General features: G+C 45.7%; 6 protein-coding genes across 6 annotated transcripts in view; 5 read left to right on the top strand and 1 right to left on the bottom strand.

The window, feature by feature from the left end:
- The first annotated feature begins 1,378 nt into the window (after positions 1 to 1,378).
- LOC120392288 (olfactory receptor 52N2-like) lies at positions 1,379 to 2,350 on the top strand. The gene has a single exon (XM_039516994.1). It carries the CDS (start codon positions 1,379 to 1,381, stop codon positions 2,348 to 2,350), a length of 972 nt encoding a protein of 323 aa, XP_039372928.1.
- A 13,317-nt stretch (positions 2,351 to 15,667) lies between these two features.
- Positions 15,668 to 16,597, top strand: LOC120392132 (olfactory receptor 52E2-like). Its single transcript, XM_039516669.1, has one exon. It carries the CDS (start codon positions 15,668 to 15,670, stop codon positions 16,595 to 16,597), a length of 930 nt encoding a protein of 309 aa, XP_039372603.1.
- A 15,111-nt stretch (positions 16,598 to 31,708) lies between these two features.
- Positions 31,709 to 32,647, top strand: LOC120392076 (olfactory receptor 52E2-like). The gene has a single exon (XM_039516452.1). The coding sequence runs from the start codon at positions 31,709 to 31,711 to the stop codon at positions 32,645 to 32,647; it is 939 nt and encodes a 312-aa protein (XP_039372386.1).
- Positions 32,648 to 46,074: 13,427 nt separating this feature from the next.
- On the top strand, positions 46,075 to 47,013 carry LOC120391930 (olfactory receptor 52E2-like). Its single transcript, XM_039516200.1, has one exon. It carries the CDS (start codon positions 46,075 to 46,077, stop codon positions 47,011 to 47,013), a length of 939 nt encoding a protein of 312 aa, XP_039372134.1.
- A 13,682-nt stretch (positions 47,014 to 60,695) lies between these two features.
- Positions 60,696 to 61,634, top strand: LOC120399203 (olfactory receptor 52D1-like). Its single transcript, XM_039527235.1, has one exon. The coding sequence runs from the start codon at positions 60,696 to 60,698 to the stop codon at positions 61,632 to 61,634; it is 939 nt and encodes a 312-aa protein (XP_039383169.1).
- Positions 61,635 to 70,648: 9,014 nt separating this feature from the next.
- LOC120391821 (putative olfactory receptor 52P1) overlaps positions 70,649 to 71,369 on the bottom strand; it is a 939-nt gene continuing 218 nt past the window's right edge. The window contains exon 1 of the mRNA XM_039515960.1: positions 70,649 to 71,369. This exon is cut by the window's right edge and continues 218 nt beyond it. Coding sequence (XP_039371894.1) covers positions 70,649 to 71,369 — 721 coding nt within the window.

The following is a 71,369-nucleotide window of genomic DNA, read 5'->3' as shown; positions in this document are numbered from 1 at the left end:
CAGATGTTCGCAGGGGAAGCCTGGGACTGGGGAGGGCTCAGAAGCAAGAAGCAGCTTAGCAAGGTAAGCTGGGGCGGGGAAGCGAGGAGGGGTCCAGGGAGGGGCGGCGCGGCCTAGCCCAGCCCCAGCTCCGGCCCCAGCCTGGCTCCGGCCACGAGCGCCCCAACCCGGCCGAGCACCCCGGGCCTGGTTGAGCAGCGCCGGCCCTGGCCGAGAGACTCTGGCCCCGGCTCTGGCTGAGCGACTCCGGCCTCGGGCCGGAGCCAGAGCCACTCAGCCGGAGCCGGAGCCGGGGCCGGGGCTGCTCAACCAGGCCCGGGCCAGGCCAGGCCTGGGGCACTGGGCTGGAGCAGGACAGGGCTGGGCCGCGCCGCACCTCCTTGGAGCCCTCCTCACTGCCCCGCCCCAGCTTACCTTGCCAAGCCTGGCTCCGGCCAAGCGGCTCCCCCCAGGCCTGATCCCTGCCAAGCGGCCCTGGGTCAGCCCCAGCCTAGTCCAGCGCCCCCAGCCTGGCTTCCAGCGCAGTAAGGGAGCAGGGAGGGGGTGTTGGAAGAGGGCAGGGGAGTTTGGGGGGGTGGGTGGATAGGGGTCAGGGTGGTCAGAGGGCAGGTAGCAGGGGGATTAAATGAGGGCAAGGATCCTGGGGGGGGGGCAGTCAGGAAGGATCAGAGGTTGGATGGGGCGGTGGGGGCCAGTCAGAGGCAGGGGTTTCACTTCCAAGGTCACTTGGGGACAGAGCGACAGGGTGGTTGGATAGGGCAGGGGTCCCGGGGGGCCATCAGGAATGAGAGGAGGGGTTGGATGGGGCGGCAGGGGGAAGTCAGGAAGCAGGGAAGGGGGGTGGATGGGGTAGGGATATTGGGGGGGGCAGGCGTCAAAGAATGTGGGGGGTTGGATGGGGCAGGAGTCCCGGGGGGGGGCACGACCCCCTCGTGGGGTGAGGAGGAGGGAACTGGCTGTTAATTTTTTGGCAGCTCATCATTGGGTTTACCAGAGCTGTTTACCACGACACCCAGATCCCTGGCTCATACATTTGAATTAGAACCTTTTTAGGTGTCTGAGGAGTTCAAGCTTTTCCCTCCAATGGGCATACGAATCACAGTTAATGACATCAAAGTTCATCTGCCAGCATGCTGCCCATTCACCTGATTTAGCTAGCTCCCTCTAAGGACTTTTTGGGAGTTCACTATGGCCAAAATAATGTGGTGCCATCTGTAAATCTTGCCATTTCACTGGTTAACACCTTTCTAGATTGTTAATAACTATGAAATAGTTATCATACTAATCATTATAAACTGTGCAACCCCCCTCGCTGTGCTTCTCTCCCTTCACAGCAATCAGGAGCAATTCTGAGCCTGATCGATGCATCGGCCACCTCATGGAAAATTTCAACCTCACCCCCTCTGAGTCTTCAATATTCATCCTAACCGGCATCCCTGGCCTGGAAGCTGCCCACGTCTGGATTTCCATCCCTTTCTCAATGTTCTACATTATGGGTCTGTTGGGAAATTTCACAGTTCTGTTTGTGGTAGGCAAAGAACAGTCCCTGCACAAGCCGATGTACCTGTTGCTCTGCATGCTGGCGCTCACAGACATCACCACATCTACCTCCTTCGTGCCAAAGACACTGTGTATATTTTGGTTCAATTTGAAAAGCATTACTGTGAAGGGCTGCCTCACCCAGATGTTCTTCTTTCACACACTTTCTACTATACATTCGGCCGTGCTAGTGACAATGGCCTTTGATCGCTACGTTGCCATATGTAACCCTCTGAGATACGCCACCATCCTCACCAATGCACGAATAGTTAAGCTAGGGCTGCTGGGTATGATAAGAGCTGTTCTCTTCATTCTGCCTTTTCCCCTGCTTCTGAGAGGGAAGCCATTCTGTGCCAACCGCATTATCCCCCATACGTACTGTGACCACATAGCTGTGGCAAAGATGTCATGTGGGGACATCACAGCCAGCAGAGTATACGGCTTGGTGATGGCATTTGTAATCATTGGGTTTGACCTGATGATCATTGGCTTGTCCTATGGTCTGATCATCAGGGCCGTCCTCAGAATATCCTCCAAAGAAGCCCACCAGAAAGCCCTCAACACCTGCACAGCCCACATCTGTGCGCTACTGATGGCTTATCCTGTTGGACTCTTCTCCACTCTGACACACAGGTTTGGTCAGGGCATTGCTCCGCACGTTCACATCATCTTGTCAAACTTCAATTACCTCATTCCTCCCATGCTCAATCCTATTATTTATGGGGTCAAAACTAAAGAACTTCGTGACAAAGTGCTCAAATACATCCGCAGAATGTACTCACCTCGTGCTGTTGACTTTAAACCTTCTTGACAAGAGAGGATTTTGGAACTGCACTATGTTACCCTGGATTTGAGAGGTGTTTACTCCACAATGTGATTAAGCTAATCGCAAACATATGATGTTCACTGGCCACAATGAATTAATAAAATAGAACACCACGTAGTTAAGGGTTGATTAGAAAGAGGCTTTTAGATGTAAGGTTGAGATGTAGAAGGCAGTTTCTGCAAAATGCAGTGGATGGAGTGGACAGAGAAGTAAATGAGTGAGAATGAGAGAAGATACATGGATGAAAACCTTGAGTCTAAACACCTCTGATATTAGAAGTTAATTGAAAGTTCATAAAAGTAATGATCTAGAAGAGGTCACTATGATCTATGTGTTTTGTAGAAGTTGTAAAAAAATGTCTAACTTATTGCACTTTGGAACAGTCTTCTGAAGCCATTTTGAGAGACCTTTTTCCTGATACCCTTTCTCCCCAGTGGGTGACCAACTGGCCACTGCAATCCTGCTGTTTTTTCCTCAATTCTGTTCCAGATGTTAGGTAAATATCTTGGGATGTTCTAGACCTATTGTTTATGTCTGTGTATCTTTCAGTCTAATAAACTACAGTGTTAGACAAGAGCATGCTGACTTGCATTTAGTCCTTGATCAGACAGAATTGCTGTCTTCCCATTGATTTATTCCTGCCTGGAGTAAAATATTTAAGTTGACCCTGCTATAACTTCTGAAAATCCTGGGTTACAAACTGCTGTGTTAAACTTCACCATCGCATTAGAGTCAAATATCTTACTGGTTTGTGCAGTCGATTTTGGAGTTGCTTTCAGCTGGAAGTTTCAAAACACACACTAACCATTCCTGTTGGCAAAAACTTCAAAATCAGGTGTCGAGATTTCATCTTGGAGTTTGTAAAACTCATGAAACAGAGATTGCCATGAAATGTCCAGGTGATAAAATTGCTTGCAGTATTAAATCCTTTACCACTTAGATTGGCTGATAACTCACTATCGCCATTGCATCGTGGAGACCTTGGACAGTTGGATCAGCAGTGAAGAGTTTTGCCTTTGGTTCCTGGCCTCACACCCCTGAACAAAAAGTAAAGTACTTTAAGGTTGAAGGTCTCAAACACATGGATGCCACAGAGGACAAAGATTTTAGTGAACTTGTTTTTTTTGCTCCTGCATTGCTGTTGCTACCTTTTGGCAATGCTACAGTTCACAGACTGTTTTCTCAGATGAACTTGATAAAAATAAAACAAGAAGGCAAGATGCAAGAGGAAATTTTATAATACACTGTTCCTGTTAGCACAAAGATGCAATAACAACAAATCTGTGAAGAGTTTCCACCAATGTAAGAAATCATTGCACTAGTCATTGCTATGTTTTGTGCTAGTTTTCAACTATTGGTAACACCATTATTCACTGCATTTTGTTTGAAACACCTGCCAACCCCGAGTCGGGATACAAATTCCAGAAAGGGAGGGGTTGATTTTGAATTTAATTGTCATTTCACAGCTTTGTTCTTAACATGTACAAGCACCTACTGGGTCTTGTAGCTTTCTTTTTAATTTAAACCTTAACTAGATATCTAAAGAAAACTTTCATTTGTTATTTGATGAACAGACCAATGTGTTAATAAAAAGACCCCTTTGTTTGAAGAAGTAGATGGGCTACTTTGGGGTTGGTATATAAGTGATTTGGGGCTATTAATTCAGTAGAAGTCTGGCTAACCTGCCCAGCTCAGGCTGAGGTAGAGGCAGAGCAGCAGCAGCCAGAAACACAAGGGCCAGAGAAGCAGCACAGAAGGCAAAGCAGAGCAGCAGTGCTAGCGACCCGCAGCTGGAGCAGACTAGAACTGGGAGCTGGGTCGGCGCAGACCAGCTGCTCCAACGGGGAGAGAGAGAGGGCTGAGTGACAGCGGAGAGCTGTGGGGCCAGGTACAGGATAGTGGATGCCAGCCGTGTGAGAAGTAACATGGCAGCCAAGCATAATGCGCAGCTGGGAAGAGCAAGGTGGGGCCATGGACAGAGGGCCCAGCACAGGGTGACATCACCGCAGAAGAAGGCCTTGAAGACTGGACTCAGAAGGGGAGACATGAATCTGGTGGGAGGGCAGATGCTGGGCAGAAGGGTCCTGCCACCTAGAGCCTGAAGCTGTGTGGCCACTGTGAGAGCAGGTGTCTCACCCATGCTCTCACCGCAGCACAGCCAGGGTCTGGGCAGGGGGCCTGGGACATATGAGGAACTGACAGTGAGCTTTCCTTACGTCCCAGAGACAGCAGTTTGTGATGTCCCCATGACCACAGAGCGAGGTTTCTTGTTTCCTTGAACCTTTCCCATTTTTTCATTTTTTTTACAGTTGTTTTTTAATAAACACCCTCTCCCCTGGTTGTAGTCACGCAGACAGGGAGCAGACCAGAAGTCCATAATGCAGCCAATACGATGCTTATTGGGGTTAGTTTCCAAGCCAGCATATTCCAAAGCCCTTCGCACTAGTTGGGCTTCTCTCTATGTACCTTCTGTCCCCCTTCCCAGCTCTGACACCAGAGAGCCTTGAGCTCATGTCCCCATTCCCCAACTCCCAATTCCTATTCCGCACAGTGTCTTTCTCCTATGTTTACATCTGTTAGAATAAGATATAAGAGTATCAAAAAGTCAAGCCCACAAGTTTATCTCAGGCTGAAAAACTGGTTTCTGTGCCAACACTTCCTCTCAGGTTAGTTTTGTTTTTCTTATTGTGCCAAAAAGAAGGAATCTGGAAACGGTAAATTCTGTTTCAAAACAGCTACAGCCCAGAGACACAGACCTATACCAAGCAGCAGGAATACTTACCAAAGCCACTGAACTTGTAGCTACATTTCAAATAGGGTTCAGAGAAGCCAAAGATTTTAGCAAGTAAATCATCCGGAAAATGGGGCATTCACCTTGGCCTTTGCTGAGTCGCAACTCCCTCCTCTCCTCCGTGAGCCCCCTCTGCACCACTCACTGAGTCTCTCCTCTCCTCCACTCACCTACCCCATGGCCCCGCAGCTGCCACATGCTGACTCCCTCCTCTGATCCACACCCACCCACTGCTCTCTGAGCCCCTCCTCTCATCCACCTGAATCCCTCATCCCCCAAATCCTCTATTCCCTGCGGCATCTCTATGGAATAGTGAACCACATTTCAAAGTGGCTCCTGGCCTCCCGTGTTCAAGCCCCCTTAGCTAATTTGTTTCAATGTCAGCAGGCACAGCAGCAGGAGAAGACCCACAGCTGGGCCAAGTGTAGGAACCAGACGTCAAGCAAAGAGCAGAGGCAAGCAAATGCCATAGGTGACTAAGGGTGTGTCTGCACTACAAAATTAGTCCAATGTTATTTAAGTTGATACTGAGCCTCTGATTTAAGCAAGTCGATTTTGCATGTCCCCACTGTGACACCGGTCAGCCATACACTGTTGTTGTGAGCATTACAAACACCTTGCAACTTACGTTGCAGTATTTGCTCAGCCGAAGCAGGAGCCCCCACACAGAACAATGTGATGTCATGTAAGAAGCCCTGACAAGCTCTACATCTTAATCATACAGAAAATGAAAATTCATAAATCCCCTGGGATTTAACAGGCGTGCGGCTGTTTTCTATATACCTGGTCAATGTGCAGTGGAGTTGGAAGTGCTCTCTAGAGAGGTCACAGCAGAGCACAGTGGGACACCCCCAGGAAACCAAATCATTCGAACCCCACAGTGCAGTGTCTACACTATCCCCATGTCGACACATCGATGTCAAATAAAGTATAAACTCAACTTAATACAGCATCTGTTGAGCTAACTTTGTAGTGTAGTTCAGCCCTGAGTGGCACCAAGACCAAAGAAGGAGAGAAAGTGATCTAGGGAATAATCAAAGTGTTGTGTCTCTGTTTTTCTCATTTACATCGGAATATTACAAGGCATTTTCATGTTTAGAGTACAGTGAGCAGGCAGAGGCTGTTTTCTGTGTTACCAGCTGTCATAAACAGTTAGTTAAGGGTTAAAGTTTTTTTCTACCTGTAAAGGGTTAACAAGCAGTACCTGTGAACACCTGACCAGAGGACCAATCAGGGACAAGATAATTTCAAATCCCTGTGGAGGGAAGGTTTTTTTTCCTGTTCTTTGTTTTTTTTAGAGAGTCTCTCTTGGGAGTTGAGGGAGTCCAGACATCTTAATCAAGTCCTCCCAGGTTTCTGCAATAAATTCTTCTATTCAAGCTAGTGAGTATTAGCAAGGAACTAGTATTCTTATACTTTTGTTTCTGTATTTGCAATTCTGTGTTTTGCTATAGAATTTCTTTAATTCTGTACTGTTATTGCTTTTACTGAGAAAGAAAGGAGGGGGAATTCTCTCCAGAGATTGATAAGTTTAGACCCTGTGTATTGTTCCATCTTGGTTACAGAGACAGTTACTTTCTTTTTATTCTTTAATAAATCTTTTCTGTAAAGGACTTGGTTGATCTTTCCTTGGGTGGATTCTCAGGGAAAGGGGAGGAGGGAGGCATCCCTCTGTAGTTGGATCCCGGTATCTCTCCTAGGAAAAGGGAGGGGGGAGGAAGCAGGGGGGGAATGGTTTATTTCTCCTAGGTGTAAGAACTCCATGGATTTGGGGCTCTTGGGATCCCCAAGGATTTTGGGGATTTTGTATGTGTACCTTCCAGTACACATACATTATTGGGTGGTGGCAGCTTTTACCAGATCTAAACTAGGATTTTAGTTTAGGGGAACCAATGCAGGTCCCCATTTTGGAACCCAACAGCTCTAAGTGGGGGTGAGACCTATGACACCAGCAGACAGTTTTCCAGTGGTTGAAGAGACTCTGCATTCACCAAAAACAAAGAAAGAGACTAGAAAAACATAGGAAAAAAACCTTCAGAAACACATACCATCTGCCATACAAAAACACTGATCTGAAAGGCGGCATTTTTTCAAACAGCTGAAGAAGTGGTCTGTATAGTAGCAAAGTTGTCAAATTCTCACAAAAGGGAGTTAGATGAAAATAGAGTCTATGGTGGAAGAATCACCAATGTGCTGCTTTCCCTGGCTAAGCAAGGAGTAGCACTGCGGGGGCATGATGAGAGAGAAGAATCAGCAAACTGTGGAAACACACTGGAATTATGGAATTTGTTCCACAAGACGATGAAGCCTTTACCAAAAAAACCCCAATTAAAATTCAATTTAAAGTTGATACATTAAATTTGGTTTAAGTTGAGGCCTTCCAAACGAACTGGACAGCAACAGTATTTTTTCACACACCAGAGGGCTTCTTTACCTTCTTTTGACAGCCTAGCACACATCATGCTCACATAGAGGGTCAGAAGCAGGGGCGGCTCCAGGCACCAGCACACCAAGCACGTGCCTGGGCGGCAAGCCCTGGGGGGCAGCCTGCCGGTCACGGTGAGGGCGGCAGTCAGGGATCCTTTGGTGGGATGCCTGCGGGAGGTATGCTGGTCCCAAAGCTTCGGTGTTAATTCGGCAGCGGGTACGCCGAAGGCGCAGGACTGGCGGACCTCACGCAGGCGCGCCAACAAAAGCCACCTGACTGCCATGCTTGGGGCAGCAAAATACATAGAGCTGCCGCTGGTCAGAAGACATTTTCAGTGAAACTGGGATTCTCTAGTTTAAATTACATGAGATGGGCATGCAGATGGGAAAATGCATGTGCTGTAACAAACTCCATGGGAGCACTTCTCAGGAGTTTGTTGGGGCTGGCAGAGCCTCTGTAATGAAGATTTATTGAAGTGTTCAGTTTGTTGAAGAATGGACAGAAATTAGATTTTTGTGTGATCAAGGGGAGGGTGAGTTCTTTTAATGGGCTTACAGTCTACAGACCCCTGTGTAGGGCAAGAGAGTATAATTTGGGGGTTATATTCTAGTGTGGGATCTGAGTCTGGGGAGCTGAGAAATTGGCTGATCTCTGTTATTTGTTCTTGGTGGATTAGGTAAGCTCTGGGGTACCTCAGCTTGGGTGTGTGGTGCCATCTGGGTTTGGGTTTGGTGATAAGGGGTTCCTGAGATGAGGAATCCCCAGCAATGCAGTGTGAATAAAGGCCAGCCCAGCTGGGTGATTAGAGGGCTGCAGCAGTTCCCACGGCTCCCAGAGTGAACCCTGCGGCTGACAACCCATCACACTCATAGCCTCTGAATCCCAAATTAGGCCCCCATGAAGATGTGGCAGAAGCATGGGGTAGGGACTGTAGCCTGAACAAAAGATCCAGATATAGCAGTTTTTGATTCCTTTACCACTGGGTTCTCACATCAGACAAATTCCGTGTCTGTTCCCTCAGAATCTGAGATGCCATGTGAGATGAACTGCAGGTCATTTTGGCCCTGGGAGTGGTGACAGAAACTCACAATAAGCGGAGAATTCCCAGTATACTACTTCTGACCCAGGATAGCAAAACCCGTTTCTGCATCAATTTCTGAAAGAGCAACACAGTATTGACATTTGATGCTTCCCTGATGCAGTGAATAGATGAACACTTAGAAGAGTTTCAGCTGCCAAATATATATCCACTTTAGACCTCACAAAGGGATACGGGCAAATACCTTTGATGCCAGAATCCTGGGAGAAGAAAGTTTTTCACACCCTTTATCTTTCATCAGTTCAGGATCACATCATTTGCCTATACAGAGTGGCATTGACTTTTCAGAGAATAATGGATGGGATATTACAATTGCATGGGCGATATGCAGTGTGTACGCTGCTACAATCAATTGAAAATAGGCTTTGATCCCATATCTTTTGGCAGCATTGCCACACACAGTGCAGTTGGCAGTGCATTGCACAGTTTCAAGACTCAGGTTGCCTTAACAATCTGAGCCCTTGTTATCAGCCAATCATTCTCCACTCCCGGGGGAGGCTCTCAAGCTGAAGTTCTCCAGGGTCTATTTTCTGATCTTCCCACTGCTCACAGAGCCAAGGGAGTTGTCCAGGAACCCTGGCCAACCGGAGAGTCGGCAGGGACTGTTCAGTTGAATCATAAAGGTCGCTGTCTGGCACGCCGAGTGTCAGGCATGTGAGAGTCGCATACTGATTAGCACCCTCTGTTGCACAGGACTTTGGTAAGTTGCTTGTTTCTGCATTAAAATTAGTTTAAAGGGCTCCGGAAAAGTTCCAGGTTCCAATCAGGGACCATCTGGGCAGGAATTCACCTGCACAGTGACTTTAAATGTTTAGTAGTGTCAGAAACATCAGTGAATTTACCTGGTAAAATTGGAACTGCAGACGTATTGGAAATAGTTTAGACAAATATTTGTTTTTTAAGGACGGTTCCTTGTGTCTTAGTGTCCTATCTGTTGCAGTAGCTTCCTTTTTTATTTTTATTTTTTTAAGTTTATGCAGGTTATGCTCTGATTCATTCAAGATTTCCAATTCAGTAACCCACTGCCCTGTTGGAAACTACAGGAAAAGTCTCTGCAGTGGGTATCTGTGTTACCAGAGAGTTCACAACAAGAATGGGCCGTGCACTGGCCAAATTCTGCTCTAGCATTCTGCCTTCACTGGCCTTCCTGAGAACAAAATAAGAACGTAATATCAACATAGGGGGCTCTTTGATCACCCTAACAAAATAGCGCTCTCTGTAGCAGGACCCAAAGCTTTGATTTTCACAGCTGGGAGCCTATAGTTAAACACTAACTGTGGAAATCTTGATCTCATTGAGATCAATGGCAAAACTCCCAACATGGCCAGGAGTTCACCCTAAATCCACATGTAGGGACTTACATACATGGCCTGATTTACACCGGCCGTGAGCCTCCAATGACTTCAAATTGAGTCATTCTGTGGTGTCTAAGGATGGGTGAGCTCATTTAGACAAAAGAAGAATTAACGTTAGAGTTCGTGAAATCTCACTCAGAGGTTTAGAGGTTCAGATCAAGCAAGATAAAAAAAAATTAGGGCAGGCGGAGGGGTCTGCTCTCTCTGTGCCCGGTTCAAGAAGCCCAAAAGGCAGTAAGGGGAAAAAAAAAGAATGTTTCTGCCTGAGAGGAAAGCAGGCGGTGTTAGAAATCTAATCTTTCATAGATGCATGAACACAGAGTGTGGGGAGATGAGTGGAGATGTGCAGTATCCAGATCACAGCGGCTTGGAGTCCTTAACTGTATGAAATCAGGAATGAATGTCCTGCCTAATGCACAGACCAAAGAGGCATCACAAGTCCCCTAGGACCGGTGGTGTGTGTGTCTCAGACTGTAACATAACATAGAGCACATTGTGCCAGGTTGTATCTGCCACCATCCCCCATCTCGACCGTCCCTCCTCCTGTGAACAGCCCTACTGCAGCCTCGTGGTAACGCCAGCAATTGCCAACATGGAAAAGCAGCCTCAGGAAGGGGTGTCTGGGTTACTAATGGACTGCAGTACATTAAAAATTTATGTTGTTTTGAGGAGGAATTGCTCACGCTGGCTATTTTTAGTCTCCACATCCTCTCTCCCTCCTGCCAGGTCGGTCCCTCTCTCCTTCCCTGCACAGGCTGAGCAGCTGCTGGCGTTCCCATCACCCTCCGAAACGGAGATCAGGCTGATCTCCCCCTTTTCCCAGGTGCAGGCAGACACTGAGTTTAACCTAGTCTGAGGAGATGTTTCTGTGAGCTGCCTCTGTGGGGTCTGGCACCTGTTTCTGGTTTTGGGTGAGGGGCAGTTCTGTGTGCCAGGGCTGGAAGTTGTGGGGGGTTGGAGACCTACATGGACAAGTAGCTGGCACTGGGGGTTACGGAGGAAGGAAGTGGGGTGCACATGGGCAGGTGGGCAGTGCTGAGGGTAGTGCAGGCAAGCAGGGTGTGTGCACAGAGACTCGGGAAGCACTGAGGGTTGTGGGGACAGGCAGCGGGTACACAGGACAGACAAGCAGAGCTGGGTGTATTGGGGACAGGCAGTGGGTACACAGGACAGACAAGCAGAGCTGGGTGTGTTGGGGACAGGCAGCAGGATGTACGTGCCAGGTGGGCAGCGCTGCTGAAATTCAATTTTTCTTTGTAATTGTTAGTCCAAGGCCAGCGCTGGGAACGTTCCGGGCCCTGAGTGCATTTGTGCTGGTCTCAGGGTCTCCTTGCCCTGGCAAGCCACAGAGCTGCAGCCCGGGTGTCACAACGTTTTCTCAGCTTTATTTCCAACTCTTGTTGTTATGTAACTTCAGGCATTTCACCAGCAGAAAGAAGCATTGACCTTTGTGTGACACTGCAGCCCCCTGTGTCTCATAGTGATATTATTATGATGTGATTATAGCATATTTATGAAACATTTCATGTAAGATGTGTCATGTAAGTTGTCATTGGAAAAGTTATGATGTTCTGAATATGATTATCCTATTTGTATGCATGTATCGTTTGTGTACCTGAAGTCATGAATATTGGCTATGTATCTGTTTTCAATTGGAGTCACACCTGGGTAACACCCACTAGACAAGATGCCTTCAGTCTAGGGAGCTGTATGGGAAGGGCCTATTCAGGGAAATGCACCAGTAGGGAAGACAAGAGGCCTTAGGAAGGTTTCTGGGAATGCTCCAGATGGCCTATAAGTAATAGATGCTCCACAAGGGCATGTCACCAGGCCACGTAGTTCTGCACTGCATTTTGGGGATTTGGTTCCCAGAGCAGTTTGTGGGAAGGGTACAGAGCTTTGAAAGAAAGGGTTCCCGCTCTGTGCTAAAGCTAAAATCAGGGAGTGACGTCATCGCTGGCTCTTCACTCTCCACACAAGAGGACGGGAAACACCTGAGGAAATAAGCCTGATTGAGGGGAAGTGCTGGACCCCGGCCAAAGGGATTTCTAACCTGTGTGTGGCAACCTGAGAAACCCCAGGTGTAATTGATAAACTCATTTGGTGTTTTAATCTAAACCCAGGATGCCATTAAGTGAAGTGTCTGGGGAGCAGGTGGAATCTCAGCTTGGTACAAAAGTGAGCACTGTGCTCCCCACATTGAGGGAGAGGCAAACCAGGAAAGAAATTCATACCGATTGGAGTGTAACGATGCTGGCTGTGGCGGGACCCAACTGAGAGTGCCAGTTCAGGACAAATTGCTTAAAGCAGGGCAGTTACAGCCCAAGGCTGGGTTTTTTCCACCTCTAAGGGAAACCAAACCAGACAGACAGAGAGGACTTTGGTTTTACCTTGTTGTCAGTAGCTACCAATGTGGTGCTCTGCTCTTGTTTGATGATAACAGTCGGCTGCGTGTGGGTTCCCTCTGTGTGCTGCCCCGGCTCTGCGCTGATCGCTGACACAGCAAACCCCGAGAGAACCCCCAAAGACCACAGACTGTAGTAAGGTACGAAGGAACCCGAGCCAGGTTTATTGTCAAACGAAGCACAGTAATAGTTTCCCGTAGACTCTACAAGACATACTACAAATTTGTGCCCCCTGACAATGGACCAGCTCAGTCAGTGGCGGGACTTTCCACTGCCCCCTAGGCCAGACAAAGATGCACACTCCGGGACTTATTTTTATACAGTTACAGGACAGATTACTCATCCCTCCTGACGTATTGAGGTACAGCCTCTTAGCTCATTAGGGTTCTGTCTCCTCCTTTGATCCTGTTGTTTCAAACAGATAGAGCTATCCATCATGCTGTCCTTTTGACCCTGTCTTTAAGATGCACCTGCCTGTTCCTTGTTATCTCTGTGGAGTATCCTGATGTCATCTTGGCACAAGTTCCTCTTTTTAGCAGTTATGTGTGGATTCACCTGCTTCTAACAACCCTCTTCTCGCCAACTTCTGTGAGCGGGGCCTGCCTCTGTCTCACAGGCCAGCTTTTGCTTAGCAATGCCTAGAAGTACTTTGGTTCAGGCTTCAGGCCTCAGACTGGGCCTCTGACACAAAACTTTGTTTCAGGGCCTCCTCTTACTACATACTCCACTGGCTAACCAGAAGTCACATAAGCAATTCCCTAAGACACTCCAGTTTCCTAGTATAACCACCAGTGCCACTCATTATGGGGACAAATGGTTATGAAAACCAATACCCCAGTAAAAGAAAAAAGATTCTCTCGATCCCAAAGAACCAAGCCCCACACCTATGTCAATATACAAATCAGATCTTACCCACAAATCACACTGTTGCCAAGCCTTTAGAATCTAAAATCTAAAGGTTTATTCATAAAAGGAAAAAGATATAGCTGAGAGCTCAAATTGGTTAAATGGAATCAGTTACATACAGTAATGGCAAAGTTCTTAGTTCAGGCTGGTAGCAGTGATGGAATAAACTGCAGGTTTAAATCAAGTCTCTGGAGTACCTCCCCCGCTGGGATGGGTCTTTCAGCCCTTGATTCAAAGCTTCAGTGTAGCAAAGTCCCTCCAGAGGTATGAAGCAGGACTGAAGACAAGATGGAGATGAGGCATCAGCCTTTTATAGTCTTTTCCAGGTGTAAGAACCTCTTTGTTCTTACTGTGGAAAATTACAGCAAAATGGAGTCTGGAGTCACACGGGCAAGTCCCTGCATACTTTGCTGAGTCACAAGGTGTATCTGCCTTCTCTCAATGGGTCAATTGTGTAGCTGATGGTCCTTAATGGGCCATCAAGCAGGCTAGGCAGAGCTAACACCAACTTGTCTGGGGTGTCATCCAGAAGCACAGCATAAGTTTGAAATACAGACAGTATAGAGCCAGTATTCATAACTTCAACTATAAAAATGATACACACATATAGACAGCATAATCATAACCAGCAAACCATAACCTCTCCATAGACCCCTTACACGACAATCTTTATACAATATTTTCTGCAAATATATGACTGTTGTCACAACAGTGATCTACACAGTTACAGATTATGTCAATAACGTCACACCGGGAAACTAGACAAAGGCTGGAGGATGACCTGGGGGTGTGTCTGGGGTAGACTGCTGGAGGGAGTTTCAGTTTGGAGCTGTCTGGGGAAATGGAGAGAGGCCCAAGATGGACCTGACTGATGGGGTCCTGTTGCCTGTACCTAAAAGCTCTGTATTAGACTGTGTTCCTGTCATCGAATAAACCTTCTGTTTTACTGGCTGACAGAGTCACGGTGAATCGCAGGAAGTGGCGGGTGCAGGGGCCTGACTCCCAAACACTCCATGACAACCAGTCATCCCCATAAGGAGTGATGCTGGGGGCGATAATGGGAAACTGGCTCTGGCTGCCCCGCTCTAAGCAATTTGTCCTGAATTGATACTCTCCGTTGTGTCCTGCCAGAGGCAGCATTGTTACACCTGGATCCTGCAGTCTCAGAGACACCCCATGCTCCCCACAGCTCTTCCTCCGCAGGGGGTGAGGTGCCTCCTGTCACACCTGCTCCCTTGGCTGAGGGGTAATCAGTGAATGTGTCTCACGGGTGAGAAATCTCACACACAAGGGGCAAATGCTAAGACAGGCACCTGTACGGCTTCTCTTGTTACAGAAAGTGCCTCACCAAATGAAACAGGAAGTAACAGAGGTGACCTAATTCCTAACAGCTAGAGATTGGCTTGTGCCCTGAAACACGGGACCATACAGGCTTTCCAAAACATTTATTTAGCTGAAATGATTGTAACTGGATAGTCTCATCATAAATGCAACCTTGTATGGAAATGGTTTCTCAGCCTAACTCCACATTTTACATGGTTTGAATTTGTCACATTTTAGTTTAATTGATTGTCCTCTTGATATTGTATAATGAGACGAGGGAAATACATTATCAACGTACTCTCTACCAGTCAGTAAATTATAGACTTTTCTCGTGTCCCCTCTTATTCATCCCCTTTGTTAGGTAACAATCCCAGTCTTTTCAACCTCTCTCTGTATGAGAGTTTCCCCAAGCAGTTGATCATTCTCGTTGCCCTTCCCTAAACCTCTTTAGTTCTGCAATATCCTGGGTGAGAAGGGTGCCCAGTACTACACAGAGGAGTCCAGAGGAGGGTGACCCATTGACTGACTGATCTCATGGCATTGTATGTTCTGTAAGGTTCCCCATTCGACTGTTTCTGGATCCCAATGTTTTTCTCAGTTTCTGTCTGGGTTTGCAGGGTAAGCAGGATTTCACAGAGCTGGGCACCATGATGCCCAGTTCTCTGTCCTGAGCTCATGCAGTTAAATTAGAACCTTGTCAGGCATTTGAGGAGTTCAAGCTTTTCCCTCCAATGGGAATACACATCACACTTACTGACATCGACGTTCATCTGCCAACATATTACCCATTCACTTGGACTTGACTATGATCTAAATATTCTGGTGCCATCTGTAAATGTAGGCAACACATGGCTCACTCCCTTTTTAGATTGTTAATAACTATAAAATATTTACCGTAGTATTTGTTATAAAGCATGTAACCCCCCTCACTCTGCTTTTCTCCTTTCACAGGCACCTTGACCTTTTCTAAGCCCGATCAACGCATCAATCACCTCATGGCAGCTTTCAACCTCACCCCCTCTGACTCTTCAATATTCATCCTAGCGGGCATCCCTGGCCTGGAAGCTGCCCACATCTGGATGTCCATCCCTTTCTTTACATTCTACGTTATCAGCCTGTTGGGAAATTTCATGGTTCTATTTGTTGTAGGCAAAGAGCAAACCCTGCACAATCCAATGTACCTGCTGCTCTGCATGCTGGCACTCACAGACATCGGCATCTCTACCTCTGTAGTGCCTAAGGCACTGCTTATATTTTGGTTCAATTTGAAAGGAATTACTATGGATGGCTGTCTCACCCAGATGTTCTTCCTTCACGCGATTGCTGTTATGCACTCAGCCATTCTTGTGACAATGGCCTTTGATCGCTACATTGCAATATGTGATCCTCTGAGATACACCACCATCCTCACCAATGCACGAATAGCTAAGCTAGGGCTTGTGGGTTTGACAAGAGCTGTACTCTTCGTTCTGCCCGAACCCCTGTTCTTGAGCAGGCTGCCATTCTGTGCCAACCACATTATCCCCCACACGTACTGCACACACATGACTGTGGCAAAGATGTCGTGTGGGGACATCACAGTCAACAGAACGTACAGCTCAGTGACAGCATTTGTAGTCATCGGGTTTGACCTGACGCTCATTGGCCTGTCCTATGGCCTGATCATCCGAGCCGTCCTCAGAATCTCCTCCAAGAAAGCCCACCTGAAAGCCCTCAACACCTGCACAGCCCACATCTGTGTGATGCTGATGTCTTATACTCCCTCCCTCTTCTCCATTCTGACACAGCAGTTTGGTCAGGGCATCGCTCCCCATGTTCACATCATCTTGGCCAACCTGTATTTAATTGTCCCCCCCATGCTCAACCCTGTCATTTATGGGGTCAGAACCAAAGAGCTTCGTGACAAAGTGGGCAAATACACCTGAAAAATGTGATCACTGGTTGCCACTGATTTTAAACCTCTGTGACAAGAGGAGGAAGGATAACTGCTCATTAGTCAAGGATAATATTATTATTATTTATTATTTATTTTATTATATTGATAATCAGTTCTAAATTGGCTGAGATTAACATTTTGGGAGTTCACACAGTCTGAGAAGTTCTTCACACCTATCTTATAGCTCCATGGCCAAGCACTGTTTTGTCCATTGCCTCTCTCTGACCATCACATCAATACTTTCAGCATTATCCATCAGCCCCCACCCCACACACCCTGCTACTCGGCCTTTCCGTGACTTCCAGACCACTAAAATATACTGAAACTTTCTGACACAAGGTGGCTTTCCATGAGTCCCTGTGTGAACAGGTTCCGGATCAGTTTGGACGAACAGAAGCTATGTTTCTCTAATTTTGAATTTTCATCCTATCCTCCAAAACATTTGCAACTTCTCCCAGCTTGGTATCATCCACAAACTTTGTAAGTGTTCTCTGTATGTCAATATCTAAATAATCGATGAAGATATTGAACAAAAGCAGACCTATAACTGATTTATGCAGAACCCCACTTGTTATGACCTTCCAGCATGACTGTGAGCCACTGATAACTATTCTCTGGCAATGATTTTCCAACCAGCTATGTACCCACCATCTAGTATCTCCATCTAGGTTGCATTTTACGATGATCAGGGGTCTGGTTTTCAACTGGAACACCTGGTCAAAAAGGAACCCTGGCGGCTCTGGTCAGCACTGCCAACTGGATTATTAAAGGTCCAGTCAGCGGTGCTGCAGAACCAAGGTAAGCTTCCTATCTCTTCCAGCCCCACCCTGCTCTACACCGCGGTAGCAGCCAGCAGGTCTGGCTTCTACCTATGGGGGCCATGGAGCTCCACATGCTGCCCCCTCCCTGAGCATTGGCTCTGCACTCCAATTGACCAGGAACCAGCCAATTGGAGCTGGAGGGTGGTGCCTGCAGGTGAGAGAAGCAGGTCGACTCACCCCTCCCCCAGGAGCCAGACCTGTTGGCTGCTTGCAGCCCAAGGCGCAGTATGGAGCCAGGACATGTAGGTAGGCCCATGCCCGAGCCCCAACCCAGAGCCCTCCCAAACCTGGAGTCCCCTCCTGCACACCAAACTTCCCCCTCCTTGGCACCATCCCAGAACCTGCACCCCCAGCCCACAGCCCTCATCTCCTCCCACACCCCAACCTAGTGACAGAGGACATGGGAAAAGCTAATATGCTCAATGTTTTTTTTTGCCTCTGTCTTTATGAACAAGGTCAGCTCCCAGACTATTGTACAGTATGGGGAGGAGTTGACCAGCCCCTGTGGAGAAAGAAGTGGTACAGGGCTATTTAGAAAAAGCTGGACGAGCACAAGTCCATGGGGGTGGATGCACTGCACCCAAGGGTGCTAAAGGAGTTGGCGGATGTGATTGCAGAGCCATTGGCCATTATCTTTGAAAACTCAAGGTGATTGGGGGAGGTCCCGGATGACTGGAAAAAAGCTAATGGAGTGTCCAGCTTTAAAAAAGGGAAGTCGGAGGATCTGGCCAGTTAGCCTCGCCTCAGTCCCTGGAAAAATCATGGAGTAGGTCTTCAAGGAATCAATTTTGAAGCACTTAGAGGAGAGGAAGGTGATCAGGAACCGTCAGCATGGATTCACCAAGGGCAAGTCATGCCTGAGTAACCTAATTATCTTCTATGATGATATAACTGGCTCTGTGGATGAGGGGAAAGCAGTGGATGTGCTATTCATTGACTTCAGCAAAGCTTTTGATACTGTCTCCCACAGTATTCTTGCCAGCAAGTTAAAGAAGTATGGGCTGGATTAATGAACTACAGGGTGGATAGAAAGCTGGCTAGATCGTCAGGCTCAACAGGTAGTGATCAATGGCTCGATGTCTAGTTGACAGCCGGTATCAAGTGGAGTGCCCCAGGGGTCGGTCCTGAGGCCGGTTTTGTTCAACATCTTTATTAATTATCTGGATGATGAGATGAATTGCATCCTCAGCAAGTTTGCAGATGACACTAAACTGGGAGGAGTGATAGATACGTAGGAATGTAGGGATACGGTCCAGGGTGACCTAGGCAAATTGGAGGATTTAGCCAAAAGAAATCTGATGAGGTTCAACAAGGACAAGTGCGGAGTCCTACACATAGGATGGAAGAATCCCATGCACTGCTACAGACTAGAGATTGAGTGGCTAGGCAGCAGTTCTGCAGAAATGACCTAGGCATTACAGTGGACAAAAAGCTGCATATGAGTCAACAGTGTGCCCTTGTTGCCAAGAAGACCAACGGCATACTGGGTTGTATTAGTAGAAGCATTGCAAGCAGAAGGATGGAAGTGATTATTCCCCTCTATTTGGCACTGGTGAGGCCACAACTGGAGTATTGTATCCAGTTTTGGTCTCCCCACTACAGAAGGGAAGTGGACAAATTGGAGAGAGTCCAGCGGAGGGCAATGAAAATGATTAGGAGGCTGGGGCACATGACTTACGAGGAGGGGCTGAGGGAACTAGGGTAATTTAGTCTGCAGAAGAGAAGAGTGAGGGGGGATTTGACAGCAGTCTTCAACTACCTGAAGGTGTTACCCGGGGTTCTTTCAACCCAAACCTCTTGATAACTTTTACTCTGTGTGAGGTGGTGTCAGGAAATAAATCAGAGGAGACATGGCCATCTGACCAATAGATGGCTGGCACAAACAGGATGACGCAAGAGGGCTTTCACTTAAAGCTAAACTTTACTTAGTCTCAAGCACTTACACATGTCTGCAACAGATTAGTAACACTCCCCGACCCAGCCCTTGATAATGACTAAAGCTGAGTGTGGCTTTTGAGTGACACAGCGGCAGGCTTCCGGTGGCCATATCTTCAGTCTGCTGGTGGGGACTGCAATATGCATCCAGAGGAAGAGTTCAAAAAGAGTCCCCAAAAGAGTCCAACTATCTCAAGCTTCTCCCCCCACATTTATATATTAGTAATAGAATGACATGTCCATTAAAGAAAACTTGTTAAGTAAGCAGTTTCAATGATCAACCAAGAGGTTCCTTCTGATTATTGATTAACCAGGTGTGGGTTTTTCCAGAGTTTGCAGCCTTGAGACCCCAATAGATAGTCCTGGGGCACATCCTGCTCTTCTAAAATTCATGTATCAGCAACTTCAACACAATTCTTATCAGGAAGGATGTGGGGTTAACTTGCCCTTTCTGTGGCACCCCAAACCCCCTCCCCTCCTGCCTTGGTCAAGCTGAGATTGCTGAATGGCCAATTTACAGCTTGCTGACTAGGCTGCCTTTAACAATAAGCCATAGTGGTTTCAGGCAATTTACTGGTTTGTCAAAATCTCCCCGTACAAAGGGGGGTTCCAAAGAGGATGGAGCAAGACTGTTCTCAGTGGTGGCAGATGACAGAACAAGAAGCAATGATCTCAAGTTGCAGTGGGGGAGGTCTAGGTTGGACATTAGGAAACACTATTTCACTAGCAGGGTGGTGGAGCACTGGAATGGGTTACCTAGGGAGATGGTGGAATCTCCATCCTTAGAGGTTTTTAAGGCCCGGCTTGACAAAGCTCTGGCTGGGATGATTTAATTGGTGTTGGTCCTGCTTTGAGCAGGGGATTGTACTAGATGACCAACTGAGGTCTATTACAACCTAATCTTCTATGATTCAAAATTCACTGTTCTGGGGTTTCCTGTGATGCACCTTATGCCAGCAGCTCACCAGAAAGAGATAGGACCCCATATCCTGTGTTTGTACTTTGTCAGACATGAACCCTGTCTGGTAAACTGTAACATCAGCTCCCCCACAATTACCACCTGGGAAAAGGAATTTCATAAACTCATTTCCTCTTTTGGCTCACGGCTAGAGTGCTAAGATTTCGTCTAAAGGATAATAAAGCTGGTTGGATGCCTTTGTCATGGAAACATTCCTGTGGTTTTTCTTTATGAATAATATTGAGGTCTGTACTGAATTAGCAGGATGCCTTACCTGTGAATATTGATAACATTGGAGCTCCAGGGACAGAAGCAGCCTAAACCGTGTTACGGAGGCAACGACATTTCAGGTTTCAGCACTTAACAACAGCTAGCTGGCACTCTGAATCCAGGGGTGAGTTGCACACTGCTGACTTATATCCAGCTTCTTGTCCACTGTAATCCCCAAATCTTTTTCTTCAGAACTGCCACTTAGCCAATCACTCCCCATCCTGTAGCAGTGTCTTGTTTTCTTCCATCCTAAGTACGGTGTGCCCTTGTTGCCAAGAAGACTAATGGTATAACAGGCTGCATTGGTCGGAGCATTGTCAGCAGATTGAGGGAAGTGATGATTCCCCTCTATTCAGCACCGGTGAGGCCACATCTGGAGTATTGCGTACAGTTTTGGGTTTAGGAGGGAGTCCATGACCACTGCCAACTGTCGCCTCTTCTTGGGAGTGGTGGTCCTGGAACCCCCATCCCTAGAACAATGCATCCCATGCCTTCCAATCGATGGGGTCTCCTTCTGATCCCTTCCCACAGACGGCTCGTCCAAATTGCCATCAGTGTTTGTTGAGAGTGCTGACAGATGTTGTGCTGTGTGCATACCCCTCTGTGTATGCTGTCACAGTTGCTGCAGGTAACTGACACAACACTCCTCAGTCGAAGAAATTGACACAACCACAGATTAGCTGAGCAACGAAGGCACCAGAGCCCCGATTTATTGTAGTGAAGCGCAATGAGAAGTGCCCTACATCTTAGAGGACCCCTCAAATATGAGCCCTCTGATACAACAGAACAGCTGGAACACTGGATGGACCTGCCAGCATCCCCTGGGCCAATGTGCCACCCTATAATGTCACCTAAGCCTACCCATCCCCAATATATGGGGTGGTATAACCAAAACATCTCTGTTCATCATGTCATGATACCTTAGAGGTCAGAAGGTTTTAGTTATCTCCCTGGTGTCAGGATGTCTTAGTGATTCATGTACTAGGGGCTCCTAGTGCTAGGTACAGGAGCTAATGATTCTAACCTAGATGTGTTTATTTTGCAGCCTCAGATCTTTTCCTGCCAGAGGCTGTACTTCTCCACACACTCGGTCTGACTCAGAGGCTGGCTGAGCTATGCTACACCTGTGAGCCGTGCTTGCTTCTAGCTGCAACTCTTGCTCAGGCTGAAGGCCTCATACTGGACCTCAAGAACAGGGTCTTGTTTCAGACCCTCTTTCTACTCTACTAATCATTCCCTGCAATAGTACCTGTGCAAAGAGCCTGAAAACGATTTCTGACCTCTATGTGCATTGGGGAGACATGGGTTCTCCTCTTTCTTCTTCTCGAGGTCACATGCTGCCATTTTTTCCCCCTTCTGAGTTGCCCTTTCTGATTCTTCAGCACTTTTTGCCTGCAGAATGAAATGAAGAAAGTCTTCATTTTCTCTGATGCAAAGCAGGGTTGATACTTGGGTCTCTAGTCCTTTAAACTTTTCTTCCAATATGGAGACCACCTTGCAGTTCATACACACAAAGTCGCTTCTATCCTCCAAGAGAAAGACAAACATGGAACAACCTGTGCAGGTCACAACAGCTGCTTGCTCACTATTCATATTGTCTTCTTTTAAAAGACTCTTCAGATTTTGTATTTACTGTTCACACAAACCTGAAAGGTAAAAAAAAACCTCTGTGGGAACTCCCCCCAGGCAAATTCCTTGTGTTTGCCTATCCTCTGATTGACACTTCAGATAGCCTTTGGGTAATGGCTGCTTTAGCATAGCAGGGCACGCAAGGTCATGTGTCCACACCACATGACATGGAACTCCATATGGGCACCTGTATTTTTCCACAAACTAGATGGGGATTTTTTTTATTTATTTTTATTTTTTTCGGAACAAAGGGTTTCCTCCATATGCTATATAAGGTTGGGTGTGACATCATCTAGTGGCCTCAGTCCCCACACAAGAGACCTTCTGGAAACACCTGAGAAAGACAGACAACGAGGAGTCCAGTGGCACCTTAAAGACTAACAGATGTATTTGGGCATAAGCTATCGTGAGTTAAAAAACCACTTCTTCAGATGCTAGTTGCATCTGAAGAAGTGGAGTTTTTTACCCGCAAAACCTTATGCCCAAATACATCTGTTAGTCTTTAAGATGCCACCAGACTCCTCCTTGTTTTTGTGGATACAAACTACCATGGCTACCCCTCTTATACTTGTCACCTGGGAAAAAAAGACTGAACTGGGAGAAGTGCTGATTCCAGGCTGAAAGCATTTCTAGCCTGTGTATGGAAACCTGGTGGATTGCTTGTATCACCAGACAGGATTAAAAATTGCTAATTCACATCCAATCTATCTAGTATTTTAGGCTTAGTTTGCAGGTTTTTTTATTTGCTAGGTAATCTGCTTTGACCTGTTTACGGTCACTTTTAATCGCTTAACATCCATCTCTTTGGGCAGGTCTACACTAAGGGCGGGGGTCGAACTAGGGTACGCAAGTTCAGCTACGTGAATAGCGTAGCTGAATTCGAAGTACCCTAGTTCGAACTACTCACCCGTCCAGACGCCGCGGAATCGAAGTCTGCGGCTCCAAGGTCGACTCAGCCACCGCCTTTTGCAGTGGTGGAGTACCGGAGTCGACCGCGGCGCTTCCGGAGTTCGAACTATCGCGTCCACATTAGACGCGATAGTTCGAACTCCGAGAAGTCGAACTCACCGCGTCGACCCGGCTGGTAAGTGTAGACTAGCCCTTTGTAATTACACTTATATTTCCGTTTATCAAAATCAGTGCGCCTTTGCGTATCTGGGGAAACTCTTGGCTCGATTAACACAGACATGTTAAATGTCCTTCCCACATCAAGGGGAGGGGAGCTCTATTAGTGAGCTCACATTGTACAGATCCCCGTGCAGAGCCAGACAGTATAAAGGTGGGTTTATACTCCAGTGCGGGTTGTGAGCCTCAGGAGCTGGGAAATTGGCTGATGTCCACGGTTTGCACTTGGGTGGCTCAGGTAAGCCCTTGGGTAGCTCAGTTTGGGTGTGTTGCTGCCCTCTGCTGTCATGGTGGGTGATAACAGGGCCTGGACAGGCTGAATCACCAGCAAAGCAGTGTGAACAAGGGCCAGCCCAGTTGAGTGGTTAGAGGGGCACAGCAGTTTGCACGGCCCAGACTGCTCCGCAGAGGTCACATCTCATAACACTCATACCCTCTGGAGCGCAAATTTGGCCCCCAGGCATCTGTAATGCAAGCGTGGGGGAGGGACTGTAGCCCGAAGAAACGATCCAGACATAGCAGATATTTGATTCCTTTACCACTGTGTTCTCGCCCCAGCAGGGCACAGCTACCTAAAATAAAATAATAAAATAAAAATGGCCCCCGGGCAACAGATTTGGGAATCTCAGTGAATTTCAGGTGATTCTGGACTTCGGAGTGGTGAAGGAATCACACAGTGAGTGGAGAAGTCCCATTGTATTAGTTCTGACAGAGGTTAGCACAACCCAATTCTGCATGGATTTCTGAAAGATCAACACAGTATTGAAATACTTGCTGCAAAGAGTAGACGAACACTGGGAGCTGCCAGATATATATTCAATATTAGATCTCACAAAGGGATATGGGCAAATGCCTTTGATGCCATAATCCTGGGAGAAGAAATCCTTTTCCAGGCCCTTCACCTTGTATCAATTCAGGATCATGTCACCTCACAGTGTAGCAGTGACTTCAGAGGCTACAGACAGAAAACAAAGCCATCGTCAATTGCTAGGCTGAACAGTCTGCGAGATTCAGTTTGCCCTGAAAATCTGAGCTCCTGGTACCTGCAAATCATTTCTTCACTCCCTGGGGATGCTCTGAGGATGAATTTTTCAAGGGTCTATTTTCCACTCTTCACAGAGCTCAGGGAATTCTCCGGGAGTCTTAGCCAACCAGAGAGTCCTCAGGGACTGTACAGGAGACATAAAAGATGCTGTCCAGTTTGCTGAGCAGGAGATGTGAAATTCCAAAACCGATTCTCAGGGCTCTGCCTTCCTGTCATTGTAAGGAGATTTTCTCTCTCTGCTGAGCAGGATTTTGGTGAGTTGCTTGTTTCAGCATTAAAGTTAGTGCTACGGGCTCAGTCAGAGACAAGATTCTGATCTTAAAAACAAGAATTTGTCTAAATGATTTCAAGTACATTTGTAGTTCCAATTTACCAGATAAATCTCTTGTCTTTCTGACAATACTAAACAGTTTAAGTTGCCGTGCTGGTGAATTTCTGCCCTGATGGTTCCTGACTTGAACCTTGGAACCTTCCTGTATCCTTCTGTCTCATTAGCTGTCTTTTTGGGGTGTCTGTTTTTTCCTCTGGTTCACTCAAGTTTTGCAATTCAGCAACTCCACTGCCCTCTTGGGAAGTGCAGCCAAAGCCTCTGCAGTGGGTATCTGTGTTACCAGAGGGTTCACAACAAGAATGGGTCAGACACTGGCCAGATTCTGCTCTCACATTCTGCTTTCAGTGGGTCACTCCCGTTTGACACTGGCCTCCCTGAGAGCAAAATCAGGGCCAACATGTTTGAAATCCCCATCTTTCATACATGATCTCAGAACGCCACATAAACTGGGGATTTTCTTCAGACATTTTTAGCACCGTGACCCTAACCCTAACCCTAACAGAACAGTACTCTCTGGAGCAGGACCTGAAGCCATGATTTTCACATCTCAGAGCTGAAAGTTAAACAGTACAGGTGAATGTGGTTCCACTGATTTCAATGGCAAATCAACCAACAGTGGCATGAATTCACTCTAAATCCACATGTGGGGACTTAAATAAATGCTCTGATTTACACCGGGCATGATCCTCCAGTGACTTCAACTGGAGTCGTCCCGTGGCCTCTAAGAATGAGTGAGCTTGTTTGGCCTAAAGAAGATCTGAGAGGAGAATTGCTGAAATCTCAAACTCACAGGCTTAAAGGTTCAGAACAAAGAGGATAGTACATTTTTCAGGAAGGGGTCTACTTTCTCTGCGCCCCGACATCTCTGGTTCTGGAGACGATGAGAAGCACCAAAAAGCAGTAAAAAGAAAAGTGTGTTTCTGGCATGGAGGAAACCAGGCAGGGTTGTAAATCTCAGCAGAGGAGGTCCAGGAATGTACAGTGTGCGTGTGTGTGTGGGGGGGGGAGTATCATAACAACTCTGATGTGATAAACTGTGATAATAGAGTGAATGGTCCTGCCTCCAGTGTCAATCCTTCCCGTTCTCTCTATTCCTACCCCCCAACACCCTGCACAGGCTGAGGAGCTGTTGGGGTTCCCTTTGCCCACACAGAGGCTGTTAATTCTGATCTCCCCCATTTCACTGCTGCAGGGAGATACTCAGTTTAACTTGTCTTAGAAGGTATTTCTGTGAACTGTCGCTGTGGGGTCTGGCCCATGGTTTTGTTCCTTGGTGAGGGGTGTCACTGTGTGGCAGCGCTGGAAGTCATGGGTGTGGTGGACCCACATGGAGAGGCAGACAATGCTCAGGGCTGTGGGGGCAGGAAGGGGGCAGGTACACAGACAAGTGGGCAATAACGAGGGTTGTTGGGGCATGCAGGTGGTACATGGAAAAGCCGCAGTGCTGGGTCTTGTGGGGAAGGAAGGGGGGTGCATGGACAGGCAGGCAGCGCTGTTGGTTGTGGGGGCAAACGGTGCAGTGTACACAGAGAAGCAGCAGCAGCTCTGAGGGCTGTGGAGCAGCCGGGGGTATACGCAGGCAGGCAGTGCTGGGGGTTGTGGGGGCAGGCTGGAGGTGTAAATGGACAGGTGGGCAGTTCTGGAGGCATGGGGTGTATATGGACAGGCAGGCAGAGATGGGTGTTGTTGGGGCAAGCAGGGAGTACACGGACAGGCAGGCACATGCTGGAGCATGTGGGGAGGCAGGGGTATGTAGACGAATAGGTGGGGAGCACTGGGGGTTGTGGGGCAGGCAGAGGTTGTTGTTTAATGTTATTTACGTATCTTCAGTCATTTCAGCAGTGGAAAGAATCATTGATCTTTCCTCCTCATATGGTTCAACCTCCCCTCATATTCTGACCCCCTGTCTGTTCCCTCCCTCCATCCTAGGCTGGCCTGATTCCAGCAGCACCCTGGTCACTGTGGTTAGATGTTGGGCTGTGTGTGTGTGTTCTCCCTGTGTGCTGGCCCAGCTCTGCACACACAATTGGCACAGTAGACCTCGAGTGAACTCCCCAATAACCAAGATGTCGTTGATGAAGCTCGGTACTAGTATCCTGCAGACTCTACCAGACCACAAATACGTGTATGCCTGTAACAATCAACCAGCTCAGTGAACAACGAGACTTTTCATTTTTCCCTAGACTAGACAGAGACACTCCCTCTGAGATACGTCTTTATATTCCGACACAAACAGGTTATGTACTGCCCCTCTGACATAATTAGCTACTGTCCGCTGATAGGGCTAGTTATCACCCATCTCCTTCTACGTGCTGGTTTGATAAAAACATCTGTATTATGTATTGTCATTCTGACCATATCTTTTCACGGGGGTCAATGTGTTCCTGTTATCCTTGGGGAATGTTTTTGAACCATCCATGATATTGGAATGTTCTGGTACCACTTGATATTGGGATGTGCTTGTGTGAACGCTCTGTGACTAGCACTCCTTAGGAAGGTGTATTTCTGCAATATCAGCCCTGTTCTTGTCAGATTCTCTGAGCAGGTCCTATCTCTTCCTCACAGTTTGTCTTTGCTTTAAGTAAGTAACGCTTTGTCTACTTTAGCTCAGGCCTCAAGCATCGTGCCACTCCTCTGGTAACAGATCTTAGGTCTCAGGCACTTTTCCTACTACATTCCCCCACTTTTTGTCTTTTTATGGATGGACAGAAGGTGACCCGGTGGGCTAAACAGTGCCATGTGGCCACCTTACTTTCCCATCTGCACATATATGCCCCATCTGTCCCATAGACTGCACATTCCCGCATACAACCGATGGACAGATTTTATTTTTAAATTGTTTTTAGTCCCTTATAGTAGACCTGGGAATGTTAGGCCCAGGACCATGCCTTTGAAATGTAGGTTTACGATTGCGCTTTGGGGGCAATTTTAGATAATGAATATGTATGGATAATATAGATATGGTGTATATATCAGTATGTTACATGTGGGTATGGATGCATAGAAAGTATGTGTGTATATGACAGCACTTTATATTCAAACAACAATCCTTTTCTAGTCTCAGTGGTGAGGTTTGCCCCTTGTGACAAATTCCTATTCGGGCAATTACAGTTACGACCTGTGTTGTTATTGGCAGTAGGTTGAGTGTTTTGAAATACTGGGATTGGCATTATTGCAGTGTGTCCCACAGTGCTGTGTGTAGGAGAAGAAAAACAGAAATTTTGAGTAATAACATTACAAATGAGGCTTTTATATATAAATGTCTTTATTTATAAACGTAATGAGTTACTGCACAGGACTGTTCACTCATGTTAGAGGTTACCCATACTGCTGGTTGTCACTCTTTGGTAAATTTTACTGGGCAGGAAACAGGAACGACTTCGCTGGTCCATTTGTTGTATTGCTCTGTGATGCACCTGTAGCGCTGCTGCATCAGGATTTAATATTGAGAGCCAGACACTGAACAAGACTGTTTTGAATAATATGTGCCTCACTTAGTATCAGTCACACTTTGGAGTCAGTAACACTACATCCTATCAGGAATTTATTCACCCAATTTATAGTTACTGTGTAACTAATTTTTTTTAACCAATTTGTTTTTGTTTTGAAACATTTATGTTCTTTATTACCATTCCTTTCTTGATTGTTACCTGGTGTTGGGAAGGTGAGTCAAGGAGGGGACAAGCAGGGGTAAGGAGAGGGAGAGGGTTCAGAGGTGCACAGCGGACCCCCACAGTCGCACACTGCATGCCGGGGGTCTAGTCACAGAGTGTTGTGGTTCTTTTAGGGATTGGCTTCTACTCACCCTGTTTTGAAATGGGATTAGCTTGACTTTTAGCTTATTGTGAAAGTTGGGGTACTTATATACAGCGTGAGAGTTGGCAATGCTTAACACATATTGTTTGCTTTGACTCAGGTTACCAACCAATCCAGAGTGACCAACCAATCAGTGACCTGTCCTCTTCATTATTTACGATCCCCCAATTTTTGTGTTATCTTCAAATTTGACCAATATTCACGCATGAGAGGGGTAAGCAGCTGAGTTGCTGACACATGTCACTGCTTATACTTCTCAGTTAACAACTAACTTATTGTGATGGGATCCCCGGGGTGCAGCCTGGGACTGTGGGATGGCTGTGCCCCCTTAAGTCTCCAGCCTGGGCCATCTCTCACAATGCTTTGCTAGTGAAGAGCAGGAAGCCCCTCCAGGTGCTGTTATCACACAGCACAACCAAATGTGGAGCTCCACACCTAGCTAGATTGCATGAATGCTTCCAGAGCCACTTGTGAATTACACAGAGAAAGGCACCAGCCAAATCCCCCCAGTTCCCAACTTTGTACCTCAGGAGTATACCGTCTTGCTCTGCTCAAGCTGAGCAGTGCACATTTATTAATTGTTTCACCACATCATCAATGGAAAGTGTATATACACCAGCCCTTGCAAACTTGAACAGATTTACCAAACACTTCAGGAAAACTCAGTGGTAAAGATAAACAGTAAAACAAGTTTATTGACTACAAAAGATAGATTTTAAATGACTATAAGCAATAGGAAAAAAGTCAGTTAGTTACCAAAAACAAATAAATAAATAAATAAAATATAAGCATGCAGTCTAAACCTTCAACCCTATGAGACTTGCCAACATCTATATTAAGCAGTTTTTCTCACCTGACTGGATATTGCAGTTCATAATATAGTGTTTTCACCCTTGAAACATCACCCAGACTCCTCTGTTGGAGTCTTCAATCTTCTGAGCATCCTTGTTGCTTGCAGCATAGATGGGGGAGAAGAGAAAAGGCCAAACATGGGGACCCTGTATTCTGTTTTACACCCTAAGTTCATGTGCTTGGAGAACACAAGTCCAGCATATCTGGTGGGCATTGCATAAGCCAAGGTTGAGAAATTCTCCTGGTGTGGCCTTCTACAGGTGAGTCATTGCAGTGTAACTCCCTTACTGGACAATGGCTGTTGATCGTTGTTCGACACCCACCAGGCGTTGGAAACATTTCCTTGCTGTTGTCTCTAGGGAGCTGCTGATTTCCAACTTTCAGCATGATTTAGTGACAATCATACAACGTGATCTCATAACGTCACTTGCAGTAACAATATACATATTTAGCTAGAACAATGACTTTCAGCAGATCAGAACCTTTCCCTTGATATCTCACATGGCCTGCTTTATATGCAATATCATAATTATATATAAATGAGGACTATGGGGGTTACAGAGTGCTCCCCTGAGGTATAGATTGTCACACTGATGTCTCAGAGAAAGATGGGTGCCTGTACAAAAGTGTTTCACCAAAGCAAAAAAAGGAAGTAAGAGAAGTGCAGGCCTGTCAGGGCAGTTCCCAAATGGTTGCGGAGCCCAGGACAACCCTCACTCCACCCCAGGCCCTGACCCCACTCCACCACTTCCCCCAAATCCCTGCCTCTTCCCATCATTGCTCCACCTCATTCCAGCCTTGCCCCTAAGCCCCCACCTGCTTTTCTTCCCCAAGTGATTCAAGGAGCTGGTGGCCAGAGCAGGGACGGGCCAATAGAGCTGCTGGAATCCCCTGGCCCTGCTCCACCCTGGCCTCTACCCATTCCCTAAAGTGGGGGGTGGGGCAGAGAAGCTGGGGGTGGTCAGGCCAGGCTGGTAGCACTGCTGCCCAGCCCCATGACACCCTGACCCCAACGCACCCCTCTGAAGTGGGGACAGGGTGGAGGAGCAGGGCCACCCAAAGTGTGAGGCCTGGGGTGACCACCCCGACCTATCCTATGGACAGGATGTCTCTAAGGCCTATAGCCTTAAATACCAAGACCCGTGTGGCCGTCATGCCCATTCTGTTGAGCACAAAGTCAAAGCCCAGCAAGATAATGTCTGGTTCCATGGGGAAAAGTTGGCTCTTTTCCAATATAGGAATTGCATCGTTGATCAGACTTATGGTCCATCTAATCCAGTGTCCTCCCTCTGACAGTGACAGCCCTAGTTGCTGCAGAATAAGGTGTAAGAAACCAAGCAGCAGGTGGATGCAGGGATGACCTGACCAGCCTGAGGGGGTGACCTAATTTCTAACAGCTAGAGATTGGCTTGTGCCCTGAAACACGTGACCATATAGACTTTCCAAAATATTTATTTAGATGAAATGATTGTAACTGGATAGTCTCATGCAACCTTGTCTGGAAATGAGTTTCTCAGCCTAATTCCACATTTTACATGGTTTGAATTTGTCACATTTTAGTTTAATTGAATGTCCTCTTGATATTGTATAATGAGACGAGGGAAATACATTATCAACGTACTCTCTACCAGTCAGTAATTTATAGACTTTTCTCGTGTCCCCTCTCATTCATCCCCTTTATTAGGTAACAATCCCAGTCTTTTCAACCTCTCTCTGTATGAGAGTTTCCCCAAGCCCTTGATCATTCTCGTTGCCCTTCCCTGAACCTCTCTAGTTCTGCAATATCCTGGGTGAGAAGGGTGCCCAGTGCTACACAGAGGAGTCCAGAGGAGGGTGATACATTGACTGACTGATCTCATGGCATTGTATGTTCTGTAGGGTTCCCCATTCCACTCTTCCTGGATCCCAGTGTTTTTCTCAGTCTCTGTCTGGGTTTGCAGGGTAAGCAGGATTTCACAGAGCTGGGCACCGTGATGCCCAGTTCTCTGCCCTGAGCTCATGCAGTTAAATTAGAACCTTGTCAGGCATTTGAGGAGTTCAAGCTTTTCCCTCCAATGGGAATACACATCACACTTATTGACATTAAAGTTCATCTGCCAACATATTACCCATTCACTTGGACTTGACTATGATCTAAATATTCTGGTGCCATCTGTAAATGTTGGCAACACATGGCTCACTCCCTTTTTAGATTGTTAATAACTATAAAATATTTACCGTAGTATTTGTTATAAAGCATGTAACCCCCCTCACTCTGCTTTTCTCCTTTCACAGGCACCTTGACCTTTTCTAAGCCCGATCAACGCATCAATCACCTCATGGCAGCTTTCAACCTCACCCCCTCTGACTCTTCAATATTCATCCTAGCGGGCATCCCTGGCCTGGAAGCTGCCCACATCTGGATGTCCATCCCTTTCTTTACATTCTACGTTATCAGCCTGTTGGGAAATTTCATGGTTCTATTTGTTGTAGGCAAAGAGCAGACCCTGCACAATCCAATGTACCTGCTGCTCTGCATGCTGGCACTCACAGACATTGGCATCTCTACCTCTGTAGTGCCTAAGGCACTGCTTATATTTTGGTTCAATTTGAAAAGAATTACTATGGATGGCTGTCTCACGCAGATGTTCTTCCTTCACGCGATTGCTGTTATGCACTCGGCCATTCTTGTGACAATGGCCTTTGATCGCTACATTGCAATATGTGATCCTCTGAGATACACCACCATCCTCACCAATACACGAATAGCTAAGCTAGGACTTGTGGGTTTGACAAGAGCTGTACTCTTCGTTCTGCCCGAACCCCTGTTCTTGAGCAGGCTGCCATTCTGTGCCAACCACATTATCCCCCACACATACTGCACGCACATGACTGTGGCAAAGATGTCGTGTGGGGACATCACAGTCAACAGAACGTATAGCTCAGTGACAGTGTTTGTAGTCATGGGGTTTGACCTGACGCTCATTGCCCTGTCCTATGGCCTGATCATCAGAGCCATCCTCAGAATCTCCTCCAAGAAAGCCCACCTGAAAGCCCTCAACACCTGCACAGCCCACATCTGTGTGATGCTGATGTCTTATACTCCCTCCCTCTTCTCCATTCTGACACAGCAGTTTGGTCAGGGCATCGCTCCCCATGTTCACATCATCTTGGCCAACCTGTATTTAATCGTCCCCCCCATGCTCAACCCTGTCATTTATGGGGTCAGAACCAAAGAGCTTCGTGACAAAGTGGGCAAATACACCTGCAGAATGTGATCACTGGTTGCCACTGATTTTAAACCTCTATGACAAGAGGAGGAAGGATAACTGCTCATTAGTCAAGGATAATCTGTTATAAATTGGCTGAGATTAACATTTTGGGAGTTCACAGTTTGAGAAATTCTTCACACCTATCTTATAACTCCATGGCCAAGCACTGTTTTGTCCATTGCCTCTCTCTGACCATCACCTCAATACTTTCAGCATCATCCATCAGCGCCCACCCCACACACCCTGCTACTCGGCCTTTCCGTGACTTCCGGACCACTAAAATATACTGAAACTTTCTGACACAAGGTGGCTTTCCGTGAGTCCCTGTGTGAACAGGGTTCCGGATCAGTTTGGACAAACAGAAGCTATGTTTCTCTAATTTTGAATTTTCATCCTATCCTCCAAAACATTTGCAACTTCTCCCAGCTTGGTATCATCCACAAACTTTGTAAGTGTACTCTGTATGTCAATATCTAAATAATCGATGAAGATATTGAACAGAAGCAGACCTATAACTGATTTATGTAGAACCCCACTTTCTATGACCTTCCAGCATGACTGTGAGCCACTGATAACTATTCTCTGGCAATGCTTTTCCAACCAGCTATGTACCCACCATCTAGTAGGTTGCATTTTATGGTGATCAGGGGTCTGGTTTTCGACTGGAACACCTGGTCAAAAAGGGACCCTGGCGGCTCTGGTCAGCACTGCCAACTGGATTATTAAAGGTCCAGTCAGCGGTGCTGCAGAACCAAGGTAAGCAAGTTAAAGAAGTATGGGCTGGATTAATGAACTATAGGTTGGATAGAAAGCTGGCTAGATCATCAGGCTCAACAGGTAGTGATCAATGGCTCAATGTCTAGTTGACAGCCGGTATCAAGTGGAGTGCCCCAGGGGTCGGTCCTGAGGCCGGTTTTGTTCAACATCTTTATTAATGATCTGCATGATGAGATGAATTGCATCCTCAGCAAGTTTGCAGATGACACTAAACTGGGAGGAGTGATAGATACATAGGAATGTAGGGATACGGTCAAGGGTGACCTAGACAAATTGGAGGATTTAGCCAAAAGAAATCTGATGAGGTTCAACAAGGACAAGTGTGGAGTCCTGCACTTAAGACGGAAGAATCCCACACACTGCTACAGACTAGAGATTGAGTGGCTAGGCAGCAGTTCTGCAGAAATGACCTAGGCATTACAGTGGACAAAAAGCTGCATATGAGTCAACAGTGTGCCCTTAGTGCCAAGAAGGCCAACGGCATACTGGGTTGTATTAGTAGAAGCATTGCAAGCAGAAGGACGGAAGTGATTATTCCCCTCTATTTGGCATTGGTGAGGCCACAACTGGAGTATTGTATCCAGTTTTGGTCTCCCCACTACAAGAAGGATGTGGACAAATTGGAGAGAGTCCAGCGGAGGACAATGAAAATGAGTAGGAGGCTGGGGAACATGACTTACGAGGAGGGGCTGAGGGGACTAGGGTTATTTAGTCTGCAGAAGAGAAGAGTGAGGGGGGATTTGACAGCAGCCTTCAAGTACCTGAAGGTGTTACCCGGGGTTCTTTCAACCCAAACCTGTTGATAACTTTTACTCTGTGTGAGGTGGTGTCAGGAAATAAATCAGAGGAGACACGGCCATCTGACCGATAGATGGCTGGCACAAACAGGATGACACAAGAGTGCTTTCACTTAAAGCTAAACTTTACTTAGTCTCAAGCACTTACACATGTCTGCAACAGATTAGTAACACTCCCCCACCCAGCCCTTGATAATGACTAAAGCTAAGTGTGGCTTTCGAGTGACACAGCGGCAGGCTTCCAGTGGCCATATCTTCAGTCTGCTGGTGGGGACTGCAATATGCATCCAGAGGAAGGGTTCAAAAAGAGTCCCCAAAAGAGTCCAACTATCTCAAGCTTCTCCCCCCACATTTATATATTAGTAATAGAATGACATGTCCATTAAAGAAAACTTGTTAAGTAAGCAGTTTCAATCGTCAACCAAGAGGTTCCTTCTGATTATTGATTAATCAGGTGTGGATTTTTCCAGAGTTTGTAGCCTTGAGACATTCCTGGGGCACATCCTGCTCTTTTAAAATGCACGTATCAGCAACTTCAACACAATTCTTATGAGGAAGGATGTGGGGTTAACTTGCCCTTTCTATGGCACCCCAAACCCCCTCCCCTTCTGCCTTGGTCAAGCTGAGATTGCTGAATGGCCAATTTACAGCTTGCTGACTAGGCTACCTTTAACAATAAGCCATAGTGGTTTCAGGCACTTTACTGCTTTGCCAAAATCTCCCCGTACAAAGGCGGGTTCCAAAGAGGATGGATCTAGACTGTTCTCAGTGGTGGCAGATGACAGAACAAGAAGCAATGGTCTCAAGTTGCAGTGGGGGAGGTCTAGGCTGGATATTAGGAAACACTATTTCACTAGTTGGGTGGTGAAGCACTGGAATGGGTTACCTAGGGAGGTGGTGGAATCTCCATCCTTAGAGGTTTTTAAGGCCCGGCTTGACAAAGCCCTGGCTGGGATGATTTAGTTGGTGTTGGTCCTGCTTCTAAAAGTCTCTTCACATGTTGTATTTACTGCTCACAGAAACCTGAAAGGCAAAAAACTCATTCGGAACTGCTCCCAGGCATATTCCTTGTGTTTGCTTCTCCTCTGATTGCCGCTTCAGATAGCCTTTGGGTAATGGCTGCTATGACTCAGCAAGGCATGCAAGGTCATGTGTCCAGACCACATGACATGGAACTCCATTATGGGTACCTGTATTTTTCCACAAACTAGACAGGGAAATGTTTTTTGGAACGAAGGATTTCCTCCATATATTAAAGCTATATAAGGTTGGGGGTGACATCATTTAGTGGCCTCTCTCCCCACACAACAGAACTCCTGGAAACACCTGAGAAAGACAACAAGGTGTACGGTGAGATCTTAAAGACTAACAGATATATTAGTGCATAAGCTATTGTGGGTAAAAAATCCACTTTTTCACATGCAAGCTGAATCTGATGCAAGCTGATGCGGATTTACCCACAAAAGCTTATGCCCAAATAAATCTGTTAGTCCTAAAGGTGCCACCGGATTCCTCTTCTTGTGGATTCAGACTTACATGGCTAGCACTCTGATACTTGTCACTGAGAAAAAAAGACTGAACTGAGGGAAGTGCCGGTCCGAGGCTGAAAGCATTTCTAGTATTTTAGGATTAGTTTGTGGGTATTTTTATTTGCTAGGTAATCTGCTTTGACCTGTTTACAATCACTTTTAATTGCTTAAAATCCATCTCTTTGTAGTTACACTTATTTTTCCGTTTATCGAAATCAGTGCGCCTTTGCGTGTCTGGAGAAAATCTCGGCTCAATTAACACAAATGTGTTAAATGTCCTTCCCACATCAAGAGGTGGGAGCTCTATTAGTGAGCTCACATTGTACAGATCCCCGTGCAGAGCCAGACAGTATAAATGTGGATTTATACTCCAGTGCGGGTTGTGAGCCTCAGGAGCTGGGAAATTGGCTGATGTCCACGGTTTGCACTTGGGTGGCTCAGGTAAGCCCTTGGGTAGCTCAGTTTGGGTGTGTTGTCACCCTCTGCTGTCATGGTGGGTGATAACAGGGCCTGGACAGGCTGAATCACCAGCAAAGCAGTGTGAACAAGGGCCAGCCTAGCTGGGTGGTTAGAGGGGCACAGCAGTTTGCACGGACCAGACTGCTCCGCAGAGGTCACATCCCCTAACACTCATACTCTCTGGAGTGCAAATTAGGCCCCCAGGCCTCTGTAATGCAAGCGTGGGGGAGGGACTGTAGCCCAAAGAAAAGATCCAGACATAGCAGATGTTTGATTCCTTTACCACTGTGTTCTCACCCCAGCAGGGCACATCTACCTAAAATAAAATAATAAAATAAAAATGGTCCCTGGGCAACAGATTTGGGAATCTCAATGAATTCCAGGTGATTCTGGACTTTGGAGTGGTGAAGGAATCACAGAGTGAACGGTGTGTAAGATTCAGTTTGTCCTGAAAACCTGAGCTCCTGGTATCTGTAAATCATTTCTTCACACCCTGGGGAGGCTTTCAGGATGAATTTTTCTAGGGTTTATTTTCTGCTCTTCACAGAGCTCAGGGAATTCTCTGGGAGTCCTGGCCAATCAGAAAGCCCTCAGGGACTGTACAAGGGAATCATAAAGTATCCTGTCCAGCATGCTGAGTTGGAGATGTGAAATTCCTTTAGCAATTCACAGGACTCTGTGTTCCTGTCGCTGTAAGGAGATTTCCTCTCTCTGCTGAGCATGATTTTGGTGAGATGCTTGTTTCCGCATTAAAGTTAGTGCTCAGGGCTCAGTCAGAGACAAGGAACTGATCTGAAAAACAAGAATTTGTCTAAACATTTTCTAGTACATTTGTAGTTCCAATTTACCAGGTAAATCCCTTGTCTTTCTGACAATACTAAACAGTTTAAGTTGCCGTGCTGGTGAATTTCTGCCCTGATGGTTCCTGACTTGAACATTAGAACCTTCCTGTGTCCTTCTATCTGTCTCATTAGCTGTCTTTTTGGGGATGTCTGTTTTTTCCTCTGGTTCACTCAAGTTTTGCAATTCAGCAACTCCACTGCCCTGTTGGGAAGTGCAGCCAAAGCCTCTGCAGTGGGTATCTGTGTTACCAGAGGGTTCACAACAAGAATGGGTCACACAGTGGCCAGATTCTGCTCTCACATTCTGCCTTCAGTCGGTTACTCCCATTTGACACAGGCCTCCCTGAGAGCAAAATCAGGGCCCACATGTTTGAAATCCCCATCTTTCATACCCCATCTCAGAATGCCACATAAACTGGGGATTTTCTTCAGACATTTTTAGCACCGTGACCCTAACCCTAACCCTAACAGAACAGTACTCTCTGGAGCAGGACCTGAAGCCATGATTTTCACATCTCAGAGCCGAAAGTTAAACAGTACAGGTGAATCTGGTTCCACTGATTTCAATGGCAAATCAACCAACAGGGGCAGGAATTCACTCTAAATCCACCTGTAGGGACTTAAATAAATGCCCTGATTTACACCGGGCATGAGCCTCCAGTGACTTCAACTGGAATAGTCTTGTGGCCTCTAAGAATGAGTGAGCTTGTTTGGCCTAAAGAAGATCTGAGAGGAGAATTGCTGAAATCTCAAACTCACAGGCTTAAAGGTTCAGAACAAGGAGGATAGTACATTTTTCAGGAAGGGGTCTACTTTCTCTGTGCCCCTGCATCTCTGGTTCTGGAGAGGATGAGAAGCACCAAAAAATCCCACTAAAAAGAAAAGCATGTTTCTGGTATGGAGGAAAACAGGCGGGGTTGTAAATCTCAGAGGAGGTCCAGGAATGCACAGTGTGTGTGGGGTGGGGAGGGGCGAGTGTAGTATCCATAGTAACTCTGATGCAATAAACCATGATAATAGAGTGAATGCTTCTGCCTCCAGAGTCATTCCTTCCCGCTCTCTAAATTTCTACTCCCAGCACCCTGCACAGGCTGAGCAGATTCTGGTTTCATTTTGGTTCATCAGCAATAAACCTGGCCAAGTGCCTTTGCCTCTGAACCGAACCTTTAGTCTGTCTTTATGAGTAACATCGAAGTCTGCTGAATTGGCAAGCTGCGTCTTCTACTCAGGCAGCTAACACTGGAGCTCCAAGAATAGCAGCACTAAGCGGCTGTAACAAATTAGCAGTCTTAACAACTCTCCACAGCACTGACAACAAGGGTAAGAAGGAAGATACAAGATTACACACATTCCATTACTGAGTTCATTTTCTCTTCACCCATTAGTTTCACTGAAGGACCTTTTTTTTTTGTTTCAGCATATATAGGGCAACAAATATGTAGATTCTCAAAATAAAAAGGTGTTTGGTTAGTAACTTTTTATGATTTTTGTATGTTAAGCTTTCATACTTCTTCTAGATACTAACACACGTCAGCTGGGCATAGAAAAGGAACCAGGAGTCTGGGGGACCAGACACTCAGCCGGTGTGAGAGAAGGAAAAGGATGAAATGTTGCAGGATGGTGTGGCCAAGGCAGAGGAATAGCTGGAGTTCCAGAGCGAGACAGAGGGAGGAGAAGCAGCTGCAGAGGGTGAGGGAGATAGCCCAGCGGGAGGAGAGAATGGGGGCATAGTTCCTGGAACATGGCTGGAGGTTGAAGGAGGAGGACAGAGCGCAGCAGAAGAACTTCTTGGCAAGGGGTTACACTAGATGACCCTTGCAGTCCCGTCTAACCCTGTGAATTTATGACTTTTTTGAGAGGCTGGCCACCGAGGAACAGGCCCCAGCTATAAGCCCATGGGATAATTCAGTCCGACCCCCCAAACAATTTTAAGCTCTCTGCACTCCCTGCTCCCGATGGTGGCTGCCCGGTGTGAGGCCGCTGCTGGAGTCTGCTCCCTGAGGGCATGTTTTTGGCGCCACTGCAATCGATGCAACGACATCAATTTTGCAGGTCTGATGAAGACATAATCAATGGGAGAGAGCGCTCCTGTCATTTTCTGTACTCCGCTTCCCCGGGAAGCATAAGGTAAGTCATAGCATGGTGTAGCTCCACAGTAATTGTGGCATGCTCTGAGCAGAGCTCTGCATTGTTTTTATTGTGGCATTTACTTTCTGGATTTTACACCTGTCACATTAAAATGTGATGCAACAGTAATCTAAACTAAAAGTGTGACAGGCTGGATCACAGTGACCCCCTTGGGAACTGCCAACTGATGTTGGCGCTGGTGCTGAGACTACCTCTGAGCCCATTTTCCCTGGCAGCTTGGGACTCCAGAACCCTGCATAGTTTGAGCCAGACATGCTAGCTTGCTACAAACATAGACCCCGGACTGAACAACGTCCCTCAAAACCTGCAGGCTTCACTGAAAAGAGCTTAAGAAGAGTTTTTTTCTCCAACACTCAGATGCCCAGTTCCCAATGGTGTCCAAACCCCAAATAAATCCATTTTACTGTGTTCAAGGCTTATATAGAGTAAATTCATAAATTGTTCGTCCTCTATACTGCTGATAGAGATGCACAGCTGTGTCCCCTCACCCCCCCCCACCAGGTATTAATACCTACTCTGGGTTAATTAATAAGTAAAAAGTGATTTTATTAAATATAAAAAGTAGGATTTAAGTGGTTTCATGTCATAACAGACAGAACAAAGTGAATTACTAAGCAAAATAAAACAAAACACGCAAGTCTAAAACCTAATACAGTAAGAAAGTGATTACAGACAAAATCTCACCCTCAGAGATGTTCCAGTAAGCTTCTTTTGCAGACTAGCCTCCTTCTAGTCTGGTCCAGCAATCACTCATACCCCATGGTTACTGTCCTTTGTTCCAGTTTCTTTCAGGTATCCTTTGGGCGTGGAGAGGCTATCTCTTTAGACAGCTGAGGACAAAATGGAGGGGTCTCCCAGGGGCTTAAATAGATTTTCTCTTGTGGGTGGAGACCCCCTTCCTCACTCCTATGCAAAGTCCAGCTCCAAGATGGTGTTTTGGAATCACATGGGCAAGTCGCATGTCCATGCACGACTCAGTTTTTACAGGCAGCAGCCATTGCCCACATGCTATCTTGAATGTCTCCAGGAAGACTTTTTATGTGCATTGGAGTGTTCCAAGATCCATTGTCAGTTAAGTGTTTTGATTGGGCATGTCATTTGCACATTCCTTTCTCAAGAAGCTGCCCAAATGCTTTACTAAGGCTACTTAAACTCAAACAAGTACACAGCCAATATTCATAACTTTGAATACAACAATGACACATGCAAACAGATAGATTCAGCAGATCATAACCGCTACAGAGATATGTTACATGGCATATAAAGCATAAAACATATTCCAGTTATGTCATATATACATTCATAAGCATATTTCCATAAAGAATGATGGGGTGCAACGTCACAAAAGAGTTCAAGTAACAGCAAGTATGAAGAATGTTATGTGTTCACTGAAAGTAATGGACAACCACAGGACCTTGTTTGCCTACAATAGCTTTGTCAGAGGAGTACAATAACAGCTGACATTACACCACAATCCAAAAACAATGATGTTCAGCAGATTGTAACCTTTCCCCAGATACCTCACATGGCATGCTTTATATGTAATATCACAATTATATACAGAGGAGGAATATGGGGGTTACAGGATGTTTCCCCAAGGTATAGCATGTCACAGGATGTACCTGCACTAGCTGGAATATATTAACATAAATATCTAGTGCCTAGTACACTAGCAATAACTTTGCCAGTGTCACGTGATGGACAGTGAACTTGTGAGCATCTGCTTTAATACATGGCCTGACTTTGGTTCACCGCCTCTGGTTCAGTCCTCAGATCTTGCACCAGGCCTCGGATCTTGCACTTCTCCAGGCTCTCTCTCACTACCACACTGGCCAGTCCTAGGACAATACCTAAAGCCCCTCTCAACCCACTCCTCCATGTTGATAACCTAGTTGAAAGGATGGGCATGGTGTGACCAGGACCTATCGGGGGCCACTCAGTTAGGATGAACTACAAAGAATGGAGCAGGTAACCCTCCAGCAAGCTGGTGGATATTCCAATACTTAGATTTACAAAGCCATCACAAAACAGCTTCTATTACACCTCACTGGTTATTCAGAAGCCAGCAACAGAGTTATAGACTCATAGACTTTAAGGTCAGAAGGGACCATTATGATCATCTAGTCTGAACTCCTGCACAATGTAGGCCACAGAATCTCACCCACCCACTCCTGTAACAAACCCCTAACCTATGTCTGAGCTGGAGAGGAAGGCGAAAAACCCCCCAGGGCCTCTGCCAATCTGCCCTGAAGGAAAATTCCTTCCTGATCCCAAATTTGGCGATCAGCTAAACCCTAAGCATGTGGGCAAGACTCACCAGCCAGACACCCAGGAAAGAATTGTCTGTAGTAACTCAGATCCCACCCCATCTAACATCCTATCACAAGCCATTGGGCATATTTACCGCTAGTAATCAAATATCAATTAATTGTCAAAATTAGGCTATCCCATCATACCATCCCCTCCATAAACTTATCAAGCTTAGTCTTGAAGCCAGATATGTCTTATTTGCCCCCACTGCTCCCCTTGGGAGGCTGTTCCAGAACTTCACTCCTCTGATGGTTAGAAACCTTCGTCTAATTTCCAGTCTAAACTTCCTGATGGCCAGTTTATATCCATTTGATCTTCTATTAAAATAACCACACCTCAGGCCTCCACCTAGGCACACAAGTCAAATATGACAACGATTACTGAAAATCTAATTTCATCATATAAAAGAAAAGGTTCTACCAGTCCCAAAGGATTGGACACATTACCTCCCAGGTTACTGAGTATTCCAAATCTTATCCAAATACGTGCTTACAGCCAATTGTTAGTAACTAAACTAAAATGTATTAAAAGAAAAAAGAGAGGGTATGGTTAAAAGATCAATATATATACAGACGTGAAGTCAGTTCTTGAAGTTCAGATACAGAGCAGAGATGGGAGCTTTGTAGTTGCACAGAGTTCTTTTAGAAATAGTCCATAGGTTATAGTCCAATGTTTATATTTCAGGGCAGTACAGTCAGAACTAGGATCTCAGTCCTTGTGGCTTAGGCTTCCCTGCATGAAATCTCAATTAGATCTGAGTTAAACAGCATCAGGACCCAAGGGGCTTTGATACAGTTTTCTAGCATCCACTTGACCATACAGTCCCGGGTAAACAATAGGATTTAGATGTAACCTTCTGTTTTCTAAACACCACCAATAATCAGTTACACAGATCAACAAAGGGCAATTTATCCATTAGGCAAACTATCATCACAAACTGCAAAGAGACATATAGACAATGAATTTATTTCACCCAAGATTCATCTAAATGTTAATATTCCCTTTTGCTCTGACAATTTGAGCCTCTGTTAACAGCAAATCACTTCTTATTCCTGAGGCTCACAGGCTGAATCTCTCCAGAGTCTATTTTCTGCTCTTCCCGCTGCTCATAGAGCTGAGGGAATTGCCTGAGAGTCCTGGCCAACATGAGAGTCCTCAGGGACTGTACCAGGGAATCATAAAGGTCGTTGTACAGCACAAGAAGTGTCAGACATGTGAGACTCATGCACTGATTCTCAGGGTTCTGCCTTCCTGTCGCAGTAAGGAGATTCCCTCTCTCTGCAGAGTGACATTTTGGTGAGTTGCCTGTTTCTGCAATAAAATTAGTGCTGAGGGCTCAGGGAGGGCTCCAGGGTTCATGTCAAAAACCACGTGGGCAGGAATTCACCAGCACAAACATCTTGAACTGCTTAATATTGTCAGAAACACCAAGGGATTTACCTGGAACACATGGAACTAAAAATGTATTAGAAATAGTTTAGACAAATATTTGTTTTTCAGATCAATTCCTTGTCTCTTACTGTGTCCTTCTATCTGTCTCAGTAACTTCCTTTTTTTGGTCTATGTGGTTTTTCCTCTGGTTCACCCAAGTGTTCCAATTGAGCAACTTCACTGGCCTCTTAGGAAGTGCAGCCAAGACCTCTGCAGCAGGTATCTGTGTTATCAGATTTTGCACAAGAAGAGTGTGATATTACACAGGATTTCACACAGTGGAAAGACTCTGCTCTCACATTCTGTCATCAGTGGGTCACTCCAGATTTACACTGACCTCCCTGAGGGCAAAATCAGGGCCCCTGTGTGTTTTGGAATCCCATCTTTAACGCCTTATCTCAGAACAACACATAAATTGGGGGATTCCTTCAGACTTTTTCAGCACCGTAGAGAATAGTGCTCTCTCTAGCAGGATGTGAAGTTGGGCGTGATTTTCACAGCTGGAGGCCGAAATTAAACACTAAGGATGAACTATTGGACCATTGAGTTCATAGCAGAACTCCCAGCGTGGCCCAAAGTTCACCCTAAATTCCCAAGTAAGGACTTAAATGAATGGCCCTGATTCACACCGGCGACGAACCTTCAGTGAGTTCAACTGGAGTTGTCCTGTCGCTGCTAAAGATTGGGTGAGCTCATTTGAACCAAAGAGGAGCTGACACGAGAGTTGCTGAAATCGTTAGAGTTTCATAGAATCATAGAAGATGAGGGTTGTAAGATAACTCAGGAGGTATCTAGTCCAACCCCCTGCTCAAGCAGGACCAACCTCACTAGAATAACCCAGCCAGGGCTCTGTCAAGCCAGGCCTTGAAACTCTAAGGATGGAGATTCCACCACCTCCCTAGGTAACACATTCCAGTGCTTCACCACCCTCCTAGTGAAATAGTGTTTCCCAATATCCAACCTAGACCTCTTCCACTGCAACTTGAGACCATTGCTCCTTGTTCTGTCATATGCCACCACTGAGAACAGCCGAGCTTCATCCACTTTGGAACCCCCCTTCAGGTAGTTGAAGGCTGCTATCAAATCCCCCTCACTCTTCTCTTCTGCAGACTAAATAACTCCAGTTCCCTCAGCCTCTCCTCATAAGTTAGATGCCCTGGTCCCCTAATCATTTTCGTAAATGAACAATTAGGATAACATTTTTTTTTCAGGGAGGAAGGGAGGGTCTGATTTCTCTGTGGCCCTGCATCTCTGGGTCTAGACAGGTTGAGAAGCATCAAAAGGCAGTAAAAATAAAAGTGTGTTTCTGGCTTACAGGAAACCAGCGGTGTTGGAAATCTCACTGTGGGAAGTTCAGGGATGCACAGTGTTTATGTGTGTTGGTGTGGGGGGAAGAGGGGGCATGCAGTGTGCACATCACAGTGGCACAGAGTCCTGAAACTGGACAAAATAGGGAATGGACATCCTGCCTAATGCACAGAGCAAAGAGGCGTAATGAGGCCCCCTGGGATAGAGTGTGTCTCAGACTGTATCGGAATGTGGACCACACTACAGCAGATTGTCTCTGACCAGTCCCCCAGCTGGACCATCTCTCCTCCCATGAGCAGCCCCACTACAGTCTTGTGGGAACGTCAGCAATTGCCAGCACAGAAAAGCAGCCTCAGGAAGGGGTGTCTGGGTTCCTAATGGGCTGCAATACGTTAAAGCTTTGTGTTGCTTTGAGGCAGAGTTACTCACACTGGCTCCTTTTAGTCTCCACGTCCTCTCTCCCTCCTGCTGGGTCTGTCCCTTTCTCCTTCCCTGCACAGGCTGAGCTGCTGCTGGGGTTCCCTTCACTGGAATAGGTCCCTTCACTGAATAGGTTCCTTTTCTCTAGTGCAGGCAGACACTGAGTTCAACCTAGTCTGAGGAGGTATTTCTGTGAGCTGCCTCTCTGGGGTCTGGCACCTGATTATGGTCCCGGCTGAGGGGTATCACTGTGTGGCAGGGCTGGAAGTTGTGGGGTGGGGAACATACGTTGACAAGTGGCCAGCACTGGAGGTTTGGTGGCAGGGACTGGGATATATACTGAGGTGGGCAGTACTGAGTGTTATGGAGGTGGGGAGAAGGGTATAGATGGACAAGCAGCAGTGCTGAGGGTTGTGGGGGTAGGGAGAGAGATCTACAGGGAGAAGCAGGCCGCACTGTGGTTTGTTGGGAGAGGCTGAAGGTGTAAAGTTTCACTATCCATGTACATGTCCAAACCCTTCTTCAGTCTTGCTTAGCTCATGGCCTCAAATACATCTTGTGGCAAGGAGTTCCTCAGTCTATTTAAGCACTGAGGGAAGAAAACATTCTATTTTTATCAGTTTTGAATTTACCACATTTCAGTTTAGTTGAATGTCCTCTTGATCTTGTGTTATGAGAAAGGGAAAACAGATTCCCCATGTACTCTACCAGTGAGTATTTTCTCATATCTCCTCTTATTCATCTCCTCTGTAACCTAACAATCCCAGTCTTTCCAACCTCTCTCCATATGAGAGTTTCCCCAGGCCCTTGATCATTCTCCTTGCCCTGGATTTAACCCTCTAGTCTGCAATAGCCTGTGAGAGAAGGGTGCCCAGTACTACACAGAGGAGACCAGAAGAGGGTGAAACATTGACTGACTGATCTCATGGCATTGTATTTTCTGTATGATTTCCCATCCCACTTCTCCTGGATCCCAATTTTGCGTAGTTTCTGTCTGCTTGCGCTGTGAAAAGGGGTTCACAGAGCTGTGTACTATGACACCCAGGGCCTTGTCCTGTGTTCATATAGTTAAATCAGAACCTCGTACAGTGTTTTAGGAGTTCAAGCTTTTTCCTCCAGTGGACACATCATAGTTTATTGACATTGAAATTCATCTGCCATCTTGCTCCCCATTCACTTAGCTTGTTCAGTTCCCGCAGAGGACTTCTCTGGACTTGACTCTGACCTAAATAATCTGGTGCCACCTGTAAATGTTCCCACTTCACTGATTACCTCCAGTTCTAGATTGTTGATAACTATAAAAAATTTATCATACTATTTTCTATAAAGTGTGTAACCCCTCTTTGCTGTGCTTCTCTCCCTTTACAGGCACCTGAAGCATTTCTGAGCCCAATCGATGCATTGACCACCTCATGGCAGTTTTCAACATCACCCACTCTAACCCTTCAACATTCATCCTAATGGGCATCCCTGGCCTGGAAGCTGCCCACATCTGGATTTCCATCCCTTTTGCTGTATTCTACATTATCGGCCTGTTGGGAAATTTCACAGTTCTGTTTGTTGTATACAAAGAGCAGGCTCTTCATAATCCAATGTACCTGCTCCTCTGCATGCTGGCGCTCACAGACATCACCACACCTACTTTCGTCGTGCCAAATGCACTGTGTATATTTTGGTTCAATTTGAAAGGTATTACTATGGGCAGCTGCTTCACCCAGATGTTTTTCCTTCACACTGTTTCTCTTATGCACTCCGCCATCCTCGTGACAATGGCCTTCGATCGCTACGTTGCAATATGTAACCCTCTCAGATATGCCACCATCCTCACCAATGCACGAATAGCTAATCTAGGGCTTGTGGGTTTGATAAGAGCTGTTCTCTTCATTCTGCCTCTGCCCCTGCTCCTGAGCCGGCAGCCATTCTGTTCAAATCGTATTATCCCCCACACTCAATGTGAGCACATAGCTGTGGCAAAGATGTCATGTGGGGATATTACAGTGAACAGGACATACGGCTTGGTGCTATTCTTTGTAGTCATCATGTCAGACCTGACGCTCATTGCCCTGTCCTATGGTCTGATCATGAGGGCCGTTCTCAGACTCTCCTCCAAGAAAGCCCACCAAAAAGCCCTCAACACCTGCACAGCCCACATCTGTGTGATGCTGATGTATTATACTCCCAGCCTCTTTTCCAACCTGACAAACCGGTTCGGTCAGGGCATTGCTCCCCACATTCACATCATCTTGGCTGACCTCTATCTCCTCATCCCTCCCATGCTCAACCCAATCATTTATGGGGTCAAATCCAAAGAGCTTCGTGACAAAGTGGGCAAATACATCTGCAGAAAGTGATTGCCATGGGTCACTGACTTGAAACCTGTGTGAAAAGAAGGAGAAAGTATATCCCCTCGTTAATCAAGGGTGCTCTGTCGGAGTTTGGCTGAGCTCAGCGTTATGGGAAAATTTACCTGATTTTCTATGTCCAATACTTCAGGAAGCCTGGAAGATAAACCAAAGACTAGCAGTAACAAACTAATTCAACATAAAATGTGGACATTGACTAGCATCATGGAATACAATTAGAAATAATTAATATGATAATGTTATTACTGTTTTTTCAGTATATACATTTTGGGATAATTTGGGGCTATATTTAATGCCACCATTTGTCATTTTTTGTGTGAAACACCTGCAACCCTCAATCAGGATTCAAGTATCTGTACTGGTGTTTTGATTTGGAATTTGATTGAGATTGGGCTACGTTTAGGTTAGTTTTTAAGTGATTTGGGGCTATTAATGCAGTTTTCAGCACCTCAAGTTGGGCTGGAGGCAGAGCAACAGTGCTGAGGCAGAGTTGTGGATCTGGAGCTGGAGCCGACCAGAGCCAGGAGATGGGGCAGCACAAACCATCTGTGACAATGGGGAGCCAAGGCTGAGATACAGTGGGGTGTTGCGGGGACATAGCCAGGATAGTGGATGCCAGCCATGCCACAAGTAACACATCAGCTAAGTGTGATGCACAACCGTGGAGAGTAAGGTGCAGTCGCCATGCAGGAGACATCACTCAGACTCAGTGGGGGGACATGAACCCAATGGGAGGGTAGATGCTGGGAAGAAGGGCTTTGCCAATAGAGTCTCTGGGTTCTCTTGTCCCTCTGTAGCAGTTGGTTGCCACTCCCAGTATCTTGTGAATATTCTTCCACTGTGACTAAACAACACAGGAAAAGAAGAGGCAAAAAGGCATCTTTTCAAAAGTGGAAGTTAAATTCCATTGAGAAAAATAGAAAAGAGCATAAACTCTGGCAAACAAAGTGTAAAAATAGAATTAGGAAGGCCAAAAAAGAATTTGAAGAACAGCTGGCCAAAGAGTCCAAAAGTAACAGCAACTATTGTTTCAAGTACATCCGAAGCAGGAAACCTGCTAAACAGCAAGTGAAGCCACTGCATGATTGAGGTGATAAAGAAGCACTTAAAGACAATGACTTCATGGGCAGAGAAACTAAATGAATTCTGTGAATCAGTCTTCATGGCTGAGGATGTGAGGGAGATTCCCAAATCTGAGCCATTCTTTTTAGGTGAAAAGCTCAGGAACCGTCCCAGATTAGGGGTCATTAGAAGAGGTTTTGGAGGAAATGCATAAATTAAAAAGTAATAAATTGCCAAGACCAGTTAGCGTGCTAGGAAGGATACTATTCAACATATTCATAAATGATCTGGACAAAGGGAAAACTGTGAGGTGGTAAAGTCTGGAGATGATACAAAACTACTCAAGATAGTTAAGTCTAAAGCAAACTGCAAAGATTTATAAAGGGATCCCATAAAACTGGGTGACAGGGCAATAAAGTGGCAGATAAAATTCAGTGTTGAGAAATACAAAGTAATGCACATTTGAAAACATAACCTCAACTCTACATATAACATGATGGGGTCTAGGTATGGTGTTAACACTCAAGAAAGATTTTGGAGTCACTGTAGATAGTTCTGTGAAAACATCCACTCAATATGGAGCAGCAGTCATAAAAGTGAACAGAATGTTGTGAATCATTAAGAAAGGGATAGATAATAAAACAGAAAATATCATATTTCCTCTATGTAAACCCATCATATGCCCACATCTTGAATACTGCGTGCAGATCCAGTTGCTCATCTCCAAAAAGATCTATTGGAATTGGAAAAAGTTCAGAAAAGGGTAACATAAATGATTAGGGGTATGGAACAGCTTCCGTATTAGGAGAGATTAACAAGACTGGGACTTTTCACCTTGGAAAAGAGACGACTAAAGGGAGATATGGCAGAGATCTATAAAATCATGACTGGTGTGGAGAAAGTAAATAAGGAAGTGTTATTTATGCCTTCTCATAACACAAGAACTAGGGGGTGACCAAATGAGATTAATAAGCAGCAGTTTAAAACAAACAAAAGGAAGTATTTCTTCCCACAATGCACAGTCAACCTGTGGAAAACCCATCTCCATTTCTTTCGATCCCTATGCCCATTTGAGGAGTGCCTATCCCCACCCTCAGGCTTTCTGTTTGTAACAGTTTCTGTTTCCACCACTTGCACTTAACTTAACTGACACTCCTGGGGCAAGGCCTTGGCAACCCTGTTGGACAAAGTGCTGCACAGGTCTGTATTGCATCAAAAAGGAAGAAACTTTTCTTTTACTCCCATCTCTGATTTAATCCCATATCCTGCAAACCTCCTTTGTCTTCTGGAAGTCGCTGGGGTTCCTGCTGTTAGTGTGAGGACAACGTGTGAGTGTGACTTACAGGTTTCAGGCTCTTAAACTGGGAGGTAACTGTAGTGAGGATAGGCTCTGCCCCTTCCGTCCTCCCCCACCCCCTATGCTCTAGTGGCTTATAAATAGGCTTGGAGAATTCAGGTTTTATAACTGATGGTAATATCGAGGGTTTATCTTTTCGCTTTTTTGTATTTGTATAATTTTTAATGTTCATTGTTGTGGGAAGTATTGGGGGGAGGGCAGATTATTTTCTTTATTGACAGTAGAATTTGAGATTCAAAGAGTTCAAGCTTTAAAGCTGTTGAAACACAAACATGTGACATAGTGTGACAAATGTCTTGCAACTTAGTGGTTTTTCAGGTGCTTTTGATATTTCAGGAAACTTGGAAGGAAACAAAATGTCACCAGTACCTAGATGTCAGATGTGCTGAACAGGAAATGAAAAGCTGAGGTAATGATTACAATGAAGAAAGGCGCAGATAAAATGAACAAAACTATTTGTAGACTGTGAATGGCAACCCATGCAGTGGTGACGAGATGGTCACCGTAGAGACATCAGAGCAGAAATGCATAGGTGATCCGCTATTCAATATTCAATAATCATTGTGTGCCCCTCCCCCGCCGCCCCTGCTGTTCACTGGTTCTGCATGAAGTTGTACGAGATCGAGGAAGCCTGCTTGTGACTTTTTACACAACTTTAGGGAGCTACGCCTGAGGCTCCTTTGTGTGCTCTGCGTTGTGTGTCAGTGTGTGTTCACCTCAGGCCAGACCCACTCAGACATAGTACCGGGTACAGGCTTTATTCTGTAAACAACATAGAACAGGGTTATACCCAGCAGCCTCCTCGCTGCTTGTCTGCTCGTCAGTGCTCAGAGCCCCGGCTGGGAGAGCACAGGGCACATTGTACAACACATTGTACATCACAGCCCCCCTTACAAACCTCTTCTAGCTCCCACAGTAACTAACCCCCCCTCCAAAAAACAAGCCCACGTTCTCCTTCTGTGTCATTAAACTCCTCTCAGGGTGTGGTCCATATTGGTCCTACTTGTAAAGAACATAGAACAGGATCACAGTCCAGCAACCTTCTCTCTGCTTGTCTGCTACCTGCTCCCAGCCCAGTCACTGCTGAGACCCCAGGCTGGGAGGGCAGAGGATACATCCTGACAGGAACTAGATTCGCCTCGCATGCTGCAGTTTGTAGTCTCAGGGCTGCTGTTGAAGCACACTGGGCCTTGGGCTACACCCTTCCCCCCACTTACTGAAATGGCAACCTCATCCCTGTCCTTAGTCCAAAACCTCTCAGGTTGAATATCACATGCCACCCCCATTATTTTCCATATGTTTCTGAGAGCGTCTTGCTGCACGTCGCCCCACAGCAGCACTAGCCAAACCTCTGGTCTCCGTTCCTCTTCCCTCAGGCACCCACTGTTCCAAATCAAGCTGGACAGGTGCCCTTTGCTGTCTTATGAAGTGCCAAGGAGCTGGAGAACTATCTCTGGGCACCTCTCCAATCTGGTCCCACTCTGTCTGCCCTTCTCCAATCCGATTGGGATCGTTCAGACTCTCTTCAGTTTGGTCAGCGTCCTCTGCGGTCCCATGATCTGGTCAGGCTCCTCCAGGTCAGAGTACTGAGGGTCTGAGTCAAAATGGTCTGGATCTGGGTCTTGTGACTCAATACTGTGTAGCCCTGGCTCTCCTCCACTGCACTGCCCATTTTGCATGTCTCAGGTATCCCCTGTATCCCCTGTATCCCCCTACTGGTTTTCTTTCCCCTATAGCAGCCTGGTCTATCTTCAAAGCCCCCAATAAGTTCCTTCCCTGCCTCTGTCTCCCATGGGAAGTTTTCCTCAAGTCCCGGCTTGGCTTCCTCCACTGGTACCTCCATGCCTGCTGGTTGATTAACTTCACCAATAGGTAGAAACATGCATGGTGTAATTTGGTTATGGTGTGTCACCCCTTCCCCGCCTCCTGATTCCAGCTATACAGCATAGACAGGCAAGTCCCCTTGTCTTCTGAATATGATATAGGGAATTGGTTCTCACCTGTCTCCCAATTTCTGTCTCCCTTTCTTCTCCCTGGCTATTATCACCCTGTCTGCAGGAGTCAGTGGAGCTTCTCACGTCTGGCAGTCATAGTACTGTTTCTGGGGCTCTGGGCTCTGGGTGGGGCTGGGGATGAGGAATTTGGGGTGCAGGCAGGATGCACTGGAGGTGGGGCAGAGGACTCCCCACAGCCCTCTCCCTACCAACAGCAGTTAGCTCCAGGGAAGGGGCCTCTTCTTTCCCCCTGCCGGCAGCCAGCACAGAGCTCTGAGGAAAGGGGCCCCCTCTCTTAGAGGGAACTTAGGGAGATGCACTTAGGGTCGATGGGAGCCACTACTGTTTCCCGGGCCTTGCAGTGAAGAATCAGATAATGGGCCACATTTTATAGGAGATTTGGCAAATTGTTTTTTCTCCATTCCAGCACTGTCTATGATTTGGGGTGTGTGTCATAAACAGACAGTTAAGGGTTAATTCCTCTTTTACCTGTAAAGGGTTAAGAAGTTCACAATACCTGGCTGACACCTGACCAGAAGGACCAATAAGGGAACAAGATACTTTCAAAGTTGGGATGGGGGGAAACAGTCCTGGGTCTGTTCTGTGTGTGCTTTTGCCGGAGTCAGAGATCCAGAAAACAACCATCTAACCCTTCTTTAAATTAGTGAGTATTTAGATAAGAATGTGGTAGATTTCTTTATTTTTCTCTTGGTCAATTCTTTTGCAAAAATATAGGGAGAATCAAATTGGGTTTCTGTGTAACTGTAAAGCTTTGCCCAGAGGAAAATCGTCTGTGTTTTGAATCTGTTGTCTGTGAGATCAGCTTGCTTTCTAATCTCACAGAGGTTTTCCTTTCACCCTCTTTCTTTAATTAAAAGACTTCTTTTAAGAACCTGATTGATTTTTCCTTGTTTTAAGATCTAACAATTTTGGATCTGGGCTCACCAGGAATTGGTGGGGGGAATTTTCTTGAGTCTACCCAGGAAAAAGGGTATAGAGACTTGGGGGAGGGAAATTAGTCAAATCCTGGCAGGAAAGTGGGGATAAGGACTGGAGAGAATTGGGAGAAGGCAGAGTTCCCAAATGGCTCTCCCTCAAACATTTTTTTTTAAAACATGTGGTGGTGGCAGCGACTGTTTTTCCTAAGCTAGTAAAAATAAGCTTAGGGGTTATTCATGCAGGTCCTCACATCTGTACCCTAAAGTTCAGAGTCGGGGGGACACCCTGACAGTCCCCTTTTACGTTTACTTTTAAAGGACAACAATACTTATTTAAAAGAGTTCCAGCTACTGGTTCAATGGCAGGGACCATCTGAGGTACTGAGACATGTAGGACTCAATGACGATGAGGTCCAGCACCCAGGGAAGAAAAAGGAGACTTTGATAAGAACATAAGACTGGCCACATTGGATCAGACCAATGGTCCATCTAGTCCAGTATTCTGTCTTCTGACAGTGTCCAAGTGCTTCAGCGGGAAAGAACAGAACAGGGCAGTTATTGAGGGATTCATCTCCTGTTATCAAGTGCCAGCATCTGGCGATCAGAGACTAGAACACCCAGAGCATGAGGTTATGTCCCTGGACAAACTAGCTAATAGACATTGATGCACCTTGCTGCCAAGAAGGCCAAAGGCTTAGTGGGCTGCATTAGTAGGAGCATTGAGTGTGTGGGGAGGGAGATTTGATAGCAGCCTTCAACTACCTGAAGGGGGTTCCAAAGAGGGTGAAGCTCGGCTGTTCTCAGTGGTGGCAGATGACAGAATAAGAAGCAATGCTCTCAAGTTGCAGTGGGGGAGGTCTAGGTTGGATATTAGGAAAAACAATTTCACTATGAGAGTGGTGAAGCACTGGAATGGGTTAGCTAGGGAGGTGGTGGAATCTCCATCCTTAGAGGTTTTTAAGACCCGGCTTGACAAATCTCTGGCTGGGACGATTTAGTTGGGGATTGGTCCTGCTTTGACCAGGGGTTGGACTAGATACCTCCTGAGGTCTCTTCCAACCCTGGTATTCTATGTTTCTATGAACTATTCTCCATTAATTTTCTAATTCTTTTGTGAACTCCGTTAGTCTTGGCCTTCACAACATCCTCTGGCAAAGAATTCCACAGGTTGACTGTGCATTGTGTGAAGAAATGTTTCCTTTTGTTTGTTTTAAACCTGCTGCCTTTTAGCACAAGAACTAGGTGGCACCAAATGAAATTATGTGAAGGAGTAAACAACACTTCTGTATTCAATTTCTCCATACGAGTCAGTTTTATAAATCAATACTATATCCTGTCTTAGTCATAAGAATGGCCAGACTGGGTCAGACTATAGGTCCATCTAACCCAGTATCCTGTCTTCCAAGACTGGCCAATGTCAAGTGCTTCAGAGGGAATGAACTGAACAGGTAATCATCAAGTGATCCATCCCTGTCACCCACTCCCAGCTTCTGGCAAGTAGAGGCTAGGGACACCATCCTTGCTCGTCCTGGCTAATAGGCACTGATGGAGTCTTTACCAGAGGATGTTGTGAAGACCAAGACTATAATTGGTGCCTACTGCCTTTGTGCCTTTAACAACATGAGTCCCATTCAATGTGGATGGAGACTGGGCACTTATTTCACATCTCTGCCTCTGAACATCTCCCTCCACCCTCCCTATGCTAATTCCAGCCTGTGCATTTTCTCTAGCAGCCCACAGGCTTCAGGGCACATGCTGATCACTGAAGGGGCTCAGGAAGCTGTTTCTGCCCATGGCACGGTACTGCGCTATGGGGATTTATGACTAAGCAGGGGCAATCTGTGCTGCCTTCGGTCAGACAGAGGCTATCAGATGGGAGGGGCTGTTACTCTGTGTTTGAAACAAGGATCTGCGAGAGCCTTTCCATTGCATGTCACATGCTTGGGGATTCAAAGCAGGGCTTGTTAGCCAGGAGGGGAGGAAAAGATGCTCAGATTCTATGACAATGAGCAGCAGCAGGGAAATGCTGATAGAGAAATGAGTACATCTAAGCTTTGGCTCTTCCTTTTCTCTCTGCAAGTCTGCAAGATTCAGTTTGCCCTGACAATCTGAGTGTCTACCATTGACAAATCATTTATTCACTCCCGGGGGAGGCACTTGAGCTGCAGTTCTCCAGGATTAATTTTCTGCTCATCCCACAGCTCATGAAGCTGAGGGAATTGTCTGGGAGTCCTGCCAACCCAAAAGTCCTCAGGGTCTGTACAAGGGAATCATAAAGGTTGCTGTCCAACACAGAGTGTCAGATATGTGGGATTCATATGCTGATACTCAGAGCTCTGCCTTCCTGTCGCAATAAGGAGATTTCCACCCTCTGCTGAGAGGGATTTCGGTGAGTTGCCTATATCTGCATTAAAGTTAGTGCTAAGGGCTCAGGAAGTGTTCAAGGGTTCAAGTCAAAAACCGCCTGGACTGGAATTCACCAGCACAGTTAATTGAACTGTTTAGTATCGTCAGAAGCACCAAGGGATTTACCTGGTAAAATTGGAACTACAAAATTATTGTAAATAGTTTAGACACATATTTGTTTTTAAGATCAGTTCCTTCAGACTCTTCCAGAGCTCCACACAATAGCGCTTTCTGTAGCAGGATGTGAAGCTGTGATTTTTACAGCTGAGAGCCAAAAGTTAAACTCTAAGGTTGAAATCTTGATCCCATTCAGTTCAATGGCAGAATTCTCAACAGGACCCTAAAGCCAAACGTAGGGACTTAAATAAATGGCCTGATTCACACTGTCCATGAGCCTCCAGTGACTTTAAGTGGAGTTGTCCGGTGGCCTCTATGGATGGGTGAGCTTGTTTGGACCAAAGAAGATCTGACAGGAGAGTTGCTGAAATCTCAAGCTTGCAGGCTTAGAACTGGTGTGAGAAGCAAGTTTTGAAACAAAGGGTTCCTGTCATACACTAAAGCTAAATAAGGCTGTGGGTGACATCATTGGTTGTTCACTCCCCACACAAAAGGACTCTTGGAAACACCTGAGGAAAAAAGACTGAACTGGGGGAAGTGCTGGACCCAGGCTAATGGGATTTCTCGCCTGTGTATGGGAACCTGAGAAACCCAAGCTCCAAAGCAAATGCAGGTTGTGTAGCCTAATTTGGGGTGTGCTAGTAACGTTGATTTGATTTATTCACTTAATCTAGTATCAGAGGGGTAGCCGTGTTAGTCTGGTTCTGTAGAAGCAGCAAAGAATCCTGTGGCACCGTATAGACTAACAGACGTTTTGCAGCATGAGCTTTCGTGGGTGAATACCCACTTCGTCGGATGCAAGTAGTGGAAATTTCCAGGAGCAGGTTTATATATGCAAGCAAGAAGCAAGCTAGAGATAACGAGGTTAGTTCAATCAGGGAGGATGAGGCCCTGTTCTAGCAGTTGAGTGAAAACAAAGGGAGGAGAAACTGGTTCTGTAGTTGGCAAGCCATTCACAGTCTTTGTTTAATCCTGAGCTGATGGTGTCAAATTTGCAGATGAACTGGAGCTCAGCAGTTTCTCTTTGAAGTCTGGTCCTGAAGTTTTTTTGCTGCAGGATGGCCACCTTAAGATCTGCTATTGTGTGGCCAGGGAGGTTGAAGTGTTCTCCTACAGGGTTTTGTATATTGCCATTCCTAATATCTGATTTGTGTCCATTTATCCGTTTCCTTAGAGACTGTCCAGTTTGGCCGATGTACATAGCAGAGGGGCATTGCTGGCATATGATGGCATATATTACACTGGTGAACGTGCAGGTGAATGAACCGGTGATGGTGTGGCTGATCTGGTTAGGTCCTGTGATGGTGTCGCTGGTGTAGATATGTGGGCAGAGTTGGCATCGAGGTTTGTTGCATGGATTGGTTCCTGAGTTAGAGTTACTATGGTGCGGTGTGCAGTTACTGGTGAGAATATGCTTCAGGTTGGCAGGTTGTCTGTGGGCGAGGACTGGCCTGCCACCCAAGGCCTGTGAAAGTGTGGGATCATTGTCCAGGATGGGTTGTAATTCCCTGATGATGCGCTGGAGAGGTTTTAGCTGCTATGTACATCAGCCAAACTGGACAGTCTCTAAGGAAAAGGATAAATGGACACAAATCAGATATTAGGAATGGCAATATACAAAAACCTGTAGGAGAGCACTTCAACCTCCCTGGCCACACAATAGCAGATCTTAAGGTGGCCATCTTGCAGCAAAAAAACTTCAGGACCAGACTTCAAAGAGAAACTGCTGAGCTCCAGTTCATCTGCAAATTTGTCACCATCAGCTCAGGATTAAACAAAGACTGTGAATGGCTTGCCAACTACAGAACCAGTTTCTCCTCCCTTGGTTTTCACACCTCAACTGCTAGAACAGGGCCTCATCCTCCCTGATTGAACTAACCTCGTTATCTCGAGCTTGCTTCTTGCTTGCTTATATATACCTGCCCCTGGAAATTTCCACTACTTGCATCCGAAGAAGTGGGTATTCACCCACGAAAGCTCATGCTGCAAAACGTCTGATAGTCTATAATGTGCCACAGGATTCTTTGCTGCTTTCACTTAATCTAATTATATTTGATTAATTTTAATTAATTAATAATGTTAAAAATAATATTAATAATTATTATGGGTATTAATTAGTATGGGTTTTGGCTCGCCAATTTGTTTGATCAGAAGATAAAGTTCATCCTGAATTAGGCTTCACAGAGTTTATAAAAGGACCTTTTGGGGGTATGACAGGAAGCTCACACTGAGACAGATATCGTCATAAAGACCTTTTCTTAACATCAATGAAATAATATGCAAATGGTAAAACAGTTAGAATTACAGAGTTACAAATTGTATTACTGTTATTCAAGAGATACAGATGATAATACAATATTATGTGCTGCAAACTTTGTTAATACTCACACTTTGTTCTAATAACTGGGTATTGGAAGATATTGACCACGCCTGTGGCAGAGGAACCTCTAGCAGATATCAACCACACCTCTAGCAGAGGAAGCTAAATGCAGAGCTGTTAAAGCTGTTTACTTTTTAACTTAACTCAATAAGTTTTAAACTGTAAATAAGGCGTAGGGGAACCCAAGCTTAGTCTAGTCCCTTAAAACAAAGTTTGAAAAGAAATAAAGGACGGCCTATTACTAGTTAATAGCCATCATAGAGGGGTAGCATCGATACGTTGTTGCAGGTGGAGGCAAATGAAAAGTAGACAGAAGTAGATAGGCGGGTAAATTGCCTCCCTAATGGCGAGATGCATCACCTCTTTATAGGGCATTGGTCGGAAATCCTTCCTCTTATTCCCAAATTTCATTCTTCCCCCTCAGAAACGTTAGGGTACACTTACCCCATAGGCTAATGTGTATGTGCGTATGCATGACTGGTATGTATGCACTTGTGGTGTACTTGTTAGGTCTGTGGAAAAATCCCCTTTGCCATCCTCCCTTGTCTATTAGTTTAGGCAAAAGGTCTCTAGACATCTGCGTGGGTGTTTTATCTGTTTTTACTTTTCTTGGTAAGGGTCCCCAAATCTGCTAACTTTGCCTTAGCTTAACATACAGGGTTTTGGCCTGTAAGTCTTTTGCATTATAGCCAAACTATATAAATGTATAAGCCTATTACATCAAATACTCAAATTTATAAGAAAATATATATTTATACAAATAAGCAGATTAATACTTAGGGCTACAGTTGTGCCTTGAGATTCTGCCAGATGGCTTGCATTATCAATCAGGTTGAGAAATTGCTAATTCATAGTCAATCTAACTGGGAACCCATCACACTTTGTCATCAGCTGCTTCGATCTCCCATCATGCTCTGACCCCTCTGTCCATACTCTCCTTCCACAACCCAGCTTGCCCCAATTCCAACAGCACACTGGTCTCCAGCATCTCATTCCTGGCTCCAACAACCTCTCAGTCTCCCCACAGCTCTTCCTTTGCAGGAGGTGAGGTGCCTCTTGTCACACCTGCCCCCTTGGCTAGGAGGTAATCAGTGACTGTGTCTCACCGGTGAGGAATCTCACCCAGGAGTGGCAAAAGCCAAGGCACTTGTGTGGCTTCTCTTGTTACACCCATACACAAGGCATGGTGTTTCAAGGACTGTTAAACAGGAATAACTCGCAAGCTAAGAAGTATGCACATTATATAATGAGAGTGGTCAATTTTGGGACATGGTAATGTGAGGGCCTAGATAAATACAGCTGCAATATGGAGAAACTACTGGGACACAGACGTTAAACCCAGAATGCTCTGGGACCATTTGCTAGCCAGCCCTACTAGCCATTCATGCTGATTGTTGTACATTCATTCCTCACTGCAGACACTTTATAGGGTCAAATCATTATTTTTCTCACCCAAAATGTTCATCCATGCAGTGCCTCATGGGATCCCTCAGCCTCATGAAATACACACCTAGAGTAACATTTTCAAGTCGCCATGGTCACATGACAATTTCTCCTTATAGGGCTAAATTCAACTTGGTCACAAATAGAAAATTTGCCTTCAGTAAGCTGAGACATGAGCTTGCAGGAAAATGCCTCCAGCTGACTTCAGATGACATGTTAGGAGATTCAAAAGCCAGAAGGGACCATTGTGATCATCTTGTCCGTATAACACAGGCCTGAGAATTTCCCCAAAATTATTCCTAGAGCAGATCTTATAGAGAAACATCCAACCTTGATTTCAAAATTCTCAGTGATGAAAAATCTGCAAGGACCCTCGGAAAATAGTTCCAATGGTTAATTACAGTCACCGATAAAAAATGTATGCCTCACTGTTTAAAAATGTCATCTTATTTCAATTGTTCACCTTCAGCTTCCAGCCACTGGATCCTGTTACACCTCTGTATACTGGGCTGAAAAGCCTATTATTAAATATTGTGTTCCCCATGTACGTACTTACAGACTGTTATCAAGTTAGCCCTTGACCATCTTTGTTAAACAATATAGATTGAGCTCTTTAAGTCTATTACTGTAAGGCAGGTTTTCTCATCTTATACTAATTCTTATCACAATTATCTGAACCCTCTTCAATGTACCAACATCAGTCTTTAACCCCGGACACCAGAACCGGACACAAGATTCCAGCTGCAGTTCGAGCAGTGTAAAATACAGAGGTAAAATAAGTTATCTGTCTCTCCTTGCGATTCCTTTGGTTATCAGCCAAAGATCATATTGGCTGTTTTGGCGACAGGGTCACAATGGGAGCTCATTTTTAGCTAATTATCTCTTCAGGCTCCCTAATCTTTTTCACAGTCATTGCACTTCCTGTGATAGTTCACCATCCTGTAAGCATCAACTGCATTCTTTGTTCCTAGATGTAGATATCTACATGGCTATATTAGAATGCATATTATTTGCTATGTTTACCAACCAATCCAGATTTCTCTGAATCAGTGAGTGACCTGTCCTCTTCTTTATTTACAATCCCCTAATTGTTGTGTCATCTGCAAACTTCAGGTATGAGAAGGGCTAGAAGCTGAATTGCTGACACATGTCTCTGCTTACACTTGTCAGTTAACACCTGTAACTTATGTCTCAGACAAAGCTGCCAGCCTGTAAGAAAGTGTCCCACGAAAAGAAACAAGGGAAATAACAGAGATGCAGGCCTGTAACTCTGAATATCAAGACCCTTGTGCTCTTTGTGCACATTCTGCTGAGCACAGAGTCATAACCCAGCACGATAACCTCTATTTCCTGAGGGAAACTTGGCTCCTTTCTTCATATGAGTTTCCCCCAGGCCCTTAATCATTCTTGTTGCCGTTCCCCAAACCTCTCTGGTCCTGCAATATTCTGTATGACAAGGGTGCCTGGTACTACATGGAGGAGTGCAGTGAATGGTGAAACGTTGACTGATCTCAAGGCATTGTATTTTCTGTATGATTTTCCACCCCACTCCTCCTGGATCCCAATATTTTGCTCAGTTTCTGTCCCTGCTTGCACTGTGAGCAGGTTCACAGAGCTGCATACCATGATGCCCAGGTCCCTGTAAGGATTTTGAAGAATTCAGGTTTTTACCTCCAATGGGCATACACACTGCGGTTAGTGACACTGAAATTCATCTGCCAGCATGCTGGCCGTGTATCTGGCTTTGTTAGCTCCCTCTGAGGAGTTCTCTGGACTTGACTATGACTGAAATATTCTGGTGCCATCTGTAAATGTTGGCAACTCACTGCTCACCCCCCTTTCTAGATTGGTAATATCTATACAAATATTTACTGTAATAATTGTTATAAAGTGAATAAGCCCCCTTGATGTGCTTCTCTCCCCTCACAGACACCTGGAGCATCTCTGAGCCTAATTGACACATCAACCATCTCATGGCATTTTTCAACCTCACCCCCTCTGACCCTTCAACATTCATCCTAAAGGGAATCCCTGGTCTGGAAGCTGCCCACATCTGGATTTCCATCCCTTTCTCTATATTCTACATTATTGGCCTGTTGGGAAATTTCACAGTTCTGTTTGTTGTAGGCAAAGAACAGACCCTGCACAAGCCAATGTACCTTCTTCTCTGCATGCTGGCAGTCACAGACATCGGCATTTCTACATCCACCGTGCCAAACACACTGTGTATATTTTGGTTCTATTTGAAAAGCATTACTGTGGGTGGCTGCCTCACCCAGACATTCTTCCTACACGCGGTTTATACGATGCACTCAGCCGTCCTCGTGACAATGGCCTTTGATCGCTATGTTGCTATATGTAACCCTCTGAGATACACCACCATCCTCACCAATGCACGAATAGCTAAGCTGGGGCTCGTGGGTTTGATAAGAGCTGTTGTCTTCATTCTGCCCATGCCCCTGCTCCTCAGCAGGTTGCCATTCTGTACCAACCGCATTATCCCTCATACATACTGCGACCACATAGCTGTGGCAAAGACGTCATGTGGGGACATCACAGTGAACAGGATGTACGGCTTGGTGATAGTGTTTTTAGTCATTGGGTTCGACCTGACACTCATTGTCCTGTCGTATGGTCTGATTATCAGGGCCGTCCTCAGAATCTCCTCTAAGAAAACCCATCAAAAAGCCCTCAACACCTGCACAGCCCACATCTGTGTGGTGCTGATTTCTTATGTTTCTGTCCTCTTCACCACTCTGACACACCGGTTTGGTCAGGGCATCGCTCCCCATGTTCACATCATCCTGGCAAACCTCTATGTCCTCCTCCCCACCATGCTCAACCCGATCATTTATGGGGTTAAAATTAAAGAGCTTCGTGACAAAGTGGGCAAAAACATCTGCAGAATGTGATCGCTGGGGGCACTGACTTTAAACATGTGTGACAAGAGGGCAAAATGATATCTCCTTGTTAATCACGGGTGTTCGTTCCTAGTTTGGCTGAACACACCATTGTGGAAGTTCACAGTCTGAGAAATTCCTCACACCTAGTGTCTTATCATTCCATCACCAAGCACTGCTCTCTCTGTTGCTGAGTTCCCTCTCTCTGACCATCTCCTGATCTTTCAGTGTCACCCATCAGCTTCCATTCTCTATCCCGCTGTCCCTTGGCCTTTCCGTGAGTGCCAGACTACAGAAGATACTGCAGCTTTCTGAACCAAGGCGACTTTCCTGTGTCAACAGGGTCCTTGTCTGTTAAACTCAATGAAGCCACATTTTCTGATAGTCAAAGAAAAGCAAAGCAACTACAGCACTGCATGAGAGTTGTGAAACTGTGTGTTTTTGAGAACTGTAATGTGTTTTCCTAGATTTGGGCAGGTGTTCACCAGAATATGATCAAACCAATAGTAACCATATTTTGTGCACTCAGCCACTATGAACTAACAAGATAGAACTCCTCATAGTTCAGGGTTAATTGGAAAGCAGGCTTTTAGATGCAAGATCAAAATTCAGGTAGCAGTTTCTGATAATCAGAATGGGAGAAAGGGAAAGACAAGTAAATAAGTGAGAATCAAAGGTGATAAATGGATAAAAACCTTGAGTGTCAATACCTCTGATATTAGACGCTTATTGAAAGGTCAAAAAAGTGATGATCCAGTAGGGGGTCATTATGTGCTATGTGTGTTGTTCAAAGTATAAAAGATTAGCTAATACAGTGCACTTTGGAGCAGTCGTCTGAAGCCATCTTGAGAAACATTTTTCCTAAACACCATTTTAACCCAGCAGGTGAAAAACTGGTCTCTGTGAACCTGCTGTTAATTACTCAATACCGTTCCAGATGTTAGACATAAGCAATAGGTTTAGAGCAGCCCAGATATTTACTTATGTGTTGTTAGTATATAGGCTTGTTTGCCAGCCTGAGATATAATTTTGGGTTTGACTTTTTGATACTCTCATATCTTACATTAATATGTGTGAAGAAGAACAAACAAAGACTCTGTGTGTTGCATTTCCCACAACCAGATGGGGCTTTTAGTACAATGAGAAAAGCTAAGGGTAGCGCTAAAGTGCTACAGGGTATGGGGGGAGTATAACATATGAGCATATGCCGGAAGGCTGCTGGCTCTTCTCTCGAGGCAAGTCAAACACTAAAAGGCCAAGGAAATGGCTGTTCCTGGCCATATCACAACCTGATTCCTCATCCTTCCCACAGAATACAAAAGGTGTGGGACCAAGACCCTAGATTCATGACTTTCTAAAATGGAACATGACCATAAGTTGCCGAGGGCATGCGTTGTAGGTATATCTGAGGCTGCTAAGAAGGAGGAAATGGGAATGGGGAGGGGGGATTGGGGACACAAGGCAAGGCTCTGCGGCGTCAGGGCTGGGAATGGGACAGTGGGAAACAAGGCTCTGTGGTATATATGCCATGCTCGCTGGAAACTAACCCCAACATCACATTGTCTGCACTTCAGATTTCTGCTTTCTGTCTGTGTGACAAGAACAAAGGGTGGGGGTGAAGGGAAAGCCCTCTACCATGTGTGCTTAAATCTAATAAGTTGCAAAGCTAGACCCCAGCATGTTTGCTAGCATTCAATCCTTGATCAGACAGAATTGCTGTGTTCCTACTGATTTATGCCTGATACCACAGGGAGTGAAATACTTAAGTTGCCCCTTCCGGGGGTTCTGAAAAACCTGGGCAACAGTCTGCAGTGTTAAACTATGACATCACCTTGGAATCAAATAACTTACTGCTTTGCACAGCTGATGTTACCATTGCTGTTGTCCAAGATGTCAAAATTAGGTGTTGAGATTGTCAGAGATGGATAGGAGCAGAAGGACCCAGAAATGGATTGAGTAAACGGACTCGTTTATTGCAGTAGTTGTTCCCTTCAATCCAACCCGTCAAGTAAGCAAATGGGGTTAACTACATTACACACTTTTATTTCTGCTGTTGGGGTGGGGATAACTCCAGAGCAGCCCACCACAGTAGAATTTAATTTGAGAAAGGGAACTACTCAAAAATGAGGGTAAACAGAAATGAAGAGGGTACAGTGCCAAAAGTGAAATGCCTGCAAGATGCATGGAAACTTTTTGAAGACACCATCAGAGAGGCTCAATTTAAATGTATACCCCCAAATTTAAAAATATAATAAGAGGTCCAAAAAAGTGCCACTGTGGCTAAACAAAAAAAGTTTAGCTCAGTGGGTAGTGACTGATGGCTCCATGTCTAGTTGGCAGCTAGTATCAAGCGGAGTGCCACAAGAGTTGGTCCTGGCACCGTTTCCCCCCCCCCAAATCTTCATTAATGATCTGGAGGATGGTGTGGACTGCACTCTCAGCAAGTTTGAAGATGACACTAAACTGGGAGGAGTGGTATATATGCTGGAGGGTAGGGACAGGATACAGAGGGACCTAGACAAATTAGAGGACTGGTCCAAAAGAAACCTGATGAGGTTCAACAAGGATGAGTGCAGAGTCCTGCACTTAGGACGTAAGAATCCCATGCACTGCTACAGACTAGGGACCGAATGGCTGGGCAGCAGTTCTGCAGAAAAGGACCTAGGGGTTACAGTGGATGAGAAGCTGGATACGAATCAACAGTGTGCCCTTGTTGCCAAGAAGGCTAACGGCATTTTGGCCTGTATAAGTAGGAGCATTGCCAGCAGATTGAAGGACGTGATCATTCCCCTCTATTCGACATTGGTGAGGCCTCATCTGGAGTACTGTGTCCAGTTTTGGGCCCCACACTACAAGAAGGATGTGGAAAAATTGGAGAGAGTCCAGCGGAGGGCAACAAAAATGATTAGGGGGCTGGAGCACATGAGTTACGAGGAGAGGCTGAGGGAACTGGGATTGTTTAGTCTGCAGAAGAGATGAATGAGGAGGGATTTGATAGTTGCTTTCAACTACCTGAAAGGGGGTTCCAAAGAGGATGGATCTAGACTGTTCTCAGCGGTACCAGATGACAGAACAAGGAGTAATGGTCTCAAGTTGCAGAGGGCGAGGTTTAGGTTGGACATTAGGAAAAACTTTTTCACTAGGAGAGTGGTGAAGCACTGGAATGGGTTACATAGGTGTAGGGATATTAAAGAAGGTTTATATTAGAAATGAAAGTGATTCCCCATAATTGCTCCCACATAATTTACATCCATAATTTAAATCTCATAGCATTACCAAGTAAAATATCTCTTGGATTTTTTGTTAACTTACAAGCAACTGTCTGTGTGAAACTTGTAAGCCATTGATTGCATCTGTTCTCAGAAAGATACTTTATTGGTATGTAAAACTTGCAGTCAATTGACTCTGTTCTCTAAGCATGTTCTGTAATTGATACTTTGTAATTGACCACAGCTGTGAGAGGTGAGCCAGCATTTGACTCTGCGCTCCAAGCAATTCTCTGTAATTGATATGGTGTAAACAAACACAGTAAGCCCTTAATTAACCCTCCACTCAAAACGATACATTGTAATGGCAACTGCTCTTAGAGGCAGCACAGAAAAAAAACCACTCTCCCTCTGTATTCAAAGGGCAGAGAGTCTCAAATAAATTAGTAACATCCCGAAAGTGGTGGAGACAGTAAACTAAATGTGATTAAAAGAAGGAATGTATGTGAATGAATGCTTGGTTTACATGAATGGTCAGGGAGGTGCCAGCCGAGGAATGCAGTATCCATTGGCTGAAGAAGGCCTCAAGTGGGAACAACCAGATGACCCCTGGCAAACTGGAATCCACCCCACCATCTCAAAGGATGAGAAAAACCAACATCTGACAGCACGGAGCCATCAGGAATGTGCTACCTGCTGATTGATTCAGCAACAGCAGGATGAAGCAATTCCCATAGACTGACATAGCAATAAATCCCTATAAAAATGGACTCTAAAGACTAAGATCTTTGAGTCTCTGGTTCTGCTACCACCCTCCAGGAGCATCAGGTGCGCATCTTACATGGACTCGACTCCACTCTTGTGGACAGGATACCTGGCCAGTATTCTGTCACGAGCAACTTCCAGGCTGGTAACTATAACATCTATACAGAACTTGGATGAATGATTGTGTGAATGAAAATATATATAAGTAGTAATAGGAATAAGTAGTCAAACAACGTTGTTTACTGATTTGTTTTATTATTGTATTTAAAATAAACGTGACATAAATGTCTTTTCCCCTTTAATAAGATCCTACTGGTTTTTATTTTATTGGTATAACATAAGAGGTGGTGGAATCTCCTTCCTTAGAGGTTTTAAAGGCCTGGCTTGGCAAAGCCCTGGCTGGGATGATTTAGTTGGGGTTGGTCCTGCTTTGAGCAGGGGGTGGGACTAGATACCTCCTGAGGTCCCTTCCAACCCTGATATTCTATATTCTATGAGAAGACAGGATTCTGGGCTAGATGGACCTTTGGTGGAACTCAATATGGCCATTCTGACGTTCTTATGTAGAACAACCTCTCCCCTAGTAGTTTTCCCCACCTTCTGAAATAATGGAAAAAAAATGTCTCCAATACATTCCAAGAACTTGTTGGATAATCTGTGCCCTGCTATGTTATTTTCCCAACAGATATCAGAATAGATGAAGTTCCCCATAACTATGCAGTCCTGTGCTTTGGATGATTTTGTTGATTATTTAAAAAAAGCCTCATTCATCTCTTCTTCCTGGTTAGGTGGTCTGCAGTAGACCCTTATGATGACATCAATCCTGATTATACACCTTTTATTCTTACCCAGAGACCTTAAACAAGTCTGTCTCCTATCTCCATCTTAACCTCAGTCCAAGTATATACTTTTTTATTATTATATAAGGCAACACATCCACTCTATTTTTCATTCCCGTCTTTCCTGAGCAAGCTTTACCTTCCTATACCAATATTCCAGCCATGCATATTATCCCACCAAGTCTCTGTGATGACAACTGTGTCAATGGTTCTCAAACTTTTGTACTGGTGTCCCATTTCACATAGCAAGCATCTAGGCAACCCCCGCTTATAAATTAGAACACTTAAATATATTTAAGACCATTAAAATGCTGGAGGTGAAGCGGCATTTGTATGGAGGCAGACAGCCTGTGACTCCCATGTAAGAACCTTGTGACCCCCTGAGGGGACTCAATTCCTAGTTTGAGAACCACTGAACTATGTAAAGGTTGTTTTTTATTTATGAGCATTTTGAGTTCTTCCTGATTATTCTCTATACTTTTCACATTAATACACAGATATGGAAGATACTGACTTATTTCTCACTGTAATTCTGTCTTGTCCCTCCCTTATTCCTGTTATAACAGCCCATGCTCCCCCCAGATTCTGACCCTTCTGCCAGTTCTCCATCTTTTATTTTTATTTTATTTTATTTTATTTTATTTTACTTACATGTATCACCAATCTGCAGGAGAGGGATGGGAGCAGGCTGCAGCCCCCTGGGTTAGTATGGGGCTCCATCAAGACTGATTCCCCACTCTGGCATTTCAAGTGCAGAAGGTGGGGACCTGCAAGGACTCTAAAAATTAATACTGGCCACTCCAGGCTGTTATTAAACTCCCAAGATTACAGCTTCTCTCTGACCTTGGATGGGTAGGTGCTGCCACCACTAAAGTGCAGAACACCTTTGAGAGCCCAGGAAGGCGCACTTGGGAATTCCTTCCAGTGGGGTACTCTCAAGCCCTTTAACCCCCCCTCCAGGGAAGAACCGAGACAGGAAAAGAAAGAAGAAACCAGCTGTTGCCACCAGCTAACTAAAAAACATGTACACAACCCTCTTAAGACACAGAAATCCAATCATGTTCTTGAAAAAGTGAGAGTTTATTAAAACAAGAAGAAAGAAAATGCATCTGGAAACTCTGGTTGTTACTAGATTTTAAAAGAGCATCTGCAGGAATTAAGCATCAAGAATAGCTTCTTGGGGTCCAGCTTCAAGGTTACCAAGCAAACCAAAACCACCTGGGTTTATCACAGACGAATTCACAAGCCATAAAGAAATAAAAAGAGAGAAACCCAATTACATCTTCCTAGACATTTCCTCACAATTTTAAAAAGTTCTAGCCTTCCTATTGGCTCTTTTGGCCAGGTGCCCACTCACTTCTTTTTACCTATGCAGAGCAGTGAGACTTTTTAACTCTTTACAGGTAAGGCAATTCGGGTACAGCTGCTAAGGAGGATTCTATAGCTAACTGAATGGTTGGCTGATCATAAAAGGGAGCTGCCCCCCGCCATATATCACAGGTGCTAACCTGTGCGGAGCCAGGTGTGTGCTCCCTTACCTGCTATCAGTGCAGGGGGGAAAGAGCAAGCTTTTCCATGGGCAAGTGTGGAGCTTTTAAGGGAGGATAGTGCAGCCCGCCACCACTGCAACCTAGATAGCCTGGAGGCCCCAAGCCCTCAGCTAGGACATACAGACCTGCTGGAATACGCACCCCTCATCCTTCCCCCCACCAACCTCAGCCACCCATCCCAGAAATCCAGCCCAGCCCCACTCCAGGCATGGCTCTAACGCAGGGGGACCTCTGTCCTGGGAGAGCGTAGAGCCCTGTGCACCCCTGCTCCCACTGGAGGAGTTACGTGGCTGAGCGTCTGCCTGGTCAAGCTGCAGCTTGGTTTCACTCTGTCCAGCGCTGTCTCTCTCTTGTCTGCCTGCCTGCCTCTGTAAGCCCAGATGGCTCTTGGTTGGCAGATCAGACCAGGTGGGAGGTATCAAACTGCGACCCCTTTAGTGTGTCACCCTGGCTCGTCGCCCGGACTGCCCAGGACACACACTGGGTCTGACCCGCAGTCTCGTTGTGATCACTTAGGACAGGGGTTAGGGAGCCCCCACTCTGGGGCACTCTCTCTGCACCAGCACTTCCCTGACCTGCAATCACTGCATGACATTCAAACCACATACAATTTCTTAAACAGCAATGGTAAGAAAAATAAGGAATACATGGAAAAAGGTTCAGGGAAACAAGGAAGCTGCTCTGTGGGAACCACCCAAAACACCCATCTCTGGGATGTAAGAAAAGTTCTCAGTCTGTTCCTCACATGTGCCAGGCCTCCCTCCCATCTCTGGATGCACTGTGCGGATACCACGGGTAAAACACTGGCTCTAGGTGGCAGGTCCCTTCCCCCCAGCATCACCCCCTGCCCCCATTGAGTTCACATCCCCCTCTCTGAGTCCAGCCTTCAAAGCCCTCCGGTGCAGCAAAGTCTCCCTGTGCTGGGCCCTCTGCCCATGGCCCCATCTTGCTCCCCCCAGCCGGTCATCATGCTCAGCTGCTCTGTTACTTGTGCCCAGGCCGGCACCCACTCCCCTGGCTCTGGCTCTGCAGTTCCCTGCTGTAGCTCAGCCCTGATTTCCCATAGGTGCAGCTGCTCCCTGCTGCCCCAGCTCCTGGCTCCGGTCTGCCTCAGGCCCCCACCTCTGCCTCAGTGCTGCTGTTCTGCCTCTGGCACATCTCTGGGCTTGTGGTTGCCAGCTTTCTACTGCATTAATGGCCCAAAGTCACTTAAAACTAACCCTAAAGAAGCCTATTTATTGAAACAAAGGGTTGTTTTTGTTGATGTTGTTTTTATTAGCACATTGGTCCATACATCAAGTAACAAAGAATATTTATTCTTAGATAGATAGTACAGATCTGATTAAAGAAAAAAAAAAGCTACAAGCCCCAGCAGGAGTTCCCTCACATTAGCAACAAAATGAAATGAAAATCAAATTAACATTCAAAACCCTAGTACTGGAACTTGTATCCTGACTGAGGGTTGGCAGATGTTTGAAACGAAAAATGGTGAATGATGTTAAAAATAACACAAAGGTAGTACAAAAACAACAATAAGAGTACTATATTATTTTTTTGAATGCATTGAAGCATGATAGCCAAAGTCCATATTTTGAGCTGAATTAATTTGTTTCTGTTAGCCTCTAAACGGTAACATTTCATCTTTGCGATCTTTGTCAGAAGTAGAATATTTCTGATGCTGGTTATACACCAGTAGTGACAAGTGCAATCATTTTCTTCGTTGATGTAAACTCTTCACAGCAGATCTTGTATCATTGCATATACACCCTAACATTAAGAATGGTTTTATAGTTCCTCTTGCATCTTGTTGTGCACTTTTGTTTCTATCCAGTTCATCTGAGAAAACAATCGTTCTGCTTCAGCATGGCTAAAAGGTAGTGACAGTAATGAAAGAAGTGTTTGAGATCTTCAACCCAAAACTGCTAAACTTAGTTGTTCTGTTTCACAAACTCCAACATGAAATCTCAACACCTGTTTAGAGAAATAGCTAGTGTGTATTGTAAATATTCCATCTGAAAAGCAACTCCAAAAATATCTGTGCAAGGTGGTACACTGTGATTTAGTTGGGTATGATTTGGGAATGATTTAGTTGGGGTTGGTCTTGTTTTGGGCAGGGGATTGTAGTAGATGGACTTCTGAGATCTCTTCCAACCCTAATCTTCTATGATTCTAAGTTATTTGACTCAAAGATGATATCGTAGTTTAACACAGCATCATCCAGGCTTCCTGAAAGATTGGATATAGAAAAAATAGATATATGCTGTGCACATATGATAAAGAAGTTCAGCCTTGTAGTTTCTTTCTTTGACTCTGGCTATCTGAAAACATAGCGTCTGCTTGTCCAAACTGATCCAGAACCCTGTTCACACAGGGACTTATATTTTAGTGTTCTTGAAAGTCAAGGAAAGGCCAAGTAGCAGGGTGTGTGGGGTGGGAGCTGATGAGTGATGCTGAAATAAATCAGGTGATGGTCAGAGAGAGGGAACTCAGCAACAGACAAAACAATGCTTGGTCATGGAGTTATAAGACCTTAGGTGTGAGGAAGTTCTCACACTGTACTCCCACAATGCTGAGCTCAGCCAAACTGGAAGAGATTATCCTTGACTGATGAGCAGATATCCTTCCTCCTCTTGTCATGCAGGTTTAAAGTCAGTGGCACCCAGTGATCATGTTCTGCAAGCGTATTTGCCCACTTTGTCACGAAGCTCTTTGGTTTTGACCCCATAAATGATAGGGTTGAGCATGGGGGAGATGAAGAAATAGATGTTGGCCAAGATGATGTGAACATGGGGGGCAATGCCCTGACCAAACCGCTGTGTCAGAATGGAGAAGAGGGAGGGAGTATAAGAAATCAGCATCACACAAATGTGGGCTGTGCAGGTGTTGAGGGTTTTCAGGTGTGCTTTCTTGGAGGAGATTCTGAGGACGGCCCTGATGATCAGACCATAGGACAGGGCAATGAGCGTCAGGTCTAACCCGATGAATACAAATGCTGTCACTGAGCTGTACGTCCTGTTGACTGTGATGTCCCCACACGACATCTTTGCCACAGTCATGTGTGTGCAGTATGTGTGGGGGATAATGCGGTTGGCACAGAATCGCAGTCTGCTCAAGAACAGGGGTTCGGGCAGAACAAAGAGTACAGCTCTTGTCAAACCCACAAGCCCTAGCTTAGCTATTCGTGCCTTGGTGAGGATGGTGGTGTATCTCAGAGGATCACATATAGCAATGTAGCGATCAAAGGCCATTGTCACAAGAACAGCCGAGTGCATAACAGAAATCGCTTGAAGGAAGAACATCTGGGTGAGACAGCCATCCATAGTAATTCCTTTCAAATTGAACCAAAATATAAGCAGTGCCTTAGGCACTACAGAGGTAGAGATGCCG

This window comes from Mauremys reevesii, linkage group 1 (assembly GCF_016161935.1).
Source record: "Mauremys reevesii isolate NIE-2019 linkage group 1, ASM1616193v1, whole genome shotgun sequence".
Lineage (NCBI taxonomy): Eukaryota > Metazoa > Chordata > Testudines > Geoemydidae > Mauremys > Mauremys reevesii.
Note: the sequence above shows the minus strand (reverse complement) of the source record. Positions and strands in the feature narration are given on the sequence as shown.

What these genes read in the sequence shown, in the direction of transcription:
- LOC120392076 (XM_039516452.1), top strand. Translation starts at nt 31,709, where the DNA reads ATGGCAGCTTTCAACCTCACCCCCTCTGACTCTTCAATATTCATCCTA.
- LOC120399203 (XM_039527235.1), top strand. Translation starts at nt 60,696, where the DNA reads ATGGCATTTTTCAACCTCACCCCCTCTGACCCTTCAACATTCATCCTA.
- LOC120391930 (XM_039516200.1), top strand. Translation starts at nt 46,075, where the DNA reads ATGGCAGTTTTCAACATCACCCACTCTAACCCTTCAACATTCATCCTA.
- LOC120392288 (XM_039516994.1), top strand. Translation starts at nt 1,379, where the DNA reads ATGGAAAATTTCAACCTCACCCCCTCTGAGTCTTCAATATTCATCCTA.
- LOC120392132 (XM_039516669.1), top strand. Translation starts at nt 15,668, where the DNA reads ATGGCAGCTTTCAACCTCACCCCCTCTGACTCTTCAATATTCATCCTA.